This window comes from Periplaneta americana, chromosome 7 (assembly GCF_040183065.1).
Source record: "Periplaneta americana isolate PAMFEO1 chromosome 7, P.americana_PAMFEO1_priV1, whole genome shotgun sequence".
In the NCBI taxonomy this organism is placed as follows: Eukaryota; Metazoa; Arthropoda; class Insecta; order Blattodea; family Blattidae; genus Periplaneta; species Periplaneta americana.
In genome coordinates this window covers 97598011-97670099 of record NC_091123.1, presented here as the reverse complement: position 1 = coordinate 97670099, position 72089 = coordinate 97598011, and positions in this window count along the sequence as shown.

The following is a 72089-nucleotide window of genomic DNA, read 5'->3' as shown; positions in this document are numbered from 1 at the left end:
GGTTTAAGCGAGTAACATGGTCTGTCTTACGGCCTGTACACTGTATACTTTGGCTTCTATTAGATGACGATGGGAGTGGCACAGTATATTGTTCCTAGTACTCTCAGTTGCTAAACTCTTGGAGCGCTGTATCGGGAGAAATGTAAAAAGTCACCTTAAGCTTCGTGCTTGTAGCCTATATACTAGACTGTGGTTATGCGAGTAACTAAAATTATATGGAAAAGAGAAATATATCTAGTCAGGTTTGGTATTGCAAATCTTGCAATTTATGTAACATGGAGAAAGAAAGAAATAAATAAATAACAGTAAACTAATTCTGTAAAACTAGCCATGTGGACTATTCAGCAGAAAGTCTCGTGTGTTCTTTGGTTAGCAGAAACAAAGTCTATGAAGTATGTTCAACGCCGATTTCATCGGGAATACAATCTTCAAAGACATGATCCCATTCCTGACTATAGGGAATAATGGCATGGGATGCAAAGTTGAAGCAAACAGGAAGCTTGTTGTCGAGGAGTGGTAAGCTGTTAGGAAAAGTGTTTCTGAAGAGAACTTGAACTCGTACAAACCTCCTTTACAAGAAGCCCGAGAAAATCAATTAGAAAAGCAATTTTGGAACTCCAGATTCCTTGCAGTACTGTTCATAATGTTCTCGAGTATATAAAAGGCCCCGTCAACGAGCATACAAAATTCAAATCATACAACAGATGAAGTCCGGTGATAAAGATAAGAGGCTAAATTTTACTACAGGTGTTTTGGACAAAATTGGCGAAAACAACTCGTAACTTAGATCATGTGTGTTTCTCTGACGAGTTCACTTTTCACTTATTAGAAAAAGGCAACAGACACAATTGCAGAATCTGGGGAAGTGAGAATCCGTCTCTTGTGTTTCAACATGAACGCGATCTATCCTAAGTTAATGTCTGGTGCAGTTTATTGAAAGATCGTGTGTTACAACTCTTCTTGTTTGCTGAACTTACAGTGACTGGTTCAACCTATCTAGTTATGTTGAACCATTTATCAGCAAGATGGCGCTCCTCTTCACTTCGTATTGGAGGTACACAAGTTTCTTCATAACAATTTTTCAGACAATGGATTGGCAGAGGATCCTAGACAATCGCTTGGCCGCCAAGGTCACCAGGTCTATCACCCTCGACGTTTTTCTATGGGGATTCGTCAAGGATCAAGTATACAGAACACCGATGGCTGAACTCGATGATTTGAAGCTCAAAATCTACCTTGCGATTCAAAATGTCACTATTGATCTATTGATATGGTCAGCAAACCCGGATAGAGGTGGAAAACAGGCTCGACATCTCCCATGTTATAAATGATAGTCATGTTGTAGTGTATTGAAATTGCAACTCTTTAGGTATTAGAAAATGTTAAACTTTTCAATTAAATAAGTTTTCCATTAGAGGTATGGACTTTTATCTTATTGGTGTTTCAAGAGGGACACGGTGTAGGCCTATTTATTTTAAAAGATCAAGCAATTGAGACACATAACTTGAACTACTCTTACTTCTTCCTATTATACGTTTATACAGCAACTACTACGATAAAGAAAGTCTCTGAAGTAAAGTTAGAAGGCAGGGTGATAGGTTGTTTAAGCAATAATTTAAGAGTTTTCAGCTGTATGCCTTCTACTGTTGAAAATTTTACACAATCCGAAGGAATTCTCTATTTCAGTAGGAGATATTACTACGCGTACACTTAGTGGGAAAAAGAATGGGCCGACTCTTGGTCGATAGAAATGCCAAATTCTATCGCGCGGTTCACTCGTGTAAACGTAACCCACTGCAAGGCATTGCTGTGGTGTCTCTTCATTGAAAGTCGTCCGTCTATAATGTAATAAACCTTACGAGCAGTGTGTGGCCCAGTGGTAAGAAGTCTGACGCTCGTACCGAAGGTTGTGAGTTCGCCTCCCGGTACGGTAAAATTATTATTTTTTTTTATTTTAACTTTTACTTAATTTATTAGTTTAAATGTGAAATGGCATTTGTTACCAAACTTCGTTATGCCTGCCTTGTAAAAATATTATTGCCCATCACCTGTGGGCTACTAATAGGTGAGACCTGACCTGTATAAACAAAAATATTTGTTTCACATCCTAAAAAACCGGACGCATATCAAATACAAATAAATAATTAAATTAACAAAAACAAACAATTTTTTAATATATTAACAAAACAAGGCCTGTGCACAAAGGAAGGTAGATAGAAATCTAACATTATAGCACAAGAATAGATGAGCATCGTTTTATTATAGCGCAAAATATGTCAATATTATATGAATAACGTGGCATCCTAATAGATATTAGTTCTTATTGTTACTTATGATAAGCAAAAAAAAAAAGTTTTGATTATAAGCGACAGATGAGATTTGTTTGTTGTTGAAAAGAACGTGTTGTCAGGCCTATATGTATTTGGCATAATTTTGAAGTGGTTTTACGACATTACTTTTTGGCCAATTTCTTCAATTCTTCCTATTTTCGAGAAAATTCTGTTTTCTTGCAGAAAATTAGAACTCGCTGTATTATTTTTCATTTTTGATTAAACAAATGTACATTTGTTTCAAATTCCAAGAATTAGTACCTTACAAACAAAACTTGAGAATTCAGAAGCAGGAATAAATTAATTTTAGCAGTCTGATGGAAGAATAATAAAACGGCACGTCGGAATTTCAATTGTTGCGACAACAGTGAAATGAATAAAGCTGTTATTAAATTTATTTGCCGCTCTGGAGTCAACTTGAAAGGGAAAATATATTTTCTTGTTCCTTTCCCTGCCTTCTGTCTATTTTCTGTCTATTTGAGAAAGGAGCTTACAAGGGGGTGCTGCCTGCAGGTTTGGGGCGAACAGTTAGCCTACATGTTTTCTAATTACAAATTTACCAGCAAAATTCTTGACCTGCGATTGTTTTACTAAACTTATTATATTTCTTAACCAGAGGGTTTTGTAACTAGTTGGTGGTTAAGTAGTAGTATGTTGGGTATTAAGAAATAAATATGGGAAGGATGGTGATATTGATTCGACTATCGGTGTTGAACAATATCGATTTGATGATGAAAGAGTGGAACAGAGAAAAATTCTCTCCGGCACCGGAATTTGAACCCGGGTTTTCAGCTCTACGTGCTGACGCTCTATCCACTAAGCCACACCGGATTCCCATCCCGATGTCGGATCGAATCCTCTCAGTTTAAGTTCCACCCGTTGGGTTCCTCTAGTGGCCTACCCTCTTGCACTGCGTCATAGATGTATGACAGTTGGCACAATGTCCACACATGTACAGAGGCGCATTCGTTATGAGTTCTCTGTTCCACTCTTCCACCATCATATGATCACGCAGAATTTTTGCACTGAAATATCATAATGTGATGTGTAAATATTGCAATAAGAGAACTGAATGTAAGATGCGTAGACATAAGTTACATTACTTACCAATAGTCTCAATTAATATTTGTTAACTTTCATTACAGTCATTGTTAATTAGTTTTATTCTAAAATTACTCAGAAATTAATGCGAATTTGTAGTATAATTTTCAACATACAACACCCCAATAAAAAAATTATGCGAATTTTCCCTATGATTGAGGTTCTGGCTGATATGTACTGTACATCTATTATCAAACAGTACATCACACTTTACGATATATTGTCTGAGAGGAAAACCAATTGTTTGTGTACATCTTAAGTCTCATTAGCGTAATATGTTACAGCTCATGCATTTTGTCAAGACACTCGCGATGCGCAGTAGGGAAATAACGTTTCTGTGGAGGGTATAGGAGTAGAAGGGAAGGTCGGCCGTGTGTGTACCGAGTTCAAGGCAAGGGCTAACCCATTCCCCTATAATTCGTAAGTAGACACATCCGATCTCGTGCGCAGCTCTGTAGGAAGAGTGGGGGAGTGTCTGAACATAATGCATGAGCTGTATTAGTCAGCGATGTATGCAATGGAGGGGTAAAGAAACTGACCACCCTGATCATTATCTCCTAGGCTAGTTGCCTCCTGAGTGATGACTTATTGGTGTCACGAGTTCAAATCTATCTTCGAACAGCTAACTAAGAAAGACAATGTTAATTTTTTTAAATAATTATCACCATAAACTCCTGTCTCTGCTGACTGTAACATTTTCATATGGACCTAATATATATTACATCATTGGACATATTTCCATTAAACGTTTTCAAAATAAGTAGATATATATTCATATAATATGATGCCTCGCCATCCTCAATGAATAATCAAGATTAGGCCTATATGTAGTCAGCATGCAGATACCGTACCTATAGTCTTGATTATTCAATGAGGACGGAAAGATATATTCGAAAATCGCCATAAAGTCATTTAATATGACATACATGACTTATACAATTGTATGTCTACAATGCAGGTAGTAGGCCATTCATGATAGAAAGGAGGAGAGTTCGGCCGGCGCTGTGAATCGGGTCCCTGCATAGTTCAGATGGAAAGGGCGCTCAGCGCGCAAAGGTGAGAGTTCCTGGGTTGAATTCCTAATACCGGAACGAATTTTTCTCCAATAATAGGTGTAAGTAGATATTCTTGGAAATATTTCATGTACAACCAATATAATACAGTATAATTATATTAAACGTATTAAATAAATTGCCTTAATCGCTTATAATTATGAATTACGTGTTGCTTTTTATACTCAAAGAATCATGAAATCTCTGGTAGGTTTATATATTAAAGTATTAAATTTTTTGTAACAAATTATTAAATATAAATTGTCTAAATCGCTTATAATTATGAATTACGTCTTCGTTTTTATACCTCTCAAAAAATCGTGAAATCTCTTGTAAGGATTCTTCAACTAATATTAGAGAATTAATGCAAAAGGGATTACATGAACATATGATGATATCAAGTCAGACAAAATTTAGGGTAACATAGAAGTAGCACAAGACGACACATACAATTCTCACCTTCTTTTCCTGTAATCGAACGTAGATTTGCTGGATTCGAAGCTACTATTGCATAAATGATTACAGGCATACAGTACAGGTGGATCGTCGTATTGTTGAAAAGTGTTTTAATCTTTTTTTCATTGTCTAATAAATTTGGAAATTTCGATTTGTACGTGGCTGATCCCAAATGTAAATCTTGCGAAATTTACATCTTCCTCTTTTCTCTAACACGTCCATTTCATGGTGTTGCTATGGTGATAAAAATGAACGCTTTCGTTCAGATCTCTCAGCTAAATGCAAACGAGTAAATTAATTTATCCGCCCCTCCAAATTAGCATATTAATTAGCTTCTTCTTGATTCGTTGCTGCTGTACGCGACGAACTGAGTCGATCCAACCCCTCGCTCGTATTTAGAGGAATATTCACAATAGAGTACTTTGTTTACTATAACTAAAACGAACGCTTATGTACAGGACCTTGCAATTCGTTGTACTTTAAAAAGGATAAAATGTCAAGAATTTTATTTCACAGTTTTATTATTTTATAAAGTTTTCAAAACCTGATGTTTGTAAATGGGGCTCCTTCCGGTAGTTCAGTACTAGAGCACGAATTTATAATTCTGCGGACTTGCGTTCTATCCCGGCCTTAACTGCACTATTGTTTGTGCAGACAAGCTCGAAGTAGGATGGTATGCCTCGCTGTTCTTCAATTTCTCTGAATCTTACAAACTTAATTCTACAAACGCTCTTCATGTCTCTGAAGTTCTATTTTCATTTTAAATTGTTTCAACAGATCACATCGCATAGCACACGGCGCTGTACGAGATTAAGAACGGAGATATGGAGGTGGTTATAGGAAAGGACATGGGGCATCCCAAGCACCTTAGCCTAAGTTGGCTTTTTGTGCATTGGTTTTCGGCTGAGTTGCGTGCCTATTGTGCTATCAGGCTAAGTTGATTTAATCATCCACCACACTATGCATTCCTCTCCAGCCACCAAATCCGTATACCGTATCTGTGGTGGTGGTCTGCTGTACAACACAGATCCTCAGGAATTTTATTGTCATGTCCCTGTCCGGGATAATATTCTGGAGGCCACAGCGTTTCTGATGTATTATCTATTATAAGTCATCTAGAGTGGATTATCAGTACCATCTACAGTCCGCGTCACCGTTTTTGGCATGTGAAATAAGTGATGGGAACGTTAAGTACAAGTGTTTTACCACTGTTGCAGTAAGTCTGACAACTGTATTTGACAAATGGCTGATGTGACGTATGTAGGAAGTGGTACCATTCTGAGTTGCACTAGCAACATGCTCACAAACTGGGCATTATACTCTAGGACATGCGCCAAAAGCGCTGACGCCGGCTGTACTAATCTTTTCACAAACTGCAAGGAACACACACAATGATCAGTGATGCTCTATTTATGACCACACATAATAAAATAAGAATAGTGAAGTGCATTGATAAACTGTCGAGAGGATAACACGGGAGACCCCAATGTAAACGTTCAAAATCTTGGCTTATTCCACCAAAAATACAACTCTGTCAACGCCAAAACTTGAATTTGGGATCTGCTATTGGAAGCCAGCGCTTCCCAACTCACTCATGATGCAACTATATCCGCGATATGAGACACAGATCCTCAGGTAGTTACGACTTTCTTCATATATAAGTTTCGTTAATGTTCATCGGTGAACATCGTTGGAGAAACCATGTGCCTATGTCAGACTCATTTTTTCTTTTTTTTTTTTTCCTAACTGTGTCTTGTGTGTTCTATTTGATGAAGTTATTTGTTTCTTCTAAGAGAACCAACAGTTTCTACCCTGCTGGTAGCTTATAAGCAGGCAGCGCATTTCTGTTCCCAAACGTTCAGCGGAACGAGTAGTTTCTTCTGGTACATCTATTACATCATGTGAATACATGAGCAGGGTAGAATTGCGAGCAGGTACGCAAAGACATAGACTTTGAATCATAGTACAATATAGACACTCCATCGTCAATGTTGTTTATGTAAAACACCAGTTACGACTATATTTTCATCTGATTGTAATACTGAGTAAATTGTAATTTCATTCAGACTTTTGTGTTAATATTATTTTAATTTAACTAGCTATGTTATATTGTATTTCATTTTGATCGATATTTTTAAAAATACTTTTGTAAGTGGACTCGTCTCTGAACAGAAGTATGTCCCATTCCGATGTAGCTAGAGCTTAATTTAATTCAACTTTTGTAAAAACACTTTCTGATAGCAATATTTATTTATTACTTCCTTTAGTTAATGTGTATTATGTTTACTATTATGTTCTATAATATATTAAGGTTGTATATAGGTACTAGTTCAGCATTATTATCGATCTAATTATATTTTCTGTCATATGTAGCACTAATATTTTGCACAGCGCTAGTTTCGCATTGTCAGTGCGTTTATGTAGTTAAAAGGTAGCTTGGCAGACCATTTTAATTTAGTAGCAATCCACTTACAGTTATCGTGCTCTTTTATTATTATTATTATTATTATTATTATTATTATTATTATTATTATTATTATTATTATTATTATTATATACCGAACTAGGTTATACCTTTCGTAGTGGCGTCACGTAAACATTAAGAGCCATATTCATAGACATTCTTAGCGCGGGCTTCCGGTGGATGATCAGCGAACTAACGTTTTTCGTATTCACAAACCAATGTTAGCGATATGATATGATATGATATGATATGATATGATATGATATGATATGATATGATATGATATGATATGATATGATATGATATAAATCCTATGCAAGTCATCAATGGCTAGCCGGGGCTAGTTTAGCACGCTCGTAGCGCGGGCTAGCGAAATGTCTATGCATAGCACCGTTAGTGTCAGAGTTCAACCCTAAGCTACAGGATATACTAACCGATAACTTTCCTAACTTGTTTGGGAATGAAAATTCGCAGCCTGCTTAGAAAAACTTATACCTTAAATCTAGTCAAATAAGCAAACATAGTATGCAAAGAAACTCATTAATAATAATAATAATAATAATAATAATAATAATAATAATAATAATAATTATTATTATTATTATTATTATTATTATTATTATTATTATTATTATTATTATTATTATTATTATAGTAATAATAATAGGCCTAATATCAACATATTCATTCCTTGGTATCTATTTCACCTTTATCCTTTTTATATGTACTGCGCCTGCAAGTTAAATCTCCGTCCGGAAAGAATGTGATTCACCGTTCAATCTCCCTCTCGTCTTTGCAACCTATGAGTAAATACTAAGCTGATAAAAAGGTGTTTACTGTTCGTGCCAGGAGTTGTATGAGATAGAGGTGTATACCCGTGTATAGAAGATGCTGCAAGTGTTGTACCCGTATAAATACTACGTTGTACCAGTGTAAATTGCAGTAGTCATTAATTTAGATAGACTATTTTATCCAATTCCAGATCGTTTTCCCGTACGGTGGATACTCAATGCAGTATAGTTAATTTATTGCAATGAAGTATGACAAATCTATATTATTAATAAATCTGTAACCAAAATTTTCTATTAATTTTCGATTTTTTAAGAATAATTTGTGTTAACATGTATAATTAACTATCCGGAAACCAAAAATCGAGTTTTTGGAATTTTTGTTTGTCCGTCTGTATGGATGTTTGTTACCTTTTCACGCGACAATGGCTGAACCGGTTTCTATGAAAATTTGAATATAAATTAAGTTCGTTCCAACTTAGATTTCAGACTATAATATGATAATCAAAATACTTAATTTAAAATGGGGATTATTAGGGGCCTGTATTAAATAAATCGCTTATTATTGATTTTCGTGAAAAATGTTACATAACAAAAGTTTCTTTAAAAATGATTTCCGATAAGTGTTATTCGATGCAAAATTTTTATAAGACTGATATTTAACGATATACACGAGTTTTAAAATAATAATGTGCTTTATCAGCGCCACCTCAGACTAATAGGCTATAATGAAATGAAAACATATGACTCCGTCATTTAAGGCGGCCTTGCACACAACAAACTGAAATATTATCCATTTAACACTTTTTTTATACGGATATATTTCTATTCTATGATGGGAATATATAAACATATAAATGTTTATCAATATTAATATACAGAGAAAGTTTGTGTGTTTGTATGAAGTAATCTCAGTAGCTAATTAACCGATTTGGAAAAGTCCCTTCACTGTTAGAAAATGTAGTTTCTCTAGATGGACGTACTGCTATATGAGGACTGAGGTAAGATTAAAATAGATGTTTACGCACAGACAACTTTATATTCTATCACAACTATTGTATTATTTGATTATTTAAACTTTATTTGGTCCATATAAAATACTCTAATTTTATGTATCTACTTCAGTTTTTGTCCACAGAACATAATAGTATTTTTAAGAGTTTTGTAGTAAATATTAGTATTTTTACTGAATCAAAAATACAGCATATATGGAATAAAAATTAGTTTTTTACCGTTAAGATCACTGGAGCTGAGTTATTTTACAAAGTGTCCCGAAATGGCGTTCCTAAGCTCATAATTTACCCATATTCGTTTCCTGTGATTCTTAACATAATGTTTATGTACAACTCAACCAAGGCGAGTGCAGACGCGGGCATATTATGAACTATAGCGATGACGCTATACGAACGCAGGAACAGTACAAGTGCGCCACTGCAGAACTCCACTGGCCTCGGTCGAGTAATACGGTGCCACAATCATTTTCATTGTTTTTATTTACATAAACAATGATGCACAACCGAATGAGTTACCTCAGACGGTAGAGTTTGAGACTCGCATTCGGTAGGTCACGGGTTGAAATTCTGTGGGCGACCAATCTGACTGTAGTTTTTCATGGTTTCCCTTAGTCATAAAGGCAAATGCGAGACTGAAATTTACATGTCATGATTCAACACCGCCTCAATTACCAATACAATAAACATTAATCAAAATCTATAATCAGTTACGTGAACACATGCCATCTACAACATACAATACGTAGAAACAGGAACTCAACAAGAGTAATAACGGCCTATTGGTATACTCATACATTCTAAACACGAAATGTTAAAGCGTGTGTAAATAAACTTAACAAAAGAAAAAAAAAGAGATGCACAGTTAGGTCAACATAAAAAAATTATGTTCGTACAAATTCCACTCTATATTAGTATTAATTTGGAGTGATTTATTAAAGGATGCATTCAAGATTAATTTAGAAAAATGTTGAATGAATTATTCTTGCATCAAAAAAGGATGTTCCATGAACCAAATGATCCTATTTTAATTATTTGCATATAATAACAATTAAGAAACATGTTAAAGAAATTGTCTTTGAGTGGTCTCTGCACCAAAATGATCGTATTTCAATTATTTAAATATAATTTCAATTAAGTAAGTATTAAACGATTTATCCTTCTTTTAAGCAGGGATCTTCCCTGGACTTAATTACTTTATATTTATTTCTAACAAGTGCAGCAAAGCGCACAGATATGGCTAATATTGCTATTATTATTATTATTATTATTATTATTATTATTATGCACCGTATTTCTTACACACATTATACACATTACCTCACTCATTGCATTATGTCTTGTAATATGACTTCATTCACAGACAAAACTGTATGCTGTGTATACTAACAATGAGCTACTAGCGCTCGTTTCTTGCATTCACGGGGCGCAAATTAACTTGGTGTCGTAGTACTTAACAATTATTAGCTGTATTTGTTAAGCTTCTTTCTGGCATTCATTCTACAGGGACAGCATTTTATTTTTACTTTCATTTTTATTGTACCTGAGCTTTTTAATGTACTTCACTCCCACCCCTTCTACTAATAAAGTTTCAACCGTCCTCCACACAGAACCAAGGCCGCATATGCAGTCAAAGTCGCCTTACGATCATAGTAAATAGTATTGAGTTAGTGAATATAGTACGTTCCAGAAATACAGTTGCGTTTTGCAGTGAAGAAAGACCTTTCAACATTGCATCATATATTCCCACAGACAGCCTACTGTGCGTCTGTTTGCTTACGTCGCATCCCGGTTTCCCCCACCTGCTTCTGCTCGCCCCTCTGTAAAGGCTAATGGGTGGGCTGTCTTAGTTGTTTCCTGAAAACATTTACTGTTAGGAATTGGACGTCTACGTAATATTATACAACTGTTTAAAATAACTTAAATAAAAGGATCCGTTAAGTAATTAACTGTCTCGTGATTTCCCCCCTTTCTACAACCCTGCGACCAAACCACTTGGACGGACAGTAGACAGCATGTCTGAGTAATTTTATCTTTTCCGACGGGCAGAAATGAAGATTGAATTTACAATATGTCAGGTACGTACTCTTTTATGGAGTAGGTGTAGAAATATTTCAACATGAGTTACTAGTAAGAAGAACGAAACTGGTAATTGTAATTAGGTACAATAGGCTACAGTGCAATAATATGCACAAAAGAACTGAAGCCTGTATTGAAATGAGCAGCCATCATTTTCAAAAATATGTTTACATATTCATATTATGATTATTTTTTCAATTTAAATTCATTCTCTATATCGTACGCTAATGTGCTGTAGACGGTATAATATAGCCTACACTGCATAATGAATACGTCCACATGGATAGCTCAGTTCGTGAGTAAAAACGCCTACTGTTAATACTGTACTGTATTTTGATTAAAGAAAAACCTAATGAAAATTATCAAACTCAAAATCGTGATATTTCCTAGTTTACGTAAATGGATGAACCACTTTTCTTCCCTCCTATACCTAGTAAAGTGATTTTGTTTGTATTTTACGTCAGTATCATCAAACTCTGGTCGTGGAAGGGGGTAATGAACAGTTTTTCCGGTTCTCAACTGTTAAATCAAAGATATAGTTAGGTTAATATCAGAAATGTTAGTAAAAATAAAATGATGTCCCTGTACAGGTTTCTTGCAGATTGACTGATGTATTTTGTTGTTTATATTATGCTTTTCAGTTTTAATTCTTCTCTCACATCCTCATTTTCATTTTATATAACACGTTACATCCCTTGTGGTTTTAGGTTTTTGAGTGATTGTGATCAGAATTAGACTCTTGTATTTCTCAGCGTGTCCTATGTTCGATATTTCCAAAGTTTCGGAACTACATACAGGTTCTAGACCAGGGATATCGAACAGCGCTCTCAAAGTGTGAAACGATTAATACTGTTTCCTACCATAGCTGAGCTGAAACGACAGTCGGTACGGTCAACCTGAGCTCGCTGTAGCAGTGTTCGGTACGTAGTGTGTTTATCAACTCTGGAGGTTGGTATGGATATGGAACGACGATTCAATAGTAAGTGGATAGATAAATATTTTTTTACCTTAAAGGACGGAAAGCCACATTGCTTAATATGTAGAAAGGAACTTGGATACCTAAGCCATCATAATATTAAAAGGCATTTTAATTCGACACATGCTGAAGCTTATAGACCAGAAAAGTTATCCGGTTCCGCTAGTGAAAAGGCTGTAGAGGAATTAAAATCAAGATTCAATTCAGAAAACCTACCATCACCATCATCATCACCATCATCGGATGTTAGTAGAACAAGCTTGGTTCGTGCTAGCTACAAAATTGGTGAAATTATTGTAACGGCTTCAAAACTATTCACTGACGTAGAATTTGTGAAAGACTGGTTCATAGCTGTTGCAAAAAAGATATGTCCGGAACACGTTAATGATTTTATATCTATAAGTTTGTCTCGTAATATTATTGCGGAGTGCATATCAGAAATGAGAGATAACTTGGAGGGACAACTGATAGCAAGAATGAAAACTTTTACTTGTTTACGCACTAGCTCTTGATGAAAGTACCGACCGCAAAGATAGGGCGCAACTAGCTGTATTCATGAGTGTCGATTCAGATTTCAATGTTCATGGAGATCTTGTAGATGTCTTTTCACTAATGCATCGAACTCGAGGAGAAGATATTTTTGAATTGTAACAAAAACTATTAACAAATTTAAAGTCACGCTAAAAGTTATTAATTTTATACGTCAAAACAGTTTACGTTTCTGAACTTGAAGTTGCACTGCTACAACACATACAAACTAAGTTGATATTGTGAATTTTATTAGTAACAACAATGTAATTTATTCGTCACAACAATAATTCCTTTCTACAATTCACCTTAAACGCTCTCGTCAACAATTGGATCTTCACTCAACACAGTATTCGTTATAGCACTCCACCGACGACAATGACAATTTACTTGGACTATTACGCACAACAATGAACTGTTAATCTTAACTAATATTTACAAAGCACTATTTACAAATCAGAACTACCAGTTCTCAGTTCACAGTTCTTCTATCTCAGTCACTCGAGTTCACGGTATCTCGAACCACAGACCTTCAGAGACAGTTCACTGTACTCGAACTCGGGTCCCTCCAACTGCGGTCCACTGCACTCGAACTCAGGCCTTCGGATGCTGACGCAGATGCGGACGCACACTCGAGTCGAACTCCGGCTGGCTTGCTTGCTCTGGCTTTCTCACTGACTGAATAACTGAAAACTCTAAAACTGAAACTGCTCGAGTTCGCTGGCGCTTCTTCTTTTATAGCAAAATCATAGTTGCGAGAAATTTCTACAGGTGTGTAGAGAATTATCTCGATATCTCCACATCGACAGACTTCTGGAATAGTCGAGAAGGTCGTTCCACATTCACTGCGTTAAGTAGCAGCTGCGCGCGCAGCCTTCCCTCGCGTGTAGGCTCCTTTCCCCTTTCCCCGTGAAGCCCGCGCGATATGCTCTCTTGCGGGACGCTGGTCGTGAGTTCGATTCTCACGTCGCTGTCACAATATTTTAAACATATTAACAACATTATTATTATTATTATTATTATTATTATTATTATTATTATTATTATTGTCATTTTTATTATTATGATTTATTTCCGTCACTAACGAACAACATTCATGGAATGACCCAGTAGATAAAACGCTACTGTTAATAATAATAATAATAATAATAATAATAATAATAATAATAATAATAATAATAATAATAATAATAATAATAATATCATCATCATCAACAGTCGCCGCATTAGTAGTTTCGCTTTTGTTTATGATCATTCGACCAGTCTGCCTGCTATCTGTGTTCAACCGTTGCACGGTAAGGGAGGGGTGAAGGCTCTTCATTTCACAGCTCGAGAGCGCTGTTCGACATCCCTGTTCTAGACCCCTATGGTGGCAGAATGGTCACCTTCGGTCAGTCATGCAGGCGATCCGTGTTCGCTTCCCGGTCAGATGTGGGATTTTTCATTGAAAAATCTATAGTGACACTTGTGGCGAACAAGGTAGCAGTTGACGTTTTTCTTGGGGTTCTCCCGTTTTTCCCCAGATTGGGCATCTAGATCATTCCGTCACCATTTCTCCATTTCGTCGTCATTTCATAGTATTTCCCGATCGCCGGCTGGCGACGCATGAAGGGGCTGGCCTAGGGATGAGTGGGGTTGCCTGCTCGAAGCCTGGGTACAGTGTAATCAGCCGGTGTGGGTTTGAGAATGCGCCTATCTTCAGGGTTAGTGCTATAGATCGAATAGTCCGGATCAGCTTACTTAATACAGTAAAGGTGAAACATAACCACTTTCCCCCTATTATTACATATTCTAGTGGATTATAGTGATCTAATCTTTCCTATTTTCTACCTTCTTCTTAGTCTCCGTATATGATCTAAATATCTAAATATCGTCTGCCATATCAGTCTGGATTTATTGTTCCTAATTAGTTAGGTGACGAATATAATCCGCGCAGTTCTGCGTTGTGTAACTTTCGCCATTCTCCTGTAACTTCATCCCTCTTAGCCCCACATATTTTCCTAAGCACCTCATTCTCAATCACACTTGACTTCTGTTCCTCTCTCAAAGTGAAAGTTCAAGTTTCACAACCATACAGAACAACAGGCATTATAGCTGTTTTATAAATTGTAACTTTAATTTTTTTAAGCAGACTGGATGACAAAAGCTACTCAGCTGAATAATAGCAGACATTTTCGATTTATTCTACTTTCAATTTCCTCTCGAGTGTCATTTATAGCCTATTTTGTTACTATTCCTTCCACATTTTTTAATTATTCCATTTCTTTAAAGGACACATTTCCAATTACAGTATTTTATTTCATATAGTTTGTTTTTTCGGGGTTTACTTCCAAATCTATCTCCTTACTTGCTTAAAGTAAAATTCTCGTGTTTTCCGTAATCGTTTGTGGAATTTTTCCTTAATATATCCACTTCATCCGATTAAACAAGCAGCCGATGTAATCCGTTCAATTGAAAATCCTCTATGTTTTCCTGGATATTCCTAATGAAATATTCTACAGCAAATTTAATAAGTAAAGGTGATATGCATATCTTTGCTTTAGCCCGCTGTGAATTGAAAATGGCCTATACGGACTCTGCTGTAAGTTTCACTGAGACACATTTTAATTAATCGAACTAGTATAGCTGAAGTAATTGAAGTTGTCCACTTGTTGCACTGCCTCATTAAGAATTCTCAAGTTTACTTTCTTTATTTTTCTTCCGATAACCATGGTCTTCGCCTAGTTTGCATTTATCTTCATTCCATACTGCACATAGATGTCTTTTAGTCCCAATAGCATATTCCTTTGTATGATTTCCTCTTCTGCCAACAACGCCATATCATAAGCAAATCTTATGCACTTTATTCTATTTCCTCCTACTATCACTCCACCCATGTTTTGAGAAATTCTTTACTAAATACTCCAGGTAAATGTTGAACAGGGCAGGTGATGACGGGTATCCTTGTCGTACTCATCTCCCTGTTCCACTTCCTTGTTACATTTCTTTTCCTACCCTAACTTGGACTCGTATCATATAAAGATTCCTCCGTTTCAAATCCAAACCGATTTTCTTTAGAATCTCAATAAGGTTATTCCAATCCATTCTATCGAAAGTCTTTCCCAAATAGACAAATATTAGGGCTTACATACACTTCTTTATTTTTGTCTGAATATCTTTCGCCGATTGTTCGCAGCAGTTCAACTACATCTCTCGTACCTTTTCCATTCATGAAGTCAAATTTTTCTTTTTCAAACTCTTCTTTCATTTTAGAATATGAATGTTGATTCTATAGTAGCGGAGAATTTCGCCGTGTGCGATGTCAGGTTCATATTTCTGAACTCATTACATTTCGTAGCATTATTTTTCTTCCGTTTTGGCAGAAAATAAATAAATAAATAAATAAATAAATAAATAAATAAATAAATAAATAAATAAATAAATAAATAAATAAATAAATAAATAAATAAATAAATAAATGAATAAATAAATAAATAAATGAATAAATAAATAAATCAGTGAGTGAGTGAGTGAGTGAGTGAATGAATGAATGAATGAATGAATGAATGAATGAATGAATGAATGAATGAATGAATGAATGAATGAATGAATGAATGAATGAATGAATTTCAGGTGGTATCGTCAAGGTCAAAATATATCTTCTTAAAAAAATTAGTTATTAATTAAATAATGCATCTGCTCAGAGTAATTAAAAGGCATTAACAACTACTGTTTTACAGGTATGCATTTTGAGTTTAATGTGTAAACGTTACAATAGAATGTATGTACTCATTTACTCTTCTATTTAGTAAGTAATTGTAATTTATTATATATTTCCATTTCCTTATAAAGCTGATTTCACATTATGCATTACACTTATTTCCTTTGTTGTTACCGGTGTCCATATATGTTATGAAGATAAGTGTAATAAAGTATGCAATCACTTGTAGCCTTATATTAAGTAAATACATTTTTAAATTACACATGGTAAATTTCCTTCAATTGTTACTCCGTTTCTGTACTCAGAAAATGTTAGTGTTCTGTCTAGCCTGCAAAACATCAGGGGCAATCAGTTAAAATTCGAACATTCGGTCGTATGCTCTCTGACAGGTCAAATGAAAGCTCTATTCTACAGCTCTCTATTTCCAGGTTCTCTCAGACGTTTAAAAAATCCCCACAATCTATCATACGTTGAAAAAAAAAAAACATACGTTGGTCAAATCAAAGTTCCATTGTCCCATTAGGCACATCCATAAGGCCTATTCGGACTATGCAAGTTGGCGATGAATTAAAAAAAAAAAGGTTTGTACCTACAGCTATAACTGAAAAATAGGGTTCCTCGTTATTTTCCACCTCTTTCACTCGCTCACTCACTCCAATAATTTAATCGTTTCTTTTGTCCCGTTTGCACATACTTTCATTAAATAATATAAGTATTTCTTGTGTTAGAGGATAGTCATAGCACACCTTTTTCATATTGCATGGCTTGTTTTATATATACAATTGATGAAACAGTATCTGTCAATAATAATATATTTGTTTATTGTTTTAATGTAAGATACTATAGAAAATATGCATTCCACAGAAGCATAACGCTGCGGTAGATGATAAATTCAGGCAATTTTCGCTGTATTTTTAAACGTGAATTAATAGTTAAAATTTAGGTATTCCTCAATTTGTTTCCAAAATTCCAGAATGAGCAACTCTAAATGATTTCGACGTAGGAAAAACTGGGGAAAAGCGTATAAATAAGACTGTTCAAAGATGAAGCATTTCACTTGAGTTCCTAATTATCAAATTTAAATCGAAAATGAATTCTGAAATGGTACAAATGACTGTAGTCTGTAACCAAATTTGTGCACAGGAGCTCATGTGAGAATATATGAATTATGTGTGAGAAATAGAGAAGGGTCGATTCCTAAAAAGCTGATGAATCCAAGAATGTTTTTTCCATCACTCTTGAACGTAAAAGTGAAGGCGATTTTGCTCACAGAACAATAGAATATTTGCTATTTCGGATCACGAGGCTTGGAATTTCTCAATATGTTAGACTCCTTGTTCTGTTTTAATAGTAAATAATTGTTCATAAGTAATAAGCAGACAAAAAAACATAGACAGACGGACAGACAGACAGACAGACAGACAGACAGACAGACAGACAGACAGACAGACAGACAGACAGACAGACAGACAGACAGACAGACAGACAGACAGATAGATAGATAGATAGACAGATAGATAGATAGATAGATAGATAGATAGATAGATAGATAGATAGATAGATAGATAGATAGATAGATAGATAGATAGATAGATAGATAGATAGATAGATAGATAGATAGATAGATAGATAGATAGATAGATAGATAGATAGATAGATAGATAGATAGATAGATAGATAGATAGATAGATAGATAGATAGATATTTGTCATCAACATTTATATTAGTTATGGTGTACCACAACTTATGTATACGGGTATCACCATAACTTTCTATTACTATAACTACAATTAGCATGCAATCTCGACAGCCTACTCATCTACTCTCGCTATTAACTTAACTCCAAACAGTCAATTTCTTCTTAATGATCTTACATGTCCACCATCTGTTCGTTACACACTTACGTTCCTTTCATCATTCTAATCTTGCTAACTAAATTTATACATAATTCCGTCTTTCTACATTACATCTAACTCTTAACACTTCACCCGGTTGTACTCATTGGGATCTTTTTTTCTACCTAATACACGTCGTTATAATCTTATTAAATCTTGACATGAGCATCTAGTTCACTTTAGTTTGATCATTCATTTCTTAACCACAATCAAAACTCAGAAAAAACCATAGAAAATTGTAAATACTATCACTAAGATCATCTATCATAATTTCACTACATCACTTACGAAGATTTACTTCTTTACAGTAAACTTCAATCGGTAACTATACTGTATTTATTAACTAGCCACTTTTTAATTTCCCCAACATAAAAAAATAAACATTGAAAATCCCTACATTTTAAATTATTTTTAAAAAATCCCTACATTCCTCTTAGTGTAAAAATACCTACGCCGAGGGATATCGCTACACATGGCAACACTGAGTATATTAATTACTTGTGGCACTGTTCCCTTCGCAGAATTTGGCGGTGACCGCTAACAACCTGTGGAATAAATTGTTTTGTTGATCTTCTTGTATTTGTAATCGATGTAATCATCGAGCAGGCCAACTTCACGTTCTACCGTCTCATGAATGCAATTAATGGATCTGATGCACTTTTGCGTGGTAACATAGTTGCCATCAGAAGATCAGAGATCGGGATCCAATTGTGTGAATTTAGAATAAAGACTAAGTATTGTATATCGATAAATCGCAAAGTGTTGGCTGACACAAATTAAATAAATTAATTAATATTCCACATTTTTCGCCTAAAAGATATCCATATTGACGTAAACTCACTTTAGCTTCCTTTCACAGATATAAGAAGGTTTACAGAAAAAAAAGTAAATTATTTCAACAATACTTAAACAAAACAACACATTTTCCTAGCATTTACATTGATTTTGGTGTACTTTTCACACATTTCTATCATAAGGCAAAACATATCTTATGACACTGAAAAATAACATGGGATAGAGAGACTTACATCACATTTTGAGCACGCTGCTCGCACAGAAACTCAATTTTCACCAACATATTGCCATCTTTTGTTCCTATGTACCGGAATCTTCATTTCACAATTCGATTTAAATACGTTTAAATTGTTAACTAATTTAGAAATAAGAGCACCTATGTAATTAAGCTTATATAGAGTTTTAAGATCTTGGTAGCGACCCCTAAATATTATTCAGAAGAAACTTAACTGTAGGTCTAGTATTTTTTACATAACGGAACAGCTTTAAACGTGCTTCCTTCAGTTTTCCAAAACTTAAAAATGTGGACCATCATGATATACAAATAAATATACTGTTTTAGTTATTGTTTAGTTATAGGCTATATCTAGGTGTTGATCAAATTATTTAAAATTATATGTGTTTATTAAATAAGTAGGCTATGAAGTGCTTTTCTGTACTACTCTGATATTCTTCATTGGCCCAAATTTATTAAACTTTTTATTTAGAACTTAAGAGTTACAATTTCCAAATAAATAAATGAGTGACGCGACGCACAGTACTGTATGAAAAATCGCAAATCTAGCTGGACAAAATTAATAACGTCTGTGCATTCTAAGGGATTTTTATGAAACTTTGTACAGACCTTATTGGTAGCATATATTTTTTGTATACAAACTCTGATTACGTTTGGGTAGGACGATCTACCCTTTTATGTGGGATGATTTTAGTCAAAATTAATAACTTCTGTCCATTCTAATGCATTTTTATGAAACTGTGTACAGGAGTTACAGCTAACATATGTTTTTTGTGTAGAAACTCTGACTACGTTTGTGTAAGAGAAACTACCCCTTCATAGGGGTGAATTTAGACAAAATAAGTTCTTCCCATGTTACAAAATATTTATTGAACATTGTATGGATGTTACAGGTAGCATATAATATGTTTTGTCTACAAACTCTGATTAGCCTACATCTATATGATACCTGTAAGCCTATTTTGTTGTAACTACAAAGTTTCATAAAAATATATTATATAGGAAAGGAGATATTAATTTTTTTCTGAATCTGAATGCACCACTTATAAAGGGCAGTTCCTTTTATAAAAGCATAATCAAACTTTGTAGACAAAAAATATATGCCACTTCTAACTTCTGCATAAAGATTTTCTGTTAGATAGGAGAGAAGTTATTACTTTTGTTTAAATGCATCACTATAAAGAGTCAGTTCCTCTTATGAATCCGTAAATATAGCTTGCATACAAAAAATATATGTTAGGCCTACCTGTAACTTCCGTACGAAAAATCTGTTAGATCGGAAAGAAGTTATTAATTTTGTCTAATGTACAAAGTTTCATAATAATCCGTTAGAATGCAGTGAAGTTATTAATTTTGTCCAGCTTCTAGATCTGTGTTCTGATCCACAGAGCATTTGTTAAGGTTATATATGTTAGTTTAGGTCATGTTGGTTACGGGCGAGTTAGGACGACCCTTTGCACGTCAGTCATACTGAAACCTATTGTGCACCCCGAATGTTATGGGATGAATGAGGATGAAGGTGTACCAGCCCACTGGCCGCATGTGATCACTCACCCGATCTCCCAATGGGGGCCTCCGACCCTCCCCCGCTCCAAGTTCAAACCGCCAAGGTGACCTAACAGCACAGGATCCATTCCAACGGCTCTTCCAAGGTGGAAGTGCTCTATGAATCCTGGCAGAGATATTGTGGAAGGCTGGGAACCCAGGAACGGTTGTGGAGAGGATGACCCTTTCCGTAAGCAGGTGAAGACATGCGTCTAGACCTGAATATGTCTATTGAATGAGATGAGAAAGATGAATGACATGATATGAAATCAAAATTCTTTTTCTACATGGGAGGGGAAGGGAACCGGACCGTAGCAATGAAAATTCCTACCTGGCATTTGCCTAAGTAACTGTGGAAACCCACGGAAAAACCACAGTCAGGTTGCTCGATCCGGGAATCGAACCGCAGACCTCCCGAATGCGAGTCCCATGCGATACGCATGAGTGAACTCGCTCGGTAAAATTAGATAAAAATGTGTCCAATAGGCTATATTTTAACCTGATCGTTTTTTGCTGTTAAGTCAAACATGGAACAGCTGCCGCCGTGTTACCGTGTGCTCCACCACTGAAACAAATTAATTACTGATAAATGCGCAAGAACGCCCAAACTTTAAAACAAGGATTCAACACTGAATGGTGCTGTATTAAGAGGTAAAAGAATTGTTGTAACAGGATGTGACCGGCTATACCAGAACTCGCTTATACTCATATTTTGAAAACTTAAAACATTATTATTTTCGACTGTAATATTTAAACCATACTGTAAGAAGAAAAATACTTTACAGACTTGAAATTGAAGTTACATTCACCTATCTGAACAGATTTTATATCTTACAACACAACAAATCACTAAAAATTTGCTCTTTTTTACCCACATAGTAAGCCTCTCTATAACTGAACCGGAGCGAAAAGTGTCAGAACAGGTCCATACCCTTCTAAAAATAGCTTACTGCTCATAAAACATTAAAAGCTACTTCTCATAACATTTTTCAAATATTAAAGAACATGAATTCATATTCATCTGTGTCTAACTAAACAAGTCGAAATTTGACTTTTATTCACCTAGATTGGGAAAATTGCACACTGTGCGACGTCCGGAAGGAGGGGATCTGCACTCAGTCCACTTTAGCACGAGCGGATGTGCTGACAGTACAACATTGATGCGGGCTCCATGGCTTGGCCCGCTCGCTGTACACACATTATTCCAGGCGAACCCACACTCCGCCTGTCCCACTGAAACTTTACTAGAAGCGGACTGGACTCTATACTGGCACGGAATTGTTTGTTTGTTACTTGATTTTTTAACATTTGCGGCGACAAAAGCTAGCGTAGTGCTACACTACTTCATAATGATGATATGATGACGAGGCAGAGCTGTGGCTTCTGGCTACACATTTGAGCAAGACAACATTGTCACATGGTACATCCCGTACAGACGATATGCGCTAGCGAGTTTCTTATTAATATCTGTATAGCGCCTATTACGAGAACCAACCACCAATTCAGAGATTTGAGCGCCGCGTCGGCTCTCCACTCCGGAACCGAATTCGGATTTTCTTAGGGATATTCTGATATACTTTTGTCATTCTACACCTTCTTAATACCGTTTTATATATATATATTACGGTATTAAGAAGGTGTGTGTGTGTGTATATATATATATATATAAACAATTTTTTTCAATCTTTTCAATCCAAAATATAAAACAAATTACTCAATGTTTTATATATTTACATATGTTGTATTATTCTACTAATGTTTTCACCCTCCTAGGGGCATCATCAGGTACAATAGTGTTTTACAATATCAAATGTCTAAAATCAATTGTAAAAGAATATGACCACATGTTCAAAAGAGTGCATCATAATAGAGTAATAGTATAATGTGTGTACAATATTAAACATAGTGTACAATTAAATAAAATATGAACATATAAAATTTATACATTAAAGCATAACCTGGGTCAAAGTATATCAAATTCACAGGCCTAAATGGCCATTTATTGTGTGCTATGTTCATAGTATAAAGAATGCAATATGTTTTGTTATGTATACTTTAGTGTTAAAAATGATATATAAAAGTAGGCAATATTAATAAAGTATCGTAGAGAACTGTTAACTATCTCATTTTTATAGACATATTGTGCTTGAAGCAAATTATCTTTCATTACTATAATTATGTATTTAAAGGACTTATTATGTGTTAGCGTATGCATTAATATATCATTATACGTTGAACAATATAGTTTGTTATATAGTTTAATATAATGTGGACGTATCACTAAATGTTGAGTCGTAAATAATCACCTGAAGTCAAAATGTTGTAGTTGGCGTTGGGAGAATTTTACTCCAGGTGATATGAAAGATGAAAACTACGAAAAAATACATTTTTTGGATAAGGTGACGTTGTGTTGAAAATACGTTGTGAGCTGATGGGGCAAGTAAGATGTTTAGAATATTCATGTAATAGCCATCATATTTTATTTAATTGTACACTATGATATTCTACATACATTATACCATCACTCTATTATGATGCACTCCTTTGAACATGTGGTCATATTCTTTTATAATTGATTTTAGGCATTTGATATTGTAAAACACTATTGTGCTTGTTGATGCCCCTATGAGTGTGAAAATGTTAGTAGAATAATACAATAAATATAAAAAATTAAAATATTGATATATAAGTAGCAACATTTGTATTGGGCTTAGCTGACCATATCAAAAATGAGTTGTAAAAAACACACTAATTCAAAAATATTACCTCTGAGAAAAAGGCGTTTTGAAAGCTCTTAACAAAACTGAATCCTCAAAATATTATTTTTAGTAAGTTGTTTCTCTTTAATTTTCCAATTCTAAGTAAGTATATACACATACATTGTGTACATTTTATACGCCTTTTTCTCAGAAGTAATATTTTTTAGTTAATGTGTTTTGCTTGTAAACCGACGATATTTTGTAATTAGAGTAGAAGTTAACGGAAAACTCTTCTACGTATTCGCTAATAGATATTAATAAAACCTTGGCGCTACAGCGCTCTAAAGGCTAGACTGACCAATCGGCTACTGGCCTCAAGTCCCCATGCCGAAGCAGAAGTGAACGATCATCCAGCCAAAATAGAGGTATCGTGTGATTAGGACTATGATCCCTCCATCCGTTGTAGCTGACTTTCGTAAAGGGGATTTCGCTATCTATTGTACCTACCCAAGTGCATTACGATGCTGGGTGGTCATCAGTCCCATACACTGACCGAAATTTCATGATAAAATTTATTCCTCCATGAGGCATAAGGACTCGAACCAATGCGAATTCGTAACCCGAGTTCTAAGCAGGATGCCTTAGACGCCATGGTGCGAGATGCTAAGATATTAGTACCAATTTTTCAACAGTTTTCGATTTGTCTAAGCCAGGTCCGTTCACTGTCTTACGTTGCGCAACCGTTGAATTTCTTTTCAAGAGATACTCTTTATTCCTACAATCATTTCATGGGTGATAAGTTGTAAATTACATTTCAGATGACATATTCTATGAGAAGGCAAGATGTCTTCCCTTTTTTAAACGTCAGCAGGAATTTCGGTTCCTTTTTCATTCCGTAACTCGATCTGTCTAGACATTTTTGCGTAAATGGTGGTAAGTCTACCTCTCAAACAACTGCAGTCGATTCATTGTAGAAATCTTTAGAGACTAAGCTTCCACTTCACTTATTACTGACGTCCGTACTCCGTGTATAATATAGAAAGGAGAAGTTAAGGACCTAATTTAAAATCTGTGTCGTTCGGCATCTTTCAATTTCTAAATCTTATCCTATGTTTCAATCTTTGAATTGCTCGTTAAATTTCTTTCAAATGGTTGGCACACAGTAGGCCTATATGACAAATAATTCCAAACAATACCTAACTAATGCATCAACAAACTCAAAACCAGTATTGCTTACTAAAACTAACTAAAATTATTACACTAATGAAAATCAAGGAAAAGCTTCGATCTCATAATTTTAAAATTTATAAATAACTTTCAATTGTGTTTTCTGAATGAGATTTTGAAAAAATAAATGTATCTGATAAAATAATATAATAAGGAATAATGAAACTGATGAGCTCGTGAACATGATTAAATTTTATATTTGGTGTACAATGGGGTAGGCTGGTGAAAGGTCATAGAAATACTTTTATATTCTGAATGTTTTGTTTACCCCATGGGAACCGATTGACCTGTTGGAAACATACAAAAGAAACTTAATCCTATTTACATGAATGTTCATGCAACATTGAAATTTAGCCTTCAGGCAGATTTGGTATTTAGCAGACAAGTGACCTCACACATACATATTCGCTAGAAAAATAAATCCGTAATTGTTTTTACCCATTCAGTACTCTTGATTTTTTTGTTTTCATTTTGAATTTATCACTCTTTCATATGAATTGAATTAAATTTGTACGCACGTACCCAATTAATTCATTCTCTAGAAACAAATAACTCAATCTCGTAAAACATAGCGATAAAAGATGTGAATTAAGAGATATTTTATCCTATAAAATAAGAAAAGGCTAACTAGCTTTCAGGCACATACAGCAGTTACACAAAGGGACTCACAAAGATATCGGAGAGAGTGACACAGTCATGTAACTGCCTGCATTGTTTTCAGTCGATAAGGAAGTGTGGAGTTCAACACTCATTAAGGGTGATGGAATTATCAGGAGTAATAAAATCCTTAACGTGGTTTCCTTCTAAAGTGAAACAAAATCGAAGATTTGCAGCAAGAGCGTGAACCCTGTTCCTGATTTAGACGACTTCAGAGAAAATTATTAGTCATCATTTTCTCACCTAATTATATTGTGTAAGATATTCGGGCAGGCGAATTTCTCGATTGCGATTACAGATTTCTTCAGATGAATTACCCTACTCCAGAACACAAAACAGTTTATTGGCTAATTGTGTTCGCCTTCAAATTTCATGCTGTGTTTCCCTCTTTTGTACGCGAGATGCTCCTGTCATGCCTACGATTTTTTATTGATAAATCCAATAATACTTATGGCGGACCACGTCGCAGTTGGGTTTTTCTAGGGGTTTTCCTGTTCTCCCATCAACATTGTTCCGTCCGATCTCCATTCCATAGCGTTCCTCGTGTGGAGGGAATAAAACTTCACCTGTACTGCCACCATATTTTATTGAGCTCACTTGGCGGGAAGAAGAGTACAAAGATAATATATATATTTTTAAAGTAGGTTATTTTACGACGGTTTATCAACATCTCAGGTTATTTAGCGTTTGAATGAGCTGAAGGCGATAATGCTGGTGAAATGAGTCCGGGGTCCAGCACCGAAAGTTACCCAGTATTTGCTGATATTAGGTTGAGGGAAAACCACGGAGAAAAACCTCAACCAAGTAACTAGTCCCGACCGGGAGTTGAACCCGGGTCACCTGGTTTCGCGGCCAGGCGAGCTAACCGTTACTCTACAAGTGTGGACACAATGATAATATAACAAGGAGAATACAAAGATAATAGAACAAGGAGAATATAATAACCAGGCTTAGGATCCGAGACACTTTAGCAACCAATGTACGCACAACTTGACTTTAGAGTTCCTTGAACATAGAAAGCAGATATACTGTGAATGTAAACAGCGACGTCAATGTGCTGCGTTATGTTATACTGTTAATAATAATCTAGTGACGGTGGAAAATGAAGTAGGATACATACCGCACAAGTTTTCAAGTCCCTCGGGGACGTTAAAGGCGTTAGCGTTACAATGAACAACCATGTACATACTTGCAACTAGTTTGGAAAAACTATTCACTATGAACTGAAAATGCACTGTGATGGTCTCAGTTCGTTTCATAGGCAAAGACGGCAGAATACTGTACCTCTGGTCACGAACCGGATTGTACACTAGCACACAGGGAAACAAAACTCAATGCGCTACCTCACTCCATCTGTACTCCGTTGCACTGTAACTTCACTTCATTATCAAGTTGTCTCGGATCCTAAGACTGATAATAACCAAAGAGAAAAGTCGATACGTTCATGTAGCCAAGTTATGTCGATCCTCCACACACCGCACGCCTGCTAGCGACGCACTGATAGTGCTAGTTTGAGAACGAATAGGTTTATATGCTAGAATTTTGGATGATCAGCGAACTTTACTGTCGTCAGCCGGTGTGGGTTGAAAATACGCCTAGATAGAATGTAAGCGTAAGAGATCTGCTAGACCTTTCGAGAGTTGTGACATTCCTCGCAAGGATTAATAATAAACAATAATACTCCATCTCCTCAACTACTGCGGTTAATTTAACATTATTAATAATAATAACAATAATAATAATAATAATAATAATAATAATAATAATAATAATAATAATAATAATAATAATAATAATAATAATAGTAATAATAATATACTCATGCTTATATCAGAGATCAATATTTGTCTGGTGAACTTTTGAATATTATAACTTATGATTTCCTAATGTATTGACTTGGGTAGGTCTATATATAGATACTCAGTATGAACGAAATCCTCCGAATACATCAAGAAATTCTTTAATCTGGTACACAAAATAACGAATGTTAAAAACTGTTTTCTGTATATGCCATGTGCATAAAATATTTGTTGTTAACAATATGCTGCTACTCCGTTCTACTTTGTATAGGCCTAATGAAAAACCAGAAATTTTATTCTTGTAGTGATCGAAGAAGCACCTGCTACGAATATCTGGAAATGTGTCTGGTTTATGAACACGCATTTGGTTGTCTCTCCTCCATGATGGTTTGTAGGGTGTCTGTTGCCGTACGTAGCGGATCAACCAACTACACACTGGTTAATTGACAATGTGATGGGGTCCCGTTGACACCGGTGATTTGAGACAGTAACTCTCCCTTTCAATTCAGACCTCATTTAGTCACTATTTGGTTACTATTTAATATTAGAAGCAACGGTAACCTGACCCATTTATTTTTAATCACACTGATTACTCAATAAAACACGCGTTATCAGATACGACGCAATAATTGGACCGTGTAAACCGATATTGAATCGATTTTTCACAGTTATTACAAATCTTCCGCAATAGGACATGGGTTTTGTGAGAAAATTTGGTTAACACGTTATCAGGATGTATTGCTGTAAAGTTCACAACAAGCTAATATGAAAAAAATTGAGTTCTCGACCTAGAATCATTGTTTTATTTCAGTCTATAGTGCCTCGGATGTCTCTATTTTACTCTGGCTTATTACCTAATGTTCAGGTTTCTGGCTTTGTAAAATATATAGGCTTACAGTGTGACGTATTTAAAACTCCAACTTTAAGTAAACTACTACCCTTATATTCTTACGGATATCGATGAGAAGTCTTCTCTAGATTTAACGGCACATAAGAGCTCAGACGTTTAGCGTGTAAATTATGAATATTAATCGGAAAATATAGTATTTTCAGCACAAAGTTCTGTATTTTAATGGAATAGTAGTCATAAGTGTAAAAGAAATCAAAGGAAAATCAATTAAAATAATAATGACTTTTACCATGTTTATAATGCAAATAGTTAACAAAAAATCGCTATTAATCTGTTATCCTTGAGATTAAATGCCTGTATGATGCAAGTAAACAATAACAGAGAGTGGTGATATTATTTTGTTTACTGTAATAACAAAATATGATGGTGATATTCTAATTATCAGACTGCGGTCTAGGATCACAGATTCGCGAGACTGAAGTTTGGAACGCACGGAGTATACGTGACGTCATGATCCATAGAGAGGATGGCACTGAGAGAGTATAGTAGGTTTCGTAAGAAATTACATTACCGCCTTTCTATTCTGCTTGGCGTAGTCCTTGCAATCACCATACGTACTTGAGATCCTGTGATTAAACAAGTATATTTTATTTATTTTCATTCATTTATTTGATTATTTATACACGCTTATTTGTGTTAGTCCTAATTTCGCTGTTTTATAATTCACACTACTGAGGAACACGTTGAAAATTAATAGCAGCAAGCGTTTCCTTCAGAACGAATTTATAGGAAGTTTGGAAAGGAATGTTTTCTTATTAAAGTTAAAGACACTGAATTTTACAAATTGTTACAAAAAGAATAAGGACAGATAGAACTCGATTCTTTCAAAAGCAGTGTAATAGCAAAATGTGCATGGAAAATATTTAATTATACAGTCAAACCTGGTCTTCAACATCAAAATCAGACAGAATATCAAAAATAATTTCAACGAGATTTGTGTATAATAGTGATAAGTGTCAACATCCCTTTCAAAAATATTTCAAAATGTTTTTTTGAAAAAAGTTATTTTGAGTGATTGTAGAATATACTTTTCTTTTGATACGTTGCGAATGTACCTTGTAATGCGGTGCGTTGAATTGTCAAGAAATGTATTTTATTCAAGCACTATATATTTTTTTCTTTTCTGCTCACACGCAAATGATTATTTTATATTGTTAAAACTTGTATAGTATAATGTAAATTAGGCGATTATTTTTGTACTAGAAATGCACTGTATATATTATATTTGTAAACGTGAACATTTATTTTGTGTTCTACTGTGACTGAATGTTTACATGTTGAGGCACGAATAACTGCACTTTCAATCTCCCATTCCCCTCGATCTACACGATACAGTGGTCCGTGCGTTCGTAACTTCATGCGTTACGGTACCCTGGGCCACAGTCTGCTAATCATAAATAATAGAAAAGCTACGTAGAACCAGCTCGATCTATAGTAAGCTTGGCTTTGTGAGGCCGGACCTATGAAGGATCCTTGCACTTGGTTCATTGTATGGCTAAGACAATGCTACGATTTTCAAAATCCGATAGGTGACCTGGTTGGCAGTAGTGAACTCGATGTTGACAGGTGAGTAATCCTGCCCCAGCGCTTCCTATCCTAGTATCAATATTGGAAACCCATATCACCCTCAAGACTTAACACAAGCCCATTTTTAACTACTGTATTGCAAAATATAGATAAAATGAGGAGAAGGTGAAGTGTGTTGACGAAAAGATGGAAGGAAACGGTATTGGAGCCTATCTTGAGAAAAACTTTCTAGAACGTCTTATTTGCTCATCACAAATTCTATTATGATTGGCCCGGAATTGAAAGTGGGCATTCTGTATGTAACACTAGCGCTCTGACTTCGACCTGCAGGTATTACGAAAATGGGCTGCGATGATTCTACTGTCTTGGTGAACATGGGAAATTTATATAGCAAAGGATGTGCTGATTTCGAAAGTGCTAACGGTTTTCTTATACCGTAACACAGATTTTATATAAATCGATATTAATATGAATGATATTGAATACTATATTTATCTCATCATAATTGCAGTAATAATCATACAATTATAGCACAAAATGGACAATTTTATCTTACAGGGGTGATAATTCTTGCAAAGCACATTTTTCCGCAAAACAAACCACCCCTTGTCTCCTTCCATACTTGCGGAAACTCTTATCCTTAACTTGCCAAGTAAAGTTTCGAACGTGATTGTGATCTTATCAAATTCGGAAGTAAATCTGTCAACAGAAGGATGTCAGGTCATGGTGTTAATTTTCGTTAAGATAAACCCAGCCCTTATAGGAAAATGCCTTCACATAATATCTCTTTACTGTTCATTATTCGCAATCGTCGGCAGCATTGTACCTATCTACATTCTATCTTATCTGTTCTGTTCGGTGATATTTTTTTAGTTTTTTTTTTTTTTTCGCAAAACATGGCTTCCATTTATGAAAATATCAGGAAGCGGTGTGTGGACAATCGCAATAATTTCTGTTTCATATGTGGCTCATACTTGTTACGGAGACTGAAAAGTAATATACTGTACATCAAACAATTACTAAAAGTGTATTTTCCGTATTTTAAAGTTAAATTTGGAGATTATAAGAAATGGGCTTCACATACTGCGTATAGAGCGTATTCCGAATCTCACCGGTGAGCAATCCGATGGCATCACGGTGTTCCGAATTCCACCGATGACGTCATTGATGCTCCACCGGTGTCGCACCGGTGCCATCAACTTGCAGAGGTGGTGGCAGTCTCCATCAGCCGCCATCAGTGAATCTGATTGGTTCTTGTATAGGGCGGGAATTAGCAGACGAATGACATCGTGCACTGTTGTGTCATGGCGGTGTGTTCCGCTTTAGTTCTGCTGTATTGTTTGTAATGAGCACAACGTAAAAACAATATGTTAATGGCTTATGAGCGAACATGTCAACGGACCCGTTATTACTACCGGTTCAAGAAATAAATTGTTTATGCTATCTTTTCTTTGAACGAGATGGGAGTACGAAAATTTCGCAAAATTTTGCTAGCGTAGCACAGACAACAACTTGTACAGTCGCCATGACAGCCATCGATCCTTCCAGCAGTTTTGTTCCTTATTTCGCTGCAACGTGACGTCGTTGATGCCACCGGACCGGTGAGATTCGGAATACGCTGATAGCTTGTGTTGAAGGACTAAGGAACTGGTATAACGGGAGATGGGAATCCATGCCATTTGGTATTACCTTGATAAGGCGCGACACTATGACGAATTTTAATTCTGTTTGAATAATGCCTCAGGATACAACAAAACGAATAAGTTGAAAATTAAATATCTTGAATACTATAAGACCTGGGTCGCATTAACCCGATGCCCTTTTTCCTATCCCACCGACTTATAAAACAGTGGTTCCCAAACCGCGGTCCGGTGAATTCTTTTTCTATAAGACGAGGGCCTGGTCCCAAAAAATTACTTGTAAATAGCTTTCCAATTCTTTTAAAGTTCATACACTTAACTAACATAACTATTAATAGTTAAGTATGACCTACGTAAACATAGGGCTTCAAAGAATATCAGTGGTTCAAACTGGGAAATAATTTTATTTTTTATTTTAAGTGCCTGAAGAATTCAATGGGTTTGTTGACGAAATCGGAATATTTTGCGTTGAGATTTTCAAAACGTCGCGATGAGTTGATAGTTTCAATTCCCAGAACAGTAGCACAAATGACACATTGAGGTCGTGGCAATTGTCAGTGTCAGGGTATTATATGGAACCAAATACTTTAAGTAGCCTATTTGCTCATGTACCTAGGAGTGAAAGCAGACCGAACTTGCAAGAGACAGTATTTAATATCACTATTCAGTACCGAGAACCGGATACAGACTGTCTTAACCTTCAATTTAAGTGAAAAGGTTTTGTTCATAATTCCCAGCTAATTGGTCACTGACACCTACAACAAAAATTTTATTTCGTTCAATTTTGAGAACAGAAGATTCGCCGCCCATTATTGTAACCGACCTGCAGGAAATTTTTATGACTTGTTATAAACAACGGTATTCCTTTTCCGAATGTTAAAACATTTCTATGTCTGAAAAATTCCCAATCATAAAAAAATAAGTGGTTTGGTCACTGACATTTACTACAGAGATGTTATTTAGTTATGCTTTAGAATTTAGAGTTTATATATTATCTGTGTCTGCGCTTTTCGACATAATCACGAAAATTATTCTCCTAAGAATATTTCCACTATAAAATATTTATTCATGAAAAATGCTTAGAAGATTAAAGTAACCAATTCTAGGAGAATATCTTGCGGCCCGGTACAACTGATGACAGGGTCCGGTTGTTAAGAAACGCTAATCTAGAGGACACTCATAGTCTATAGGAAATGTTAGGTACACGAATATTTCTCACCATTAAAGCGCTAAGAAAACTCAAATGAAATTGAAATATTTAGTACGAGATTTAGGTCTTACCAAGGACAAGAGCGAATTTTTGGGATAGATTAAAAAAATATATATTTTCTGGCACCAGAACTCACATTTTACTGGTACAGGAATCAAGAAGTAAGTTTTTCAACATGAAAAAGCATCTGGTTTATTATTGTGATGTACCAGATTTAAGTCGTCAAGTAGGAGGAATAACTTAGGATATCATATTAGTGTTCCGAAATATTATTATGATTATTATTATTTATTGTTAGTAGTAGTAGTAGTAGTAGTAGTAGTAGTAGTAGTAGTAGTAGTAGTAGTAGTAGTAGTAGTAGTAGTAGTAGTAGTGGAGGTAGTAGTAGTAGATCAGTACTTAAGAAACAAGATGATTGTTATTTTTAATAAAAATAAGGCTGTTTCAGGTCCAATGCCTAATAAATAGTAGAAAATTACCAGCGTCTTGAGTCTGAAGAGCTAATTTTATGTTTATAAAAATGTCTTCTGTAATATCAAAGGTATTTCTTTGTAATTGAAGTCTCATTAAGTGACTTTGAATAAAAATTTTCGCCTAAGTTTCTTAGAATTTGTTATGGAACTTTCGTCAAACAACAAAACAAGAAATTGAAAATTTGTTTCGTATTCCAGATATGATAAACTTAATTGTAATACAATATTAGATTTACACAGTTGTTTCAATAAATTTAATGAAAGTGGAGACAATCATAATGTGACATTATTATCAGTAAGTTTGAATGGTTCAAACAGCTATACGAAACACAAACTTTAAATAAAAGTAAACATTCTTAGCATGGCTCTCTTAGGAAAAACAGATTAATTTTATGTCACGAAAAACGAAATGTGTACCTGAATAAGAGGTCTCCAGAATCCTATATTGGACGTATTTAAATTATAAGTAGGCCTACTACATTGAAGACTGCTAATTATCATTCTTATCTATTTATCGTTGGGATGATAAGAAATTCAAGCCGGAAATGTTTTATTGCTATAACTGAAAACATAAAAAAAATATTCGCACAATACTTACGACCATTGAATGATTCGAAGTTCTCTCAATTTAAATATCGCATTTCCTTACATTCTATTTAGAGATAGAAGTGCTATAAGTTGAATTTTTTGTGATTAATTTCAATTTATGTATGTGATATTTATATCTTAAGAAAAAACGAAAGCAACTTTGCAGAATTATGTTGCTTTCCTTAAAGCTTATAATAAATTATAATTTGCTTTCAGGAGGGTTTCAAAATAACTTACTCTAAAATATAAAGTAAACTGTACTTATACTAGTCTCCAGCACCAGATCAAATTCGTATGTTGCTTACCTGAAAAGAAAAAAGGAATTGATTAATATATCAATATAATAATAGCAACTCTCGTTTTTTTTTTTTAAATTCCATCCATATAATTTGTGTATCAAAATGTTCAATATTGATTGCTTAGCGATTTTATGGTAACGAAATTCACAGGAAAATTCTACAAGCTATAAATTTAGAAAATTATAAGAACTAGTTTATATTTCGCGAATGAATACATCTTGTTTATACAAACATTTCTAATCTAGACATATGCAAAATTTCGAACGCTGTCAAAACTTGCATCATTAGGACTTATAGCGTATTTAAATAAGAACAAATGAAAGTGGATCTACAATATCTACATATTTAATTTCAACTTGACATGAATATATTGAGAAAAATATTTAAACTTATGAATTCTCTTTCCTTTAGTATCTCTATGGTCTACTCCTATATTTATACACTATGTCTTATTTACAGTGGCACATTTTTAAACGACGTTGTGACCATTTCAACAACAGTTTGTTATACTGTTAGCTATACTGTTAAAACACACATACACACACACACACACACACACACACACACACACACACACACACACACACACTTGGAGTGCTACAAAAAGGTTCCAAAAAGTACCATTCGAAAAATATTACGGGCAGAAAGTATAGTAAATGGGAGAATGAATGGAGAAACACCACGAAAGGAGAAGAAACCAGACAATATTTTCCTACAGTCGCACAAAGACATAAACTAAGTATAACACCCCACCAAACCTCACTACAATGTTAACTGGACATGGAAGACTAAGAGCAAGCATACTACCAACGATTCCACATCACTGAAGACTCAATCTGTCCCTGTAGAGAAGTGGAGCAAACAGTTACCCACATCTTATATGAATGTAAAAAACTGGACGAAGAGAGGAAGAAACTAAGAAGAAATATAATGCAAAAGGAAGGAACATGGCCTGCAAATAAAACGCAACTTATAAGAAAGTTTATGAATCAATATCGAAAATTGATTAATGTTATTGATTTAGAAAATTTATAAGGTTATGATGTTAAGTGTCAAGATATGTTAAAAAACTATTACAGCTTAAACAAACTATGCGACCGTTTTGAAGTGATATCCTTCGTTGTCAATGGTTATGATGCTTCTTTCTGGTGTGTTGCGGATCGGTGCCTTCTGTGGGTGAAGGTGAATGAGCGTGGAAGTGGGAGAAAGAGGAGGTGACGATATATGAACTGAAGTTTAATGGTGAATTAAATATGCAGTGTCTATGTGTTATAGTATATTCGTAAATTTGTTATTACTTATTTATTTAAATTTTAGTGTCTGCTATTGTTGACTATAGTGATACTTTTGTAAAAACGTTATTGTCTCTACGTGTTTGTTTGTTTCTTTATTATCATTTTTGTTACTGTAATACTTATATATCATGTGTGCGTGTGAGTTTGTATGTGTGTATCGGTGTGGTGTGGGTGAAAGGGGTTGTCATTTTTTGTGCAAATGAGGTTTTGTTCCCTAGGAGAACACACAAGTTCGATTATATAAGTGCAAAAAACAAAATAATATTAGCATTTGATGTGTTTTGTTTTCGAAGATAATTAATTGGAATAAGGGGCCGAAGTTGAATTTTCATTTATTTCAGAACACATTTTATGACTTGCCTTCTTTTAACCGAACACCATCTACGTGTGTGCATAAGAGTATGTATGTATGGTTGTATGTATGTATGTATGTATGGTTGTATGTATGTATGTATGTATGTATGTATGTATGTATGTATGTATGTATGTATGTATGTATGTATGTATGTATGTATGTATGCGTGCGTGCTTACGTATGTAGGGGAGTTAGGCCAAAAATGACATACTTGGGTAAAATTACGTACTATGTGTTTTGTGAAAACACTATCAGCTGTGTTTGAATTTATAGCTCTATAGTGCACAGAAGCTGGAAACAGTGGTTATATCCAAATTTTAACAAACGAAGGCGCTTTTTGGTGAAGCAGGTGCAACTAAAGGAAAAAAGTGCAAGACGATATAATATTGTTGAGTTATGTTATGTATTTTGTGTCTTTTTAAGCTTCAGATATTAGTGAAATAATGTTCATGACTGAAAACATGAATATTTCCCTATATAAAAATCATTACAATATCCAAATTCATAAAGAGGTTAGGCCGTACTAACACTACTTCTTATTCTTCTTCATTCCGGATAAAATGACATACCACCTAATTGGCTAAAGTGACATACTATGTCATTTTACCCAAGTGCATGTTTCTGACTGGAAATGAGAAGCCATATATTATGGGCGATAGTATTTACAAAATTGGTGTCAAATTTGTTTACAATGGCTGATTAGTGATTACTTCTGTGAAATTATGCAATATATAGTGCCATCTCTCTCATTGCTCGCCTGAATTTTTCGTAAAGCTAACTGATTTTAAAATAGGTGAGATGGGAATTTCTTTAAAATATATAAAACCCTGAAGTTTCTAAAATAAATATATTTTCAATATTTATATGCACTGAATTTTGTTACTCTGATTTATCCTCTTATGAATGAGCTAGGCTTGGCGAGTCTGAAGTTTACTTGCACCTACTTCACCAAAAAGCGCTTTTGTGAAAACACTGTAAGATGAGTTTGGATTTACAGCTCTATAGTGCACAGAAGTTGGCAATAGTGATTACATGTCATGTTAGCCTTCCCTCGTCACTGCATTCACCGACTCCAGCCACTTGACGTCTCTTTCTTCGGGCCTTTGAAAACATATGATCAGGCCGTTACAAAGTAGCTGAAGAACCATCCTGGATGGGTGATTACACAGTTTCAAATTGCGGACTTATTTTCTGAAGACTATGGAAAAGCTGCAACAATCACCAATGCATTGGGTGGATCTTCTTCAACAGGAATTTGTCCACTCAATTCGGACATATTTCCTGATCACTTATTTAGTCCCACCTCCCCCACAGAAAGACCTCTAACGAATGCAGTCCCTACAGAGGGGCCAAAGGGTGCAACACAGAAGAGCAGTTCAACAACAAAAAAATGCAAAAGAACATATGATAGAGCCATCACCAACAACTGCTACAGCAGCGGAAACGTCACAAATGAGGCCTCCACCTCATGTGTCACAGCATGAGATTTCCCCGACTCCCTCTAGCACTAGATCTGTGGCGAGAAGAAAGAGAACACGTGAAGGGTCCCAAATCGAGCAGCTCTTTTATTAACCTATTAAAATTAAAGGAAGCTGAAAGAAGAGCTGTAGAAGAAAGGCGTTCAGCAAACAGAGGAAAAACACAGCTTCAGGTTGATATAAGCAAAGGGGACCAAGATGAAGAGAGTGACTTCGATGGTGATGTTGAGAACGATACACCTTGTCTCTACTGAAATGAATTTTACAGCCAATATAAACCAGAAGAAACATGGCTACAGTGCAAGAAATGTTTCTCATGGGCACACAATGAATGTGCAAGTGTATCTAAGAGAACAATTTTTTTAAACTATGTAAAAATTAACTTAAGTGTGTCATTTTATCCTAGTAACTTGGGTAAAATAACATAGTTTGTCTATTTTCAAACATACCTTTCAGTTAAAGATTGTCAGTATTTTCCACTTTCTGTTGATCTTAATATATGTGTTATGTTGTAATATCAGGTATATATAATTGACCAAAACAAATTTGGTAAGAATATATATATATTTTTTTTCAAGATTTCCTTAAGGTATGTCATTTTAGGCCTAGTTCCCCTATGTGTGTATGTATGTATGTATGTATGCATGCATGTATTTGTTTGTTCTTAATTATCAGCTTTCGTTAATAATTTATATTTCTAATAAGTGTCATATCTATTTTAATAGGGAATGTAGGCCTATATTATTCATGTAGTGATGGAATATTTTCTATCTACCTTAACTGACTTGGGCTACATTAAAATATTATATTACCGGTATTAAAATGTAATCGACATTATCTGTACAAATTTGTAATTCTGTCTCATATTTATTTTCTTCATTATTTAATAATAGGTTAACTTCAGGTTAGGTCACGGTGGCTACGGACGTGTTAGGACGACGCAGACGCGAGCGAATTTGCGTGTTGCAAAAACTGCATACAGACACTGGAGCTTAGGAAACATTTACTTTATAATTACTGCAATTAAATTATCACATAAGTTATTATATACCTTTAAGACTATTTGTTTTTCCGCTTTTGAGAGGGTTTCCACTCTTATGATTAATAACCACACACACCGAGGATACAGAAGCCATACTATGACAACTACGAGCTCAAGTGACGCCAGCTTGTTACAAGAACAGACTACCGCGGTGTTACTTTTGGTATTCATCCGCGTTCATTGTACATAATAATATATAAAAATAGTTTTTCTTTTACATAGCATTTTACATATGAGTGAAGTTATATGTTTCATCGTATTTAACAACTAGAATTCAATTTTTTATTTTTAAATAATACAAGATTATGGTTTCGAAATACGAACTATATTTTCCTGCGTCATGTGAGTGTTTCGACTAGGAGCCAATCACGGATATGACAACAACGTGCTTATGTTTACATTAGGATTTTTCTTACAGCGAAAACAGTATAGTACTGTGTCCGTTCTACCTGCACTGAGGTTGTGTTGACACTTTGAGTGCACGAGTTGCCCACCCATGGACAAAGAGAACCAGTTGGCATTACCTCATTGCCCACGGACCTCAGGTTGCCTGCCATGCAACACAGTTAAATGGCCGTGCCTTGAGTAGCTCACTCATCACATCAAAATGCAATTAGGGGGAAGACTGAGAGAGAAGAGACAAGAGTAATACCGCAAGACCCACCCAGTCATGTGGAGCATGCTAATTGAGAAAACACGTGACGATATATCGCAAATCTTCGCTTCCTTTTATCTCAAGTTATGAATGACTTATGAACATTAGCGGTTGTGGTGGCGGCATTCTCTTACCCCCGCGGAGCAGAATAATGTGTTACTAGTCGCCTTTCTTGTTGTTGGAGGAAGCCTTCGCGCAGCTCTTATCAGCTAAGTAAGTAGCTACCAGGTAGCATATATTTATAGTGCCCCTCCACTAAATTCTAACAATAGCAAGCTAATGAAGATAAATGCCCCTCTACTGCAGAATAACTTTTCACCTTTTCTTTGCCAAACCTACTTCGTTCATGTAGTTCTTTATTGATGAAACTTGTTGTCAGATTGAGTCTTGCTCGACGCGGAGTGGTACCAGCTACAGACGCCATATACCCAATTAGAAGTACACAAGCATTTATTCTTATATTTTATACTGTAATATGATAATGACAGTCACCTACATTCGCGTTGTTGATGTATAAATTTAGACTTGCAGTTTTCGTTCATTTCTTTTTCTATCACCTGGCTACTGGTTACGGACTGGAATGTCCTGGGTTCCATACCGAATGATAGAGGGATCTTTTTCGTTGCAGAAGCTTTCACAACAGCTCAGAGGCCTACTCAGTCTCCTGTCAAATTGAGCACTGGGGTTTCCCCTGGGGTAAAAGGTGGTCGGAGAGCTGTGTCGACTGGACCACCTCGTTGTAGTGACGAAATCATGAAAGCATGGAGCTTTGTACCAATGCTTCAATGCACATTAAAGGGTATGAAGAGTCTACCTTTACCTCTGCTTTCTATCATGGGACTGTTGTCTACTGGGGTGTAGGTAATTAGAGCCCTGCACTGGCTCGGGATGAAATTCACTTATGCTTTTCGGGTTCGAGCCTTAAAGAAACGCAAATAATTTCGCGAATTATATACCGATTAATGAAATAATACGAATGTTTTTATGCACGCACGATTAAATGTCCACCCGATATCCATCCAGTTCAATAGACTACCGGTATCGTAAGTTATTGTTTCGTCTGACTTCGTACTTCTTACCGATCAGAGTGCTGCATTGGAGTTAAATCGCTCGCTTGAACTCGGTCGAGTGTCGCACCCTCGAGTGAGATACGATCGGTCGTGATACGCTCGTAATAAATAGAAGCACAGTACAAGGTCATCTCACCGACATGTCTTATCTAGTATGGAAGGCGACAGATAAGATACACATATGTTTTGCTCAAACGGTAAAAATAAGGCTTTATTTTCTGAGTTTATGACAAACGTTTAATGGAACAGTCAATGGAACGTACCAAAACAGGAACATGAAGTTATACAGTTATCATTGCTAACTAATAATTATTCAATATTTGATTTACCACATATATAATATGATAGGTCCATACATAGTGTTACGCCTATATACTGCGACAATGTAGAAAAGTTTCACAAAATATTATTGATATAGCAGTAGATTAATAACAATATTAGTGTAGAGATAACGTCACAGAAAATATACTAAAACGAATAATCATGCTGCACAACTGTTACAGACGTAAAGATTGATACACTAATTATTAGAGATTATTATTATTATTATTATTATTATTATTATTATTATTATTATTAGAAAACTTGATACAGTTCTTGTATTATCGTGATTGTGTTCTCCGTTTATAATAATTACATTTACATCCAATAACATCTATCGGATGTGGCAAAAACAAAATCACTCCTGTGTGGGGGGGGGGGAACCTACAACATTTATATTACATTTTAAAGCAAGTTTTGTAGTTGTACTATGGAGAGGTTAGTTAAACACTGCAAAGTTTTGAAATGATAAACATCTATGATGTTACTACACAGTTCATCACTGTAACAAGAATGAATGTCTAACGCTCGGCTTATACCGTTCGAGGATTTATCGCTCGCGACAATTTCACCCATCATGCATGTGCGCTACCTATCGGATTATGCTATGAACTACTTGGCGCTCGAGCGAAAACGTCCGATGCAGACCTCTGTTACCGACATTTGTCTCGTCCGTACTTTATCATAGACATGGAGCATTGCTTACGTATATTACATGGAAGATTACTCCTTCTCATGCTCCTATTGGAGTGATATTTCTGACAGCTGTGACCTCTGCTTTAACTGCTATTCTTCGGGATTCGGGACGGGGTCGGGTGATAATTATAAGCTAATCTCGGGTTTTGAATCAGGTTCGGGTCTGGTTCAGATAGTTCCGGACAGGTCCGGAACTAAAAATGTCTGCTGTGCAGACCTCTAAGGTAAGCTGAGCAAAAATTTACCTGGGTCTGATCTGAGATATGTAAATATTGAGGAAATATATTTAAATGTTTCGAAAATAAAATCCGTAAATTAAGCAAAATGTCTACTTTAAATTCAGAAACATTGATTTGCAAATTGAACAAAAAAGTTATGGAAGCTAACTTGAATGCTTGTCTTTACCATCATCCTCACATCTGTTCTTCAGTGAAGTTTATTTGTACTTAAAATTTAGAAGTGCCAGGATATCTTCAAGCAAGACCAGGAAAAATCCTTAAACTGACAGGTAAATTATATTTATATGTACAAAAATGAAGTAATATAAAACCAACAAGATAGCCCAGTGTGAAATCGTATGTGGCTTCACACAAAAATATTCGAAAAAAAAAATGAACTGACGAATCTCCACGACACGATTTATAAAAACACTATTGTTTATTTTTCCAAGTTAGGATTCCATTTCGAAATAATTTAATATACAACATTTTTAATTTCGAGTAAAACACGAAAAAAGTAATAATAACCACACATGTGTATTTAGACTATTTTTCTGTAAAATACGTTTCATTATTAATGTCACTCCTAAGTCTGTAAATGTGACGAAGAAAATTGTGTTGTATATTTTCATTAAGATGTTTGTTTTACGACGCTTTATTAACTGCGATGGTTATCTAGCGTCTGAGTGATAATGTTAGTGAAATTAGTCCAGGATTCAGCACCAAAAATTACCCAGCATCTCTTATTAATGGGTTGAGGGATAATCCCGGGAAATCCTCAGCCAGGTAAATTGTTCCAACCACGAATTGAACCAGGGCCCGCTTGTTTCACGTTCAGACATGCTAACCGTTACTCCATAGTATTAAACTTCTTGTAGTTTACTTTTTGTTCACTTTACATATTTCATTTGCTCAACTTACTACATTTTCTAAAGAGTTTTTGAGAAATAAACGTATCTTAGTTTATTTTGCTCTTTGCATACTTCTATTGTTGAACTTACCTATCAAGTTTTTGCGGAATATATATTGTCATAGTTTTTCTCCGTTCGTATATTTCATTTGCACGACTCACTAACTTGTCTATCGAGTTTTTGAGGCATATACATATACAGTAGGTCTATGTTAGTTTTTATTCAGTTTACGTATTTAATTTTCTCAAGTTACTGACTTACCAATCCAGTATTTGCGGAATGGAATGTATCTTAGTTTTTCCTCAGTTTAAATTATATATATCTCATTTTCTCAACTTACAAAGTTTTTGCGAAATACACATATATTATATTAGTTTTTTTTCAGTATAATACATATTTCATTTTCACAACTTACTGACTTACCTATCGAGATTATGCGATCCACTTGCTAACTTATCTATAGAGTTTTTGAGAAATATACATAACTTTGCTTTTGTTCAATTTAGATACTTAAATTCGGATCCAGGTAGAATTTTGCTGAGATTATCATCCCAGGTCTACTGCTGCTAGCTCCCTATTGGCCCACTCATGTGGCCTAGAGAGAGAGAGAGAGAGAGAGAGAGAGAGAGAGAGAGAGAGAGAGAGAGGAGGGAGGGAGAGAGAGAGAGAGAGAGAGAGAGAGTTGTGCTCCAAAGTAAATTTAAATCCCGTTTGGCTCATTACCTGGTTTGAACAATTAGCATACCTTTTTAGTGGATTATTTTACAACGCTGTATCATCATCTCAGGTTATTTGGCGTCTGAATGAAATTAAGGTGAATATTACACTTGTACTATGTCACACTTCTTTTGATCAATAAAACGGTACGACAGGACGTCTTTCAACCAATCATGGCTGCTTATCGCACAATTTTATCGCGTCCCTAGCATTTTTTTATTTTTTATCACTACCCTAGCATTTGTTTCTTTGTTTGCTACCATTTCAAACTGCACTGGTCTGGACGTCAGAAAAGCAGAAAATTACAAACCACTCCAGATGATGCACAGCAGTTTCAAATATGACTCGCATTGGCATTCAAGAACAAGAATTAATAAAGATCACTGGTCATAGATATGCATCTTCCCCGAAACCCTATTTACAAATAAATGAAGAGCACCATTAGGAAATCCTGAATAAGTTGAGGAATACACCATGTACATCAACGAGTTCCACTTCTTTTACGCACACTTCCAATATAACATCAACTGAACCACCAACCAATAAAACATTCAAATTTGAAAATTGTACTTTCAATAATTGTTTGTTTTAAAATTATTCATGTTTATTTTTTATTTCATCATCGTTAATTGAAGCGTTTCTTGTTTATTTCATCATCCCTAATTAAAACTTTTCTAACACTTGTTTATATTACTTAGGTTATGTTTGTTATAGCTTCTGTTATACAATATTATGGATAGTCACGTATCAGAGATTGTTTAATACTAAGATTTCTTGAAAATCATCTGTCAAGTGACGTTGATTACTGGGATCCGGATGATTGAAGTGGAATGCAAATGTTTTAATAAAAATGAAACTGAATCTACAAAGCCTTCTTAACTAGTAACCGTCCACAGAGTTCAATGAAGATTCCATAGTTGGCACAACTGATATCAAGAAAACAGCTAATCATAATACACTACTGCCTTCTAGCATAAAGTTGAGATGGTACAATAATACATTTGAAGACAGTTATATTTTCATAAGTCAATTAATATTTTATTGTATTGGAGTAATTTGTTACTTCTAATCTTTATATGCTTTCTTCTAATAGTGTAATAGTCAATTAAATCCCACTCGAGTTTTGATTTTCTCTACATAAATCAAAACCTCTAGTGAGATTACTGTTGATAATAACGGTGAAATGAGCCCGATAGTTACCCAGAATTTGAGAAAAAAATCCAGAAAAAACCTGAAACAGGTAACATGGCCCGACCGGGATTCGAACCTGGGCCACCTGGTTTCACTGTCAGACGCGCCAACTGTTACCCCACAGGTGTTGACTTTAACGTACTTCTATAACTCTTGAAATACTCAGAAAAGTCAATGAAATATTCCTATGCCTAAAAAAGGTTAATTGGTGACCGCTATACTGTAACGATTCAAATCTATTACTCACGAAAATGTAATAGTGCTGGCGATATAGTGCATCGCAATTATGCAAGAAGTAGTCTAGCCTACTGTATTTGACTGAAGTCGATGGCAGTCTCATTTTGCATTACTTTTGAACAATATTTTCCACATTTAATGGCTTAACTATGTTTCCTATATATCCAATCGATGATCAAAACAAATTGGGGAACCGAGTTATACCTCTATGGAGGAAACAGAGAAGGCAAGCTGGACTTAGCCTGGTTTCGTCTACAAGCGTGGAGGGCACTTAAGATATGCATCGATTCTTGGAGTAAAAATTTACAATTTCCCCTCAAACTAATTCAAAGTTCAATTTCTAGTTTTTACAGTTAAATGAAAGGAATGCAAAAGGAAACAGAAAAGAAAAGAAAATTTTGGGAACGCAGAGCAAACATTTTGTGAAAAAATCATATATTCTTTCGGCAAGCATTTGTTCGCTTCCAATTGATCTAGATCATTAATTTTTTCACCAAATTAATCCCTAAACAGTGACTAATGTTGTAGCCTGGAATGAACTTAATAGCATTTCTCACTTATTTTTATGTAATTTTTTCTAATATGTAAAAACGTTGTTTTATTTTCTTTTATAGGGAAGCAGTGCTTTTGGTTTGATGTAAATTAGTTGATTTTAGATTACAACATAGCTCTATGTCTGAGCTTCAATTTGGTGTTTGAATGAAGCGTACTTTTTACTTGCTCAAAGACTGAAAAATGTTGAAAAGACTGAAATAGAGTAAAAATGATGTTAAAGTTTAAGTTCAAGCTAGGTAACAAATAACTTCCTTTTATGCTCCTAAAACCCTCCTGCAATATAGGTGAGACCCTCTTCTTGTATCTCGAGATCAATTTTCCTTTTTTTACACCCCTCCCTTACCGTCTTTGCTGCTTTTGCTCAGGAGTGCATTGTATATTGGCCTTCAGGGTTCGGGTCTCGTCTCCAGCATTCACACCAGCCATTGTGTATTTTCCTGAGGTGACGCTCATCTTCCGGAATATGTTCAATTCAACTTCGTCCCCACAACTGAAGTGGCAGATAGCATCCATGACTCCAAATTCCAGGTTATACGACCTATATACATTTCTTTGGGGCAACGTCTCCTTTGTAAAAAAAATTAAAAGATTTTAATTGTAATCTTGTAGAATTGTGATTTGTTCCACATCTTAAAGCTTCATTTCTAATGTAAGATATATGGTATACAATAAATAAAAATGAAAAAAAAAATGAAAGTCATTTTTTAAATCTGAATCTTGCCATGCAAACACCTGCTCAGCATACTGGGGCCTGTAAGCCTTTCGTAAATAGATTTAACTCACGTCTTGGCGCAAACACCTAAACATGGAGTATGAGAAAATTAAATTTCGTCCATCAATTGTGGGAAAATCTAAACATGTTTTATATGTTATAATATAAGACAAAAAAAAAACAAAATTTCCACTTTTTTTTTAAGAAAAATTGTCATTCTAGGAGTCGATGCATACCTCAAAGTCGTTAACGAAGAGGGGATTAGAATATGTCCTCTTTGCGGTAGAGGCGAGACATCACATCATAATATTTTGTCGGAGTGTGAAGCCACAGAAACTCTGAGGAAACGATTCCTGCCAGAGTCCTTCATTACATCTAGCAAGGGTCACCTAGCGACATATGATGTATTCAATAACGCTAAATTCTTTGAGAGTGTGGGGAAATTTATGACAAAAGTTAGTCAGCTGAGGTTTAACTCGCCGAGGGGGAGGGAGCCGAGAAAATAAGGGGAAGAGTTATTTGTGTTGCAATGAATAGTATTCACACTGAGCGCAAGTATGGCAATTAGGAGCTAATGTTCTTTTGTATTTAGTTTGTGTGTGTGTGTTTTTTTTCGTTTGCTTTATTGCGAGCATTCTTTTATTTCTTACATTTATATTTATCATATTGATTTTTATAGTAATTTTGATAAGGAACTGAATTTATTTATGTATATATATATATATATATATATATAAATATATAATCACTGTGTTTTTTCATGTCTTACATTTATTTTGCTTCTTTTTGTGAAATTTGGTATGAAATTGGATTAGATGTAATTGTGATAATTATGGTAATGATAACTAATAACAGTAATAGTATTACTATTATTATTATTATTACTATTATTATTATTATTACTATTATTACTATTACTATTACTATTACTATTACTATTACTATTACTATTATTATTATTATTATTATTATTATTATTATTGTAGTTATATTATTATTAGTATTCCATTTTCCTTCGAAGTTTGAAACTGTGCATAGTTATAACACAATGGCCGTACAGGCTCGTGCGGAGTATTATGTGTACATGTGTTTGTGTCTATTATGTACAAATAAATGCACTTCATTCATTCATTCATTCATTCATATTCTCCATAAGAACTCTGATGTTATACAGGGCGCAGTTGGAAAAACAGAAAATCACTAGTGTATATGTATAAAACACTATATTACCAGGAATTTACAGTGCGTAGTGTCTGTTTACATTGTTAAATGCCAGTTGACGTTAGTGCTGTCTTCGAGTACCGCCGACACTTAAGAGATCTCGCATTGTGCACAGCCCAAATTCAGTGCTAAACAGTCCGACAGAGTGACTAGGTTTACACTCCTTGTTTCCAGTGAAGTGCAGTGATATTGCAGCCTGGCGATCGTTATTGTGAACAGAACTGTGTAGTGGGCAGGTCATATCTCATATTAAAATACAAGAAAACATGTTTTTGATAAACATGCGAGAACAATAATTCTTGCCTAGTTCCTTTTAAAATTTCAACAAAAATTCCATAAAACAAATACAAAAATTACTAATTTTACCATAATTACAAATAAATAATACTTTAATAAAAAATTTCAATAAAATAATAATTAAATATTCATAAATCAAAACTTAAGAAAATAAAATTTTAACGAACTTAAAATGATAGTTATTGTAAAACCAACACCAATTAAAAATAATAAATAATAATCTTACTTCAGGAAACTAAAACTATTTAGCCGGGACATCTATAACCCAAGTCGAGTGGCTACAGAGCTAAATTTGGACTGGAAAAAGGCTCTATACTATTAGTTATAAATTTGTATACCACTATGATATTAAATGAATGAGAAACATCTATTTTATGTTATTTTAATATATTTAGTTTACATTAGTCACTAACTGAATAACACCAGGGATTATAGACAAAATCACGTGTAATTTCCCTTTCTTATCGATTCTTCATATTATACAACAGAAGATCGTCGAGCTCCACAGTTAAATATATGAAACTTAATTGTTTAATACAGAGTGTACGCTTACGTTATGTAGGTAAAAAGACCGGCGAGCAACTGGTACGAAGGTCATGTAACACGCGGCAAACCGTTTCCCGTACTCTGCAGTTTTATTATTACTGAACTTATCTTGCTTAAAGCCCCAGGAGTTTTGGAAATGATGTCCTTCTATGTCCACATCTATGACATCTCTTAAGGAAATTGGAGTTCACATGTACAAATTCGTCTTCCTTGATTCTCCCAATTTCAGTTCTTATACTTCCTTACAGTTTCTGAACTAAACGTTGATTGCGAGACGACGCACAGTATGTAATTTATGGAGTCTAGCCTGCCAAAAATCATTTCTCGAAAACTAATCGCTTCAATTTTCAAAAAACTTTTGTATGTAGCTTCAATTATTGACAGTGAGTACTAGACATGAACAACGATCGCGAAAACGAGAATAACAGCGCCCGGAAAGCTGAAAACCCACACGACAATGTTGTATTACGTCGCTTCCTTGAAGTAAAGACTGGTTGTGAGTCTTCCGAGATTCGATATTGATCATCTCCCGAACTCCCGAAGTTAGCAGTTCTTTATACCTGACTGAACTTTTATCTGCTTTGGCAACAGATGTATAAACAATCAAGTAGCCTATTTGAAACACCTCTACTTGTCAGTGTATAATAATCCGTTCCCCAGCTTTTATTTAATTACTAGGTCCTTATTAAAAGGCTAGGAATTTTCTTTTGATATGTAAAAGATCAAGTGTGCAATCTCAAGTAAAAAGATATTAATGTCATGTTTTATGTTTCTTAGAAATGCAAATTTATTTGAGAATTGTTTTTTTTTCTATTTATATAACCAAAGGTAATATATAATAGAACCAGAACATTTTGATAACTAAGATAATCTTCTGTTTTGCTTTTTTTGTCTCATTTAAACATTTATATTATTTATTTCAATTATGTATGTTATTCAAAGTTACGAAATCTTTTCACGCCGACCAAATGCTATTTCGAGAATGACGAGCGAGACTCGAAGCGCAGGGAGAATGGCGAGCCGAAACTCGAAAGACAAATGCAGCTAACACAGCGAGCGAGAGCGGCAATTAGTTTTGTTCATCTCTAGTGAGTACGTTTTCAGTAATATACACGAAAATGGAAAGTAATTCTAGAAAAAATGATATTAGTAATTGTAATTTTTCTTTTTTTGATTTGAGTAAAAAAATAATGTTCATAACTTGGCATGCGTTTAAAATTGAAACAGAGGACGAAAGAATATTTCTAGTATAAGTATAAGTAGTCTGTGAAAAAGATCGATATTTGTGTCTGTTCTTGATGTTTTTCTTGTGAAGACTTTTCTGGAACGTCTATTATCTTTGTTCCTAGTCTACTGGGCCTCCTCGGATAGTTGACCAATAGATATAATACAGTGTCCTATGATCTCCTCTCCATTAACCAAGGGTTTGTGAAGTGTCGCGAGCATATAATACCATTTGTACAGTACGGAGTTGCCCCATTCCCTCCCGAAAAAAGGTACATGTCTCTTCCCTCTCATCTGTAATCAACTTCACGGAGGTTATGGGTCAATTCCCTGTAGAAATACAACTTCCCATCTCACTTACAGACTGCGGACTGTCATAAGTTCAAATTAACATCACTTATACTTATATTAACTTGCACTTATGATGTGGTTAAAATTATGTTTCCATTGTTTATAAAATTAAAAAATAAATAGAATTAACTTACATAAGTTTAACTTGTTAATATTAATAAGATAAGATAAAATACAAAACGTGTTTAGGCCTATATATTTGGATATGCATGTAGCTTCAAAAAATACATTTGGCATATTGCGATAGGCGACTACAGATACATACCACAGAATAAAATGTTCACCTTTATCAAAACTACTGATGTGGGACTGAAGTTTGTTGATCTTATTAATATGAGAAAGCTTAGCCTCAGCAGGCTGTTTCGTAGAAGAATTTATTTTTAGCTTTGTGTATATTTGCATTTTCTTTAAAACTTCAATGGAAGTATAAATGTCCGAATGGGCTACATAAAAAATGAATTGAACTTGGCTTGAAAGCTTTCACAGGCAATTAGTAGCCAGTTCCTTAGAAGCAAATTTTTTCGGGCCATATAATTGGTGGAAATGTTGAATATTCAAATATATAATTGCCACGTAAGTAATCAGGAAATATTAGAAGTTTTTCAGAAAATGGCATTTTAGATATAAAATGTTCTGCGAAACAGTCACATACCAAATTTGGGTCAAGCATGCTTAGCCCAAAGACACGTCTTAAAAGCTTTCCGACTTCGGAAGACTGACTCCTGAATTCAGTTATTAGACATAAATTCTGTATTTTTCGTCACAATGCCTGTTCTAAGTGAAAACGACAGTCAAACACAGTAGCATTAGGAAATATTGTTTTTTGCACTTTGTAACTTATGTTAATTTCAAAGACTGCAACGATTTCATTTGGATGGAAGTTCAAACTTAATTTGGAACATTCATTCACTAAAAGTGACAAAGCATCTTTGTCTTTCAGTAGGCCTAACATAAATACAGTAGAGCATCGATTATCCGAATATCGCTCAATCGAAACAAATTCAAATTTGTGCGCGCGCAATATAGAAGTTTCTCTAGCGCTGTGTTTCTTTGTTTCATACTGCTCTTATGACACCGATACAATTTGTTTTCGTAACTGACCAGTTATCCGAAAAATCATTTATCCGAACACTCTCCGTCCACAATTGTTTCGAATAATCGATGCTCTAATGTACTAATAGTATGTAGCTAAAAGTCATGCAGGGTAAGTAACTGCAAAAAAGGTGTCGGTTAGAGTTCCCGGGTAGCTCAGTGGTAGAGCGTTGGTACGTTAAACCAAAGGTCCCGGGTTCGATACCCGGCTCCGGAACAATTTTTCCCTCGAAATTATTCAAATCAACTTTACAGGGAGTTATACCTGAAATCTTGATTTGCATAATACACGTCACTGTTCGTTAACAGAAAACCACAATTCAAGTCACACGGAGTTAGTGTGCACTCGAAGTTGGTTGCTTGACGGTTGTCAGCCCACTTTGAGGTCTGTGGATATAGAGGGAGAAATTGGATCGGTGTCGGTTAGAGTTCCCGGGTAGCTCAGTGGTAGAGCGCTGGTACGTTAAACCAAAGGTCCCGGGTTCGATACCCGGCTCCGGAAAAATTTTCCCCTCGAAATTATTGAAATCAACTTTACAGGGAGTTATACCTGAAATCTTGATTTGCATAATACACGTCACTGTTCGTTAACAGAAAACCACAATTCAAGTCACACGGAGTTAGTGTGCACTCGAAGTTGGTTGCTTGACGGTTGTCAGCCCACTTTGAGGTCTGTGGATATAGAGGGAGAAATTGGATCGGTGTCGGTTAGAGTCCCCGGGTAGCTCAGTGGTAGAGCGTTGGTACGTTAAACCAAAGGTCCCGGGTTCGATACCCGGCTCCGGAACAATTTTTCCCTCGAAATTATTCCTAACAGTGTTGTTTGTACAGTTCTATTTTTCAAATAAAACGCTAATTTATCTTATGAAAATGTACAAATTAATTTATTTTCATGTGAGAGAACTATTACACATGGACTTTGGAATATATACTTACTTACTTATTGGCTTTGAAGGAACTCGGATGTTCATTGCCGCCCTCACATAAGCCCGTCATTGGTTCCTGTTCTGAGCAAGATTAATCCAGTCTCTACCATCATATCCCATCTCCCTCAAATCCATTTTAATATTATCTTCCCATATTGGAATATATTAAAGCCAAAAAAAAATAAAATAAAATATATACTTCTGAATACATTAAGTAAAATAAAATAAACAAAAACATATCCTATTACCATGTAACAGCCTGTTCGTACACTTTGGTTATTTACAATTGTGAAAAACAATTCGACTTTATTACTGCTTGGCATCTCCTTCTCATTGAGTTTACTAAGTTTTTACACTGTTCTGGTTTGATTTTAGCCCATTTTTCTCTCACAACATATTTCAGTTCCTCTATGGTTGCACACTTCTGCTTTCTCACACTCCTTTTCAAAATTCGCCACAAATGTTCAATGGGGTTTAAGTCTGGTGATTGACGAGGTGTTCAGAGTAGTTGGGTTGTGTTCCATCTGAGCCAATTCTTATTAATTTGAACAGTATATTTACCGTCATAGTGTTGTTGGAACATATACCCAGGTGGCATCCCTATTTTTTGTGCACTCTGCCTAACATTTGATATTAAATTGTTATTATACACATACTTATCCATAATCCCATCTATGACGGTCGGTTCAGAAAACCAAGGCTTAAGAGCTCAAGTTTGTATTACTATACTTCTTTCCATATGTCTGACAGAAGAAGTAAACATTGCCGGGAGAGGTAGAGAGAAATGATTAAACAGTGCAAATGCTCATTGTAACAGGTCTGAACGTAGAAGTAGATTTAAAAATAATAATGTTAAAAATAAAATATTATAATTAAATAACAATAATTAATGGTTAATTGTAGCAACGTTCGAAGAATGTCACTTTTGTTGACATCGTACAAAATTTTGTCCAATATCCTCTCATTGGGAATCTTGAATAACTTTAAATGTACTGCTGGCACTTCTTCTCTTCTTTTTATAAATAGTTCTCTTATTGCAGCATAAAATTATTCAATCTCAAATAATTTCATACCTAAATAATCATTCTGTGTGTAATTTGTACCTCAGCAATTAATACTTTCTTTCTTCTTAATTCTATCGTCCAGGTAATATTTTAGTACTTTGATTTTATTGCAAATGTAAATTTAATATTAATTGTAATTTTAATTTTAATAATTGTATTCTTGATATTGTAGTTGTAATCCCCTGATAGAGGGGAAGAGAAGGCCTGATGATCTTATCTATACCACATTAAATAATGAATAAAGAAAGAAAGAAGGAAGGAAGGAAGGAAGGAAGGAAAGAAAGAAAGAAAGAAAGAAAGAAAGAAAGAAAGAAAGAAAGAAAGAAAGAAAGAAAGAAATAAAGAAAAAAATATCCGTAACTGAATAAGTGAGTAATGAATAAATGAATGAATACCGTATCAGTAGACCTATCCATTTTACAAACAACCAGCGATGTTACTTCTTGGTTACTCTATGCTTGAATGCTCGTCGCTGTCTGTTTACATTATTTGCAACAGGTTTCCAGCGCCCGCCCATAAAGTGCAAAATTCCCGTCATGAACACATCTGCTCCAGTCATTTCTCAACTTTCTTTCGGATTCTTCAAGCCTCGCTTTTATTAAGCCAGATTTGTTTTGCTGGGATTTTGTACGGTTTCAATATATTGTATTTCTAAACTAATAATTACTTACATACTAAATTTAAAATGCCAGTTACTTCTATAAGACCTGACTCAAATATATTTTGATATGGAGTTCCGCTACTGGATTCGAGATTGGATACCTACTTGAATCGAATGTTATAAAACGAAACACTTGTTTTATAACTTCTCCTGTATACACACGTAGAATTTTTTTCCATAAGTAAATGCTTCTAGCACAGAAAATATTTGACTGATTTACTTGCAACACACTGGGTACCTCTCTGTCAGTTAATATTGTTTTGTACGAGTGATAAACTACAAGATACCTAGGAGAAAGTATATAGGTACATTTTAAATATGGTACTCAAACAATTAAGTGTCATATTTTTAACTATAAAGCTCGACCATCTATTTATTTATTTATTTATTTTATTCTGGTGTAGATAAGGTCATTAGACCTTCTCTTCCACAACACTAGAAATACAAATACAATAATAAACATAAAAGAAAAATCATACTATAAACAAAGTAAAGCCACACAAAAATATACATACGTTGCAATCACACTAACTTTAAATGAGTGATTAAGTATCATAATTAATTATATCCTAATCAATTAACGAACACAAACAAAAAACGTGCAATTTTAATATAGAGTAAAAAAAAACACAAATCACTCTTCTAGCAATACCTAATACCATGAAATAAAATAAAATTTTCCATTTTAACTTTGAATTGTGATAAAGTCCTGCAGTCCCTGACGTCATTAGGTAACGAATTCCATAGGCGAGGTATTTGTACAGTGTAAGGGGATGAGTATAAAGACGTTCTGTGATGGAGATAGAGAGAAGTGCTTGTTACCGGTTTCGAAAAGTTGAAAAGTTGTAAGAAATTGAAAGCGCGTTAGCAGATAATTTGGAGCAGAAGTATGTATGTTTCTGCATGTAGCCTATGTATATATGTAAATAGAAGAGGCAGTGAATATATTGTTCTTCGTTCCTTCAGACACACCCATGAAAGTAACTAGAGGGAAGGCGTTATATGGTCAAATTTACGAGTATTGCAGATTAATCGTATGCACACATTATGAACACGTTGTAGTCTTTTAGCTAAGAGTGAACTTATTATATTTTACAGTATGAGGAAAAAAAGGGAACATAGTTGTCATTTGTTAAGCCTAACAGGAATATTATTAAGAGTAATGCCTTATTAAATTAAGAATCCAAAGTTAGATTACTTACATGAAATAACAGTTATCTTCCTTGTATCTTTGGCAACTGATGCCATTGGTCTTTTCTTTGTTTTTTTTTTCGGAGCTAGCTTCTTCCGAAATTCTATGGAAATCATCGTGTGGTCTTTAGATGGATGATGACAAAGGCAATGATCAACGCTAACTTAACGCGAAGAGTTTTGTAACTTCATAGACCGCACCACACCAAAAGTCGGGCAAAATGATTTTATGCCGTCTATATCTTGCTAAAATCAAAGGTTATTTTTATTAACACAGAATATTTATCAGGTTATCCGAATGTTTTTAACTGTGATGAAGATGAAAGTGATTTCCATGTAATTTCTCGCTAAAAGGAACTCTCGCGATATTTGGTCATCCAATAACTGATTATAACGCGTGTTATATCAGACATGACCAAAATGATTAAAAGCAGATAATTACTTTAGTTGCAATATTCCAACACACGCCTACGGAAATAACTCACTCTGTGTTTTATATAAGCCAATGGTCTAATCAGATAGGAGAACTTCTCTTTCTGCAAATTCTATTGCTTACTACTTATTGACAGCTGTTATACAGATTAACAATACCATTTTTGTCATTTGTATAATACTTTAAAATAAATTACAATATTTCCAAATAATAATTGGAGATTATAAACTAATAGAAAAGTACTGCAAGTTATAGAACAATACCACCTTAATCAGAATAATACAACAAATTAGACCCTTCCAATCTGCTGTGTGCTAGTAATGTTTTCTTTCTGCCTTTATAGGATAGTGACACGTGTTTCATAAATTCAGGTATTTTAATGGAATATCACATATTAGATTACAAAGTTATCATTTCACTACGACAAAAGAAACATTAAAATATGTTCACGTGTCGCATATTAAAATGTTATTATCAGTCATATAGGCAAATTTTCCAGAATTGAATTTCCAGTATTTTTTGTAACTGCAGACGTAGTTTAAAAGTTAACCGCAAGGAACAAAATAATGTCACTCAGTATGAAGGAACAGTGTGTTCTCCATTATACAGAATTACGGCATGAAACTTTCGCGACATGTCGTGTTTTCATAATTAGATTTCTCGTATGTATTCACATAACGTGTAACTCTTTTTTATTTACAAGTTTATGATGTTGGTTCAGAGGCAATCAGAGTTGTTGTTAAGCATAGTAAAAAGAAAAAAGTTGAAAATGTTATAGGACATGAGAATACTAACTTATTCATTACCGTATTTATACACTTAAATATCCTATGTAAGACTAAGAAATTGTCACTATTAGGCTATTTTCTAAAATAATTTATTATTCTTTAATGTGTTTTTAACTCTTTGCTAAAGACGAATTACAGTGAGAGCTAAGAAAGTAATGTGTTATCACTTTAAATAATCATAAATTTTGGGCAGTGTTTATAAATTATAATAATAACAATTTGTGCCGCAAGTATAGTATTTCACTCTCTCATAATAATAGAAAATGAAGCAAACTTATGCATAATTTCAACTGAAATTGTACTAAATTCTCTTCTGTTATCTGGAAAAGCTCGCGAAATACCGGTAGCACAAAATACTGTCAGTCGAAAAGCCCCTCAGATCAGCAGTTTGGTTGTATCTAACTCATCTTAGCCTTACACAATGTTCAATGTTATTTCTTACATAAATATTATTACTGTCAGATTTTTATTAAATTATTCGAACATTTAGTATAACTGTCTTCATCACTTCACCATGACATTTAACATAACTAGTCTATCGCTTCTTTCCTCTGTGATGTTGACGTCCCAAGCTACTCCATTGACCATCCAGTTGTATCTTCAAATCGTTATCTGGATTTTGGACGTCCGCTACTCCTCCGTCCTCTTCTAGGGTCCCACCATGTTGGCTTGTACACTTAACGGCAAAAAGAATGGGCCGACTCTTGGTTGATACAAAAATGTTAAGTTCTATCGCGGGGTTCACTCGTGTAAAAGCAACGCAATGCAAGGCATTGATGTGGTGTCTCTTCATTGGAAGTCGTTCGTCTACAATGGAGTTAATTTTACGAGGTGTATGTGGCCCAGTGGTAAGATGTCTGACTTCCATACCAGGGGTTGTGAGTTCGCATCCTGGTAGGGTGAAATTATCTATCTATCTGTCTGTCTATCTGTCTATCTGTCTGTCTGTCTGTCTGTCTGTCTGTCTGTCTGTCTGTCTGTCTGTCTGTCTATCTATCTATCTATCTATCTATCTATCTATTTATTTATCTATCTATCTATCTATCTATCTATTTATTTATTTATTAGTTTTCAATTAAGTTATTAGTTTAAATGTGAAATGACATTTGTTCATGAACTTCGTTATGCCTGCCTTGTAAAAATATTATTGCCCATCACCTGTTGGCTATTAATAGGTGAGACCTGATCTCTATAAACAAAAAAATACTTGTTTCACATCCTAAAAAATCGGATTCATATCAAACATAAATAAATAATTAAATAAACAAAAAAACCATTTATTAATATATTAACAAAAAGCCCTGTGGTGGGGACTAGTATTTCGTCCACAACCCCCCCACCCCAACTCGCGACACTCATGCGACCCGACCTGTTAAGTCGTCCCACGAATCGTTCATCGTATCGGTGGCCATCCATACGATAAACTAGGGCAGAACCATCGTTGCTACTGGAGACAATTATCTCGTCGGAGAAAATTACATTTCTACAATCGAAGTCCTGTCGGAAAGTAGCATACGCTAGACGGTCCACGGCATAATCCATCGTCAAATGTTCTCTCCTCACAGCTCGACGACACCGTAAGCCACGCTCTCTATTGTCTCTCTGCCATCTTTAAGCGTAATGACGAGACAGAATGTTTTATTAAAAGACAGGAGTATTGCTTGGAAGAGAGAGGGAGGTTTATTATTTATTAGAATTTGGGCACATTCTAAGAGATGTCGCCACATAAATATAGCTTTGCACGATGTATATGATGGAAAATTCCAACCTCGAGCTACTACTGTTACTCGTTCAAGAGATCAATGCCTTAACGACTTACGCTACTGCGACTGCTCGTATAGTTTCAGCATAATACTTTGGTTTCCTATTCATATTCGCTTGGATTGATTTTGTATTTATCAATTTTATTATAATTTCACTCTTCAGAGGCCCTGATGTATCTATAATTAACCATCCAGTCGATTTTATAACATATTTTAGACTCTTAAACAAAATACAGCAAATTTAAATGGTTTAATTATGTGTTACCTGGTGAACTACAGCTTTGACGAGACGAGTATGCGCAATGTTATGTCTCTGGAACATAGAAATTGCCGGCGGCTCATTCTTTTTACCATTAAGTGTACGTCTACCTGGATGGAACTAATTTTGATAAATGTCTTCCCCAATACCATGTAATAATTTGAACTCTTTTCGCTACATCATTTAAGCAGCTTCTTCTTATTATTTTATATCACTGAACAGTTCTTCACGAAACGTAACTGAAAATTTGCACAAAGTATTGACTTTTCACAACGAAAACCAGTGTCCAAAAGCCAGTGGATCATATTTGTAGTGAAAGATAGTGACGGATAGCTCACCTGGGTTATTTCTGTCTCCCTTCCATCATCCCACAATTTTCTACTATTGACAGTGAAGCTTCTTGTTGGATCAAAAACCACACAAGGCAAATTTAATTAAATTGCTGAAACAATAAGTAAGCATAGGAAATTTTTGGACGTCGCCCTAAATGGTCGTAGGTTGATAGATTATAATAAATAGAGATGTAATACGGCATGGCTTCTTCCGGGAGCTAAGTGAAACTCTGAATCTGTGTCTTCGATTTAGAGCCCGTAAAAGAACTGTGTCCCTTACACTGGACTTCATAACAAATGTGTAGGACATTTCTTACACATTTGAATTTCAACTCTAAAAAATCTTCCCTCAATAAATAAAGTACTAAAATCAGTATCGCTGAAGAAAACAATGATATTTTTGCTTCTACAGTCAGATGATAGATCATTAGTTAATACTTAAATACATACTTTTTATTACAAATTTTACGGAATACAGTTGCCCAAATCAAACACTTCTATATAAAATGTGAACCACAAAAATGCAGTTTCATTTACTCATATAACGTATTTAATATCGCAGTAAAAATTAAATAATTTCAGGGAATATTGTATTTCAGTAGCAAGACTATATCGGGTTATTTCAGTTTTATATAGATACCTATAATTATATTGAATTGTAATTCAATTTTCCTAACATTCAAATTTAACGATTCTTATTCGTAAGCAGTATGTAGGAATCAACAAATCAGAAAATTATGAACATAAAATAATGGGACATTTATTTAATTTGTAAATAAAAGTTATGTCATGGTCTTATATTAATTAAACAAACTGATATTTATCATTAAAACATTTCAAGTAATAAATAAATTACTGTAAAACATTTAATGCATTAATATTTTAAATGAATACATCAATTTTATTAATACTATATTTGTGACATACTGCGTTGGAGAAATTAACAAACTAAACTCTGTATAGTTTGTGTGAGTGAAAATTCCTTGGAAAAGTTAATCCTTTGCAGAATTGTTTCCATTTTCATTTCGAATTTAAGATAATATCTTGAACACATTATGTTTTCACCGTTTGATACAACGTACAGTTATAATAAACATCTACGGGAGAAAGTGTGGATATTTAGCCCTATTTTTGAAGTGATTAGCAAATCTTGAACAGCAAACATTTTATTTACATATCCCTCTTCAAAATTTGTTTTCATAACTACACTATTAGGATTAATTCAGGAAAAAGTAATATTTATAATGTATTTATAAACCACTAATATAAATTAATAACTTATCATCTAGAAGTCTTGATTTTATAATAAATAGAACATGTCTATAAATGTCATGTATACTAACAAAACACTGATATATTATTTGATGTAGATATTTTAACTCGGTTATTTAACGACGCTTATAATATACTAAGAGAAAGTTATTTAGAATCGATGGAATTGGTGAGATGAGACCGAGAATTTGCCATTGATTACCTGACATTTGGCTTACGGTCGGGAAAATCTTGAAAAAATCCTACCGGGTAATCAGTTCAAGTTCATGCCCGAGCGCAACTCCGGATCAGCAGGCAAACGCCTCAGTCTTTGGCTATATTTCATATAGTTACTCTAAGTAAATGTGTATGGTGAATAAACAAGGTATTAAGTCTCTTTAATGTTTCTCAGTAATCAATTTTAATAAGTCAATAATTTAGTATTTTGCTGACGTTGCTAAATTATCTAGTAAAAGTTACAAAATTCTTTAAAATGCGATTTATTTCTACAGATTTTAATTCTTCCTGAGTTATATAGAAATAAACATCCTTGTGTTTGTTATTAAAACTTTCTGAAACAGCGTACAAAATGGTAACACGATCTAACAGTCTCTTTGTGAAATGAATTTTTTTTTACAAGTGCGTAAATCATCATTTTTTGACATTTTAATTTTTATCGTACTTTCGAAATTGCATGGATAAACCCATCGTTTTTGTTTGAAAGGGCGCCAATAACTGCTCGTTGGCTTGTTAGAGGCAAGTTAGAATAAAAATTCCTATTAAATGGGCGGTAATTCTTAAATGGCGATAGTCCTTGACATGCACCGTTTTAAAACTATTCAATTGGCAATGGTGATTGAATGGAAACAGCTGAAAGCAGAAGTAATTTTACAAAAAGACTTCTGTTTATGAAGAAACAAGAAAAACCAAAGAAATGAGAGTTTCAATGTTACAATCTGTAGCCGGTTCCACTTTCAGTATACACATGACAGAGTTGGACACATGAAAGGATCCAGTAATATCAATAGATTAGTAACCCATACATTCTCGTTGGTACTTTAGCGAGAATCTCTTCCTTCACCAATAAACCCAGTCTACCGAGCAGGAAAGGTGTCAATAAAACAGACAAAGGCAGGACCTGGAAAAAATAAAGCACAACATCCCAAGTGACCATATGTCATTTTATGAAGAATTTTCAGCTGGACAGCAATGCAACTGCAACGTAAGATAACTGAAAAAATAGTGCATCCCAAATGAAAAGACGAATTTCTCTGTATTATTCATGAAATTTTTCTATTTTTCTTTTCATTTATCATTATTATACATTTTGTTTGTTCATTATGTAGGATTTTTCAGTAAAATAATTAAAGAATATCACTGAAATATCTATAATCTCTCTTCTTTGACTTTACTTGTTATAAAATTTATTTTATTTAAAATGGCAGCTTTTTTCATATTTTAAATCTCAATAAAACCTTTTAACTATCCGCATAACGCTTACAATTACTTTAAAAACAAACAAATGTAACCTAGACTATCTGCCTATATGACCAGATAGTTTTCATCTAAAATAGTTTTTTTTTCTTTTTTTCCACTAATTTAATTTTCCTGGCTTACTCCCTTTTAAAAAAAAGTTGATTCAAATACTTCTGCTAATATGTACTTCACCTGGAACAAGAATTCAAAATGAGTCTGCAATAATCCAAGAACTAGAACATTTGAAGACTGGGCATAAAAAAGACTGTAAGTGCCAATATCGTTGAATATTAGTTTATCAAAGCAAAAACGAGTATATCTCCCTCGTTCAATCTATTAAAAAAATTGTAAGTCCCATTGTAATTTTATTTAGGATCTAGCTTGACCCATAGACGTGAAAAACGTATGATGTTACACTAGAAAGCTCTATTTTATACGGTTTGTCTCTTTGGAATTTACAGCCTTTTTGATGTCCAGTCTTGATTTACATTTTACATACCGAGAGTGGTAGGATGCTGAAATTTCAAACAAATTAGACTGATGAATGAATTTCGTAATAAGTGCATAAATAGGCTGTGGAAGAGGTAGAAATCTTTCTGCAAAATGATAATAAATAGAATAATTTATGTTAAAGTTTCTAAGTCTTCATATGTGATCAGTGCGATCACCGATTAATTGCATGACGATGGCTGAGAACCAGACCGTTCTATGTCCAACTTTTTATAAGAAAGAAATCTGTGTTTCATTCTGTTCCATTTCTTGTCTGCAGTATGAAAAGAACAAAACTGCAAATATTCCTCTCTATGAGGTTACTATGAAGCTATTCCAAATTTTTGTATGAAGCTTTGAATGTCAGGAGCTTAAAGTAGCTCTCCTGAAAAGAAGTAGTAAAATGGGCTTGGAACAGTCTGGTTCTGGGCCATCGATGTGTTGTTGAGGTTTCTAATTCATCATGTACAATGATTAACCAATATTATATATTGTATTTAATTTCATATGATCATATAAGATTAACAAACAGTTCTTTAGCATTACATTTTCAAGTTTAATGTGATTGTGTTTGAGTATGAAAATGATATAACAATTCTTTAAAATTTTCTACGTGCTTCTGAATGACGATCAAGCAATATAATGTTTCTTCCTGGAGTTCGTAAGTGATATAAACATTTTAGTAATCAAAATTTGAGCAACGCTAGTGTGTGAAGATTAAGTTGATACGAATAGCGGTTTCTGTGCAGAGAGGAAAGGCTCTAACTGTGATATATTGCTTACAGCGCCTCACATGTTCTTAGCAATTTTGCAGGTAGAACCCAACACTTGAACCTGTTTCTAATCTCACCCCTCTAATTACACGCACACCCGCAATATCTGTAAAGCACATACAAACATGGCCCATCGTTACAATAACTTTAAAAAGCGGTATTAACCCGCCGAGCACTTATCTCGGCTCTACAACGTTGACTTGCGAAATGAGACGTTAGGATCACAATACCAAAACTGCCTAATCCCAGCCGCAGATTTAAGTAATTAAGCTATTGTAACATGCGTTTATTTACAATGAAAAAAGTCAATTCCTCACTTTCGTTTTTATGAACTTCCACTTTTTCCGTTACCATTCCACCACAATTAATAATAATTTTATCCTTGTCACTAGTACGAAAAGCAACTGATAACTGTTTCCTCGTATAAGCATTATAAGACAAACTCCATCTTATCCCATTTCTCTCAAGAATTGTGCAGACACACTTCTGTTCACCACTAACTTAGATTGACTAAAATATATGACGCATTAAAAAAAGTAAATTCAGATTCTTTTTACTAATATTTTGAAATTCGAAGTACGGAATTCTGTGACGCAAATAAACACTAATTACTGAAATTGATTTCTACGTAGTCACCACTATTATTCCGGAATTTGTCCCACCTTATCAAGGTACCAGTCACATAGGCTATTAGTAGCAACTTGTATATAGCAGAAACTCGAGTAATTCTTTTGAAGCAATAGAATTCCGTTTCTAGCAGGTACAACAATATTCCATTAATATTAAATTTTGTTTCATCTAAATAATAGCTACACTATCTGCTATCTACTTTGAATACTAAGTATCTTCATATCTTATTTGGTACCTACTGAATAAGTTATTGTAACTAAATTCCGCCTGAGCACGAGTCATAAATATATATATATATATATATATATATATATATATATATATATATATATATATATGTGTGTGTATATATATATTACGTGCCCACATGATACACGCATACATATGTACTTAGGCATACATACATACAGTACATACATACATACATACATACATAGGTCTAAAAAACCACGCACGCGCGTGCGCGCTTACGTATATGCGACAATCTATTTTCAGGCATATAATACAGTATTATTGTTCTAGTAATTTTCTTGGTCATAGTAATCTCATCGGGTTCCTGTTGATCATAGGCAAGAACTGGAGCAAAGTCATGCGCAATTGACCGGTAATTTTTAAGGAATTATTCTTTCAATCTTTACGTCTGTGTACCTACAATATGGCCCTCACAGATTTCTACTTCTTTTATAACGAAAGCCTCCTAATAATTTTGATCGATCTTAAAATTCGATGATGCTCGGCCGTATGTAGTCATGGATCTCCGATTGAACGGCAAGCACGTTAACCACTAAAGCACGTGCAATGGTATCTATTTCCGGATACATTATAGTCTATTATTGTCGTAGTGGGCCCAAACTCATATATTCTACTTCATGTCCTGATATCTATACTAGGATTCTCTTGGCTTTACAAGACGTGTAGTAGACACCTGTGACCTTAATCAAGAAAATTTAAACGTCAATAAACGTCTGGCAAATAATTTTGCTTCGTACCTCTCATGAAGAAAAATAATAATTTTTACGTATCGGTAGTTACGATATGGAACTCACTCTACGTAACTTCTCCTCTATTGTCTTCTTGTAAATGATTGAGAATATGTGTACATCTAATATAATAAATCAATTCTTATTTATAATGTTATTCAGTCTGAAATATTTCATGTCCATTTTAATCCTTCTGATTTTTCTGTAGTATTCATTAAGCAATCTATTTATAAATCATACAGTACCCCAGATAAAGTATTACAATTCACTAGTGTTTTTTTAACATTTTAAAAAGAAGGAAATCCTTAACTTTTTAATTGCCAATGGAATATTGGTATAACTTATTGGATATCCTTAGTTTCTTTCAATTTAAGCAACTATCATCTAAATCATTTGTCTCTAATATAACAGAATCTTAAAAGGAAAGGGTTTTGAAATTTCTAAGACATATTAGGTAAAAATATTAAAATAACAATCAGAAAGCTATTATTGTATATATCACTGTAATAAGTGCTCAATATAACCTTCATTGACAAAATTACAAACTCTCATTCTTTTACTAAAGAAAATTGGAAAGAGGGACAAATAGAATAATAAATCGGAACCCGTTATGCATCATCGGTCCGTGCTTCAAATTAACAGTAATATTGTGATAAATCTGTTTTCAAAGCCAACTAAAACAGAAATAAAAGTAGCTGGTCATGCTTATTGCTATACGCTCGATAAACTTTTCACCTGTCAGAAATTCAGAAACACGACGCAGATGTTACACAAGTTAATATGCCTGTAATACTAGGTGAACACAGTTGAATTTATCGACTTGTATCGAAATTATTCAGTGAGCGACACGGAATGCGAATGTCGCATATGGAATTTGCACGGCTCGAAGAACTGATATTTAAGTATGGAAGTTCGAAGAACAGGAATGAAATGAGGAAGAAGCCAACAGTAAACATTGAGAATGCCTTTAATGTTATTCTAATAGTTTCTGTGGATCCTCAGATAAGTCGACGTGCATTGGCTAGAGATAGTGGGATCTGCTGAACTTCGATACAGAGGATGCCAAAGTAGCACAAAGATCAGGCATACTGTATAACATCTCCTTAAATCCAGAACTCGCAGAAAGAAATTATGAACTCCGAGGTATATTTATTGAATGACTATTGTATGTAGTGCTATCTTAGAAAATATTTCTATTTAGAAAAATATTGTTTTCTGTTGAGGTATCGTTTTCGAACAATATGCATGTTAATAAATTAATTCTAAAAGCATAATTCGCGGGTGCTAGTGTAAAGGGGGTTAAGTCCGAAATTGGCTAAAATGAGATAATTACAGATTTTAACTTCCCACGATTACTTCTACCTTGTGTTAAAGGGGTTATGTGATTCTTCCATCGATGACGGAGTTGCAGTGCTCCATATTTTGTGACAAAGGGATTATGTTCAGTGAAAAATGAGACAAGTTTACATATCTCATTTTGCAAGTCAGACGTTAAAGTGTGAAGGGGGTTAAGTGCACTTGACTCTGTTTGTACCGTGGAATTTTATTTGTATGGGAGGTTATGTTGACTTATCCCCTTTAACTGATTGACATGTCCACATAATGCACAGGAGAAAATTAAAACTGTAGTAGATGCTACAATATGTTTGCAATGAGGTTAGGTATTACCGAGGTATTCCCCTACTGTAAAGCGTATGTCAGACAATCCATGGCGATTCATCGGACTTACTACGCCAAACACCATCGCGTAATAAAAAATTACATCGAAGTTAAATATCTCGTAGTTAATAACGCGTCCTTAAATAACCAATTAAAAAGTAATGAATATTGTTCTCTTTCAAGTAACAACTCCCATTTGTTAACCTTTCCACATTCAGGTAGCAGCCCTCCACCTGATGTACCCGAAGAATTTCTAGATATATTTAGTAGTAATGATTCGAATATTGATCCTGATTTTATACCACAAGACAAAGAGAAGTCAAGAAAATAGAGTCAAAACAAGGAAACTGTAGTTTTCAATCTATAGCAATGCCTGTTGAGAGTCAAGTAAAAGGCAATTATGGACATATAATTTGAAAATTCATCATTGTAACATAGGTTAGCCTCACTGTTTTATGTGGCACGAAGCTATAGCCAGAAGAGGGTGCAAATCAAATTGCCTCATGTATGTATATATATATATATATATATATATATATATATATATATATATATATTTGTCTTCAAATGAAAGCAACAGATTAGAACAGGCCGTTCTCTATTACGATAAAGCAGGAGGTCAAAATAAAAACAGTTATGGTGGCTATGGTTTTTTGCACTCATAACAATGGAAAACAGCAAAATAAAACGGACTGACCACAAAGTTCTGGTTCTGGGTCACACCCACTTACGATGCGACTCGGACCACTCAGTTATTGAGGGGAAAAAAGAAGACAAGTTCCAAATATACCACCTTCATGGCTGATATCAGCTAGTTAGAATGTGCGGAAAGAACACACCATTCAAAGTGACAGAGATGCAACAATCAGATTTCTATGATTTGTAGCCCTCCATGATACAGTGCTACAGGCAGGAAAGAAGAATTCTGAAGGTGAAAAATTTGTGTGGAAAGAGGTATGTTGGTTTCGTTATTAATACGGCAGGAACTACCTGGTGAAATAAAAACAGATCTGAATGAAGATACTCCTTTTAAGGAAGTGAGCTACTGCCTTAGAGGCCGTCAAATCATTGAACCCATACGGTTTCCCATTCATGACGGGCCTCCGAGCATAAGTAAAGAGAAGAAAGAGGATTTCCAAGACCTTCTTCCTTACATCCTCAAGATATTTTGGGGATTTTATCAAAATCTCAAAACACAAGATTTACCAGATGTTCTTCCGGATGAAGATGAAACACAAGAATCCTAAATGTTGTCACGTTAGTATTGTTGACATGTTCTACTTTATAATTAAATTGTTGTATTATTCTTAATAATTATTCATTCCATCAAAGAAAAAGAACACATTTTTCGTGAAAAGATCAAAATAAATTTTTGAAATATTTTCAGTAATTGCCAAATTAAAGTTATTATCGGCACTTTTACTTAATATTTACGAGGGGTAGTCATAAAGTTTTAATTATCACCTCGAAAAAATGAAGCTGCGACCATGAAATTTGGTTATGGTGTTAGTCCTTTTCTACATAGTCACCCTTCAACGCGACACATTTTTCCCAACGATGGATGACTTGACGGAGGCCTTGGTTGTAGAAGTCTGCATTTTGGCTGTTCAGGAAACGTTCCACCTCAAAAATCACCTCGTCGTCATTCTGGAAATGCCTGCCACGCAATGGTTTCTTGATCCGAGGAAAGAGGAAGAAGTCACTGGGTGCCATATCAGGAAAATACGGGGAGTGAGGCAAAATTTTATAGCCTAAAGAAGCAGCATGTGTGACTGTGTTCTCTGCAGAATGAGTTGGGGCGTTGTCATTAAGCAAAAGGATCCCCTTGGACAGCTTCCCGCGACGCTTCGTCTTGATAGCCTCCCTTAACCTCGTCAGGAGATTTCGGTAGTATGCTCCTGTGATGGTTTGCCCCTTCTGAGCATAATCTGTCAGCACCACACCTGGATGTCCCAAAAACACTCAGCATCACCTTGCCCGGTGATTGTTGGGTCTTCGCCTTTTTCGGCGGTGGTGAATCCACGCCTTTCCACTCCCCGCATTCTCCTGATATGGCACCCAGTGACTTCTTCCTTTTTCCTCGGATGAAAAAAAACATTGCGTGGCAGGCATTTCCAGAATGACGACGAGGTGATTTTTGAGGTGGAACGTTTCCTGAACAGCCAAAATGCAGACTTCTACAACCAAGGCCTCCGTCAAGTCAGCCATCGTTGGGAAAAATGTGTCGCGTTGAAGGGTGAATATGTAGAAAAGGACTAACACCTTCACCAAGTTTCATGGTCGCAGCTTCATTTTTTCGAGGTGATAATTAAAACTTTATGACTACCCTCGTATATTGTTATAGCATTCAGTAAGTTTAAATAATTCAAACATTGATCTTCTGTTATTCTATATTGCTAATTTTCTCCAAAAAATGATTGAACCAAATGGGTTAAGTTACAGCTTTTTTGTGCTAAAGGGGTTATGTCGGTGATTACACAATAATATTAATTAATTACCTCGCACCATTTGATAAACACCATGAATGAATGTATCATAAGTCAAGTAAACATGTATTTGGACATTTACAGCCAGTTTTCGTGTATAAATGTTTATATCCTGATTTATGAGATAGGTTCAAACTTTGTTTTTGCTCTCCTGAAAAGTGAGTAATATTGATTTAACCCTCTTTACACGAGCACCCGCGAATTGAGCATCTGTAAACCGAAAATGGTTGAGAACACAGTCATATCAGCATTATTGGTATGATATTCTTGGAATTATTTTATAGATCCTTACTTGTTGAAGGCACAATTATATTTGAGGCATATTGCTACATTTTTCAGCTATAAATTGCCTATAAAACGTAGAGCATAAATGATCCTACTTCGTCACACTTCACAAGATCTACAAGCCCTACATAAACTATTGAACGATAAGTCCTATGTTAAATGGATTGGACATGCTAGACCTGACAAAAGTCTTGTCTGCTGCAGCCCCACTAAATAAAGAAAATATGAAGGAAGTGAAGTGCGTGGCAATATTATTCCCTATAGTAAGTTGTCAAATAGCCAATTATGGAAATATTCTTGAAATAATTACTAAATATTTAGATATTAATGGAAGTTATTTTGAGTACATAATGAAGTTGCATAGTAATACCTGTATAGTTACGGTTCTACGGTATTGTACATTCAGATATTTTAGATGAAAAGTTCTTCACGTTTTAGAAAAATCACATCATCCAAAAATTTGCCATCATTACATTTAAAAGTTTATAATTATTTCCCCAGTGAAAAAAGATCATTTTCTTGAAGGCCATTCCTGTTACATTCCGCAAAATCAACATTTAGTTTTAATTATCTGTTTAAGACCAGGCTGGGCAACAAGAGCGGATTCTTTTCTCTCACGGGGAGCCATGTGACATCTCTTCAATTCCTTTCTTCCCCACTGAACACAGCGTTGAAGTCGTGACAGATGAATATTAAGCGTCCCGGTTTAGAATCTGGATTCGCTTCCGGTGCCAGCTCTGGTTTAAGAGATACTGGCTTGCAACACTTTATGTGGAACACCTATTCTGTATATTTTATTACATTAAATGTTTCATTTCATTTTCTTTACTAACTAAAATTTCTTAATCGTTACAAATAAAGCATTCCTTACAGTACTACTGTCATAATCATTATCATCAGCTTCACATATCGTTGTCACCATCATTACTAACACAAATGTTATAGACTGACACAAATTCCATTGATTCTACTCTCTAAAGAGTACATTTTTTCACATTCTGTCAATCTTCAGTTATAAAATAATGCAAAAGTAGGTTTTTAAGTGCCAACGTCAGCTACTGAAGCACGCCATGGTCCATAAATGAAATTTATCTGCGTTTCTATGAGGGTATTTAAGCTCGTAATCATGCACAGAAGTTTATCTTTTAAAGATAAATTCTTCATTCGTGATTTCTTTGTGTCTACTCTTCTATAGGTGAGGTTGGATATAAAGGAGATTGGGCAGACTTTGCAAACAGACTACGTTGAAAAGGCCTTCGAGCTATCTGGAAAGTCTGTTGCCAGGATACAGCGACCTATATAAAGCATAGCTTCTCCAACTCGGTATTTAAAATTGCTGATAAGAATGAAAGCAGAGTTGAGGAAGCCCAAAAAATAAATAAAAATGATTATTTTCTTTTGAAAAATATGTATGAAGAGGAGGGAGAAGTCCATTACAATGGCACGGCGTACAACATAGAGTTCCGGCTAGATTTCTGTGTAATCATATTGTCCGCCCACCTTAATGTAAATGTAACATCTAAACTGAACCCCACATTTAAAACTTTTAAGGTACGATGGAGGCTCTGTATAAATGTTGGGTAGGGGGCGGAAAGTAAGAAAAGAGGAGGGGACAGAGGTGGTGGAGTAAAACGGTTATAGCCCATGCTATATTTTTCCTCCCCATCGAGTATAAATTTTCACGAAAAACGAGCGTGGACGATAACAGCTCCGGAAAGGCTGCGCGAGTGAGGAGAAGGAATGTGTGCAACAGCGGCGTAAGCTTCCGCCCCTAAATCATGTCATGCTCTGTTTGGACACGTCGCGGATTAACATTTCAACAGACCAGTTTAACACCGCTTAACGTTCACTTGTTTCTTATACACCTACATGGCACTGTGCTAATCAATACTGCCTCATCCAGGTCACAATCAATGCCCATGATGGAATTCTAATTGATAATTTTTCCATCCGAATTAACATCTCTCCAGCACAACAAAAATGATAGCCATATACACAAATAAAATTCTCGTATTGAGCAAAACAGTGAAATAACAATAAAAATGAAGGGTTGAGGTACTGTAACAGTGCAATTGCTGCATAAACATTACACTTTTAATTGAACACTCTGCATGCAGAGTGATATACTGGATAGCTGAAACGTCACTTAACATTATAACAGCTGTATTTAATTCAATGCCGTACTTTATGTTCGAAATACTTGTATACTTTATTAAAGAAAGAAATGTTACAATCAACCGACTATATCTCAGACAATATAGTGAACCTACCTTGGCAAAATTATCATTCCTAGGTGACATCACCTTAAAAATATAGAATCAAGTAGCTTATACTTCTCATTGTTAACAATGAGTGACTTTTACGTCGCCCAATAGGCTGCACTGCGTCATTCAGAGATACATTAGATTTTGAAAATCTAGATATCTTTAACGTACAATTTCGTTTTTATATGTCTTTAGAGAACGAAATTTTCATATTTCATTTTGTTTAAACGAGATCAGCACAACATTGGGACGAAAATTTACCATGGCACAAGTGATGATGACAGTGATGGTTATAGTGATATTGACAGTTGTGAAAGTCGTGAGAGCAGTGGCAAAACTGGTGGCGACGGAGGTTGTGATGGTAATGGTGATGGTGATGGTGGTGGTGGTGGTGGTGATGATGATGATTATGATGAAGATTATGATAACTCACTGGCATTCTAATGCTAAGAAAATTTTGATAGACAAGTTTTCAACACGCTAATAAAGAATAAGTGGTTTGGGCATGCCATCTTATTTTTAATTGGCATCATCTTTACGGACAAATTAATGAGAAACGACATAATGTAATGTAATAATTTATTACGAAATATGCTAAGATGTCGTTATTAAATAAATACTGTAATTAATTTTAAAATTTAAAATCATACAGTTAAAATGGCAATGAACTCGAAATCGATTCAAATTAATTTCTAAACTTAATTTACTGTTATTGTACCATCCCCGGCATAGCTCAGTTGGTTAGAGAGCACTCAGCGCGCACAGCTGAGAGGTCCTGGGTTCGATTCCCGGTGCCGGTACGAATTTTTCTCGTACTTGATGGTATAAAAACAAACTGACTAGTCATACTAGTCGAGCAAAATATAATGAGGTGGGCGAGACCTCATTTATATTTGATACATATATGATGTTAACAGTTTAAAGAAACTGTTGTTGAATATGGCCATAAAGTCATGGTATATGCGCTCCTGTACATATGACGTGTATCGTCTCAAGTGCAGGCAGTAAGGCCGTAACACGATACTACGAGAGGAGTTCGGCCGGCGTCGTGAATCGGGTCCCGGCATAGCTCAGTTAGTTAGAGAGCACTCAGCGCGCACAGCTGAGAGGTCCTGGGTTCGATTCCCGGTGCCGGTACGAATTTTTCTCGTACTTGATGGTATAAAAACAAACTGACTAGTCATACTAGTCGATCAAAATATAATGAGGTGGGCGAGACCTCTTTTATATTTGATACTTATATTTGATACATTAATTTACTGGGTAAGATTAGAGACAAATAAAATAAGAAGCGCATAAGTCCACAAACTTAGGGGAAAATAGCCATCAATGGACCAGCTAACGATTTCTTATTTTATCTAATAAAGCAATGCCTTAAAATTCCGTCTATAAGGAATGATAACATGAAGTTTCAGGGCTACATCCTATTTATATTTGTTTAAAGATTAGATCATTTAAAATTCGGCTATTGGTTCAATGAAGGCGACAGGGTTCTATGAATGGACCACCATGTTCTCTTGAATGGACCAAAAGAAAAATTTTTTTAATATCTCAAAATAATGTCAACAAATGACAAATCATAACAATGAAGAAACATAAATTCGATTAATGGATGTTGAAGTTACTTTTACTCCAATTGTAATTGTATTTTGAAACTGAATGTCATGAAAAACACAGTCCTTGTCATTTCAATGTTTTAATTTTTAGGCTATTTCTAAATTAACAAATACAGTAGTTAAAATGATAGCATACAACTTTAAATTACATGACAGCAAGATACTGATGCGATTGTACATATGAAATTATTTTCTGGAGTCTGAGATTATTCTTATACTGTAGATAAAACAGCTTTCCTTTTCAAGACACACATGCCACACAAAGTATTTTTTTTAACTCCGCCTAACATTTGCACAAGCTTCCTGCAAGACATAAACTGAATCATATTTTCCTCGATGGTTTCTTCATACATGACACAGACCCAGGATGGAGTCTTGAATTTGATTGCTTCCTGAAGGGATTTGGTTTCCCTTAAATAACCCTTTTTAAAATGCAGTCCATTCATGGGAGCTCCAACTGGTCCATCCATAGCGACTTCGCCATTTTCTAATCACACTTCAGGAGCGCTGAAGAGGTTATACAAAATTTATGAATATACAACTAAAAAGGAAGCAGACAGACACTGCTTGCAGCTATATAGCCTATGTCATTTCAT